Below are 72,089 nucleotides of genomic sequence, written 5' to 3'. Positions count from 1 at the left end.
ATGGGGGTGCTGGGAGAGAGCAATGACGGGGTTGCTGGAAGAGAGCAATGACAGGGGTGCTGAGAGAGAGCAATGATGGGAGTTCTGGGAGAGAGCAATGATGGAGGTGCTGGGAGAGAGCAATGATGGGGGTGCTGGGAGAGAGCAATGACGGGGTTGCTGGAAGAGAGCAATGACAGGGGTGCTGGAAGAGAGCAATGACAGGGGTGCTGAGAGAGAGCAATGATGGGAGTTCTGGGAGAGAGCAATGATGGAGGTGCTGGGAGAGAGCAATGATGGGGTTGCTGGGAGAGAGCAATGATGGGGGTGCTGGGAGAGAGCAATGATGGAGGTGCTGGGAGAGAGCAATGATGGAGGTGCTGGGAGAGAGCAATGATGGTGGTGCTGAGAGAGAGCAATGATGGGGTGCTGGGAGAGAGCAATGATGGGGTTGCTGGGAGAGAGCAATGATGGGGTTGCCTGGACAGAGCAATGATGGAGGTGCTGGGAGAGAGCAATGATGGTGGTGCTGAGAGAGAGCAATGATGGGGTGCTGGGAGAGAGCAATGATGGGGTTGCCTGGACAGAGCAATGATGGGGTGCTGGGAGAGAGCAATTATGGGGGTGCTAGGAGAGAGCAATTATGGGGGTTTCACTTTGCTTGTACTGTGAAGCCTTGTATATTTTCCGTGTGCACATAGCCTTACAGTTAATTGGGGAGAGTCACAGAGACTGAATAATTTCTATTATTGGCTGGTGGAGATTATAGTTAATGGGGGGCACAGTGCTGCTGATCACTTTGTATTTTGATTACTAAGTGGCTAATAGTATATTAATGGGGGGTTACATATCTGTATTCAGGGGCGCAGAGCGGGGGAGACACATGTATATATACAATATATGTGACCTTGTTATTTTTAGATCTGCACTGATCATCGTGACAAGACGAGTCGTGGCTGGGAGATGTCGACATGAAGGTCTGACCAGACGGAGAAGAAGCAGCAGAAACCGTCTCTGATCAGAAGAGACGTCAGCGGTAAGTGCCTGGATGTAAGTATTATTCTGTATCTGCGCTGTGTGACTGGGAGCGATAATGTTATCTGTAAAATCCCTTCGGCTGCATTCTCACATTTGTGTGAAATGTCCGTGTGCTGCCAGATCTTTTTATCGGATGGTCCACGAACTCGTACAGTTTTATAGATCCATTTACACATCCATGAAAATCACGGATCTGAGAATGAGATCTGTGAGGGTCAGAGAATGTCCTGTTCTGATCAGATTTTGAGGATTACAATAGGACATGCTCAGTGCGTCTGTAAAAGCGGGCAGCACACCGACACTGCACACGGATACTGGACTGTAGCCGTATTATGTATAGCATACTACCTTAGTATATAGTGTACTCACTTATTATGTATAGCACAGTCCTTCGTTGCATAGTTTGCTCTTTTATTTATAACACCGTCCCTTATTACGCACCATCATCTCTAGTTATATATGGTGCCACCTCTTATTATATAGCTTCCTCTGCTGTTATGTACAGCGTTGTCCCTTACATAGCGTATTCTTGTTATTTTTGTCAGTCACAGCGCCCTCTTTTATTACATAGTCATCTCTTGTTAGATATATAATGCAATGATGGCTGATGGAGCAGCCGGTGACCAGAAGACCAGTCCATCAGCTCCTCCATCAGAAAAGAAGCTTTCCCCTTCTCCATCAGCTGTCATTGCATTATATATCTAACAAGAGAAGACGGTATGTACCGTATATTCCGGCGTATAAGACGACTTTTGAAGACTGAAAAATCTTCTGTCTAGTCTGGGGTCGTCTTATACGCCGGTAATGCTTTTGAACTTTCAGAAATTGACATGCGGGGATACTCTGGGGGTGTTAATAAGCTGCCGTGGCCGTATCCCTGCCATGTCGGAGTTAATATAAGGTGGAGGGAGTTAAAATACGGCGGCGGTAGGTCCAGACAGTCAGCGCTTCTGTGCTGAAACTGACACATCGCTGCGTATTCCCAGCTCCGGACACAGCGCAGGGCTTCTGTGCAGACAGCTTTCACTTGTCACAGAAGCGCTGCGCTGTGTCCGGAGCTGGGAAGTTCGCATCGCTTCTGTGACAATATATGAAAAGCCGGCAATTCAGCAGCGGCATAAGCCGGCACCCGACAATTTATAACAGACAGAATAGAGCATCACACACAGATTAGATAGATAGAAACATGTCAGTCACATATATATGAAGTACAGTGATAGTGTTGATTACTGTACTTGTCATTTAGTGTTAAAATAACGGATTTATTTTAAAAAAAATTGGCGTGGGGTTCCCCTTAATTTTAGTCTCTAGCGGAGGTTAAGCAGACGGCTGGGGCAGATGTTTGAAGCCTGGGAAGGGGGTAATACCCACGGAGCTTCCCAGGCTACTAATATCAGCCCCCAGCTGAATGCCTAGCCTTTACTAGCTATTAAAATGGGGGACCCCCCAAAAAATTGACGTGGGGTCCCCCCTATTTTAATAGCTAGCAAAGGCTAGGCAGACAGCTGGGGGCTGATATTAATAGCCCAGGAAGGGTGCCATGAATATTGGCCCCCTCCCAGGCTAGAAACACCAGCCGTCAGCCGCCCCAGAAATGGCGCATCCATAGGATGCGCCAATTCTGGCACTTAGCCTCGCTCTTCCCACTGCCCTGTAGCGGTGGCAGTGGGGTAATAGGGCTGGGGTTGATGTCAGCTTATAATGCCAGCTGACATCAAGCCCAGGTTAGTAATGGAGAGGCGTCTATAAGACACCCCCATTACTAACCCCATAGTCAAAGTTAAAAAAACACAAACACCCAGAATAAAGTCCTTTAATTGAAATAAACACACAATTCTTTATTGTTCTAAATTAAACCATACTTACCATCACGCCCATTCCAGCTGAAGCCAACGATCTCCTGCAATAAAAGAAAAATAATAAAGCAACCTCATCCTTACCTTTCCATGGTTCCCACGACAGCTTCAGCTCTGCTACATCGAGATGACAGGCTGGATCACAACAGAACTCTGCCATCCAGCCTGTCATCCCGCGGACACTGAGAAGCACAGGCATGCTTGTGCTCCTCAGTGTCTGACTGTGACAGCATCCAGATGAGCCGACAATGAACTCAGCTCACCTCCTGGACGTCCGTCACTGACAGCGTGGGAAACTTCTACTGCGCATGCGGGGAGCAGGAGAATTTTCCCACGCTGTCAGTGACGTGCATGAGGTGAGCCGAGTTCATTGGACATGATCTCGGCTCATCTGGATGCCTTCACAGTCAGACACTGAGGAGCACAAGCATGCCTGCGCTTCTCAGTGTCTGCCGCATGGCAAGCTGAAGGCTGTGTGCCCACGTAGCGTTTTTCAAGCGTTTTTGATGCGGAATTTCCGCAGCGGAAACGCTTGTAAAACGCTTGGTAACCCGCACCCCATGGTCCCCAATGGGATTCCGCAAGTTCTATGCACATGCTGCGGATTTTTCCGCAGCGTTTATGCTGCGTTCAAAAATCCGCAGCATGTCAATTAATTTTGCGTTTCCGCAAGCAGAATTGCCTTTGTCCAATGCATAAAAAACGCAAGGCAATTCCGCATGTGGAAAACGCGTGATAAACGCGCGAAAAACGCGCGATAAACGCGTGCGGAATTCCGCATGCGTTTTTCCGGGAGAGGACTTGCATTTATGCAGCAGAAATTTTCTGCTTCATAAATGCAACGTGGGCACATAGCCGAACGGCAGCGTTCTGCTGCGGTGCAGCCTGTCATGTGAATGTAGCAGAGCTGGACCGGTCCTGGGAACCATGGAAAGGTAAGGATGATGTTGCTTTATTATTTTACTTTTATTGCAGGAGATCGTTGGCTTCAGCTGGAATGGGCGTGATGGTAAGTATGGTTTAATTTAGAACATTAAAAAATTGTGTCTTTATTTCAATTAAAGGACTTTTTTCTGGGTGTTTGTGTTTTTTTTAAATACTTTACTAGAAATTCATGGCGGTCATGTCTAATATTGGCGTGACCCCATGAATTTCGGGCTTAGGGCCAGCTGATAATACCAAGCTGGCCTTAACCCCTTTATTACCCAGTGAGCCACCGCACCAGGGCCCTGGATGAGTTGGGTACAGCGCCAGAAGATGGCGCTTCTATGAACGCGCCATTTTCCGGGGCGGCTGCGGACTGCAATTTGCAGCGGGTGGGGCCCAGAAAGCTTGGGCCTCCCTGCGCTGCGGATTCCAGCCCCCAGCTGCCTAGTTGTACCTGGCTGGACACAAAAATAGGGCGAAGCCCCACGTCTTTTTTTTTTTAATTATTTCATGAAATAATTAAAAAAAAAAGGGCTTCCCTATATTGTTGTGTCCGGCCAGGTACAAATAGGCAGCTGGTGGTTGGGGGCAGCCCGTTCCTGCCTGCTGTACCTGGCTGGACACAAAAATATGGCGAAGCCCCACGTCAACATTTTTGGGAAAAATTAATTACAAAATTAATAATAATTTAGGGACTGCATCTTTATTAACCCCTCAATTGTCATTTAGTGTTAAAATAAAGGATTTATTTTAAAAAAAATTGGCGTGGGGTTCCCCCATAATTTTAGTCTCTAGCGGAGGTTAAGCAGACGGCTGGGGCAGATGTTTGAAGCCTGGGAAGGGGGTAATACCCACGGAGCTTCCCAGGCTACTAATATCAGCCCCCAGCTGAATACCTAGCCTTTACTAGCTATTAGAATGGGAGACCCCCCCAAAAAATGACGTGGGGTCCCCCCTATTTTAATATGTTTATGAGTGACAGTTTTCCTGCTATATACCTGCATGTCATAAGAATTTAAATTAAAAAAAGGACCATGTTAAATTCAAATCTGTTTTTTTTTAATTTTTACCGGTGTTTGGTATGCGTTGGAAAAGGGGTAGTCTTATACGGTGAATATATCCTAAACTCTATATTTTAACAGGAAAGTAGGGGGGTCGTCTTATACACCAGGTCGTCTTATACGCCGGAATATACGGTAATAAAGGACAGGGCGCTATATTATCCGATATGTAAGGGAGGGTGCTGTACATAACAAGAGAGGGCACTGTGTAATAAGGGACGGCAATATACATAATAAAGGAGGCTATGTAAGAGGTATATATACAGTACAGACCAAAAGTTTGGACACACCTTCTCATTTAAAGATTTTTCTGTATTTTCATGACTATGAAAATTGTACATTCACACTGAAGGCATCAAAACTATGAATTACCACATGTGGAATTATATACTTAACAAAAAAGTGTGAAACAACTGAAAATATGTCTTATATTCTAGGGTCTTCACAGTAGCCACCTTTTGCTTTGATGACTGCTTTGCACACTCTTGTCATTCTCTTGTTGAGCTTCAATAGGTAGTCACCAGAAATGGTCTTCCAACAATCTTGAAGGAGTTCCCAGAGATGCTTAGCACTTGTTGGCCCTTTTGCCTTCACTCTGTGGTCCAGCTCACCCCAAACCATCTCGATTGGGTTCAGGTCTGGTGACTGTGGAGGCCAGGTCATCTGGCGTAGCCCCCCATCACTCTCCTTCTTGGTCAAATAGCCCTTACACAGCCTGGAGGGGTGTTTGGGGTCATTGTCCTGTTGAAAAATAAATGATGGTCCAACTAAACGCAAACCGGATGGAATAGCATGCTGCTGCAAGATGCTGTGGTAGCCATGCTGGTTCAGTATGCCTTCAATTTTGAATAAATCTCCAACAGTGTCACCAGCAAAGCACCCCCACACCATCACACCTCCTCCTCCATGCTTCACGGTGGGAACCAGGCATGTAGAGTCCATCCGTTCACCTTTTCTGCGTCGCACAAAGACGCGGTGGTTGGAACCAAAGATCTCAAATTTGGACTCATCAGACCAAAGCACAGATTTCCACTGGTCTAATGTCCATTCCTTGTGTTCTTTAGCCCAAACAAGTCTCTTCTGCTTGTTGCCTGTCCTTAGCAGTGGTTTCCTAGCAGATATTTTACCATGAAGGCCTTCTGCACAAAGTCTCCTCTTAACAGTTATTGTAGAGATGTGTCTGCTGCTAGAACTCTGTGTGACATTGACCTGGTCTCTAATCTGAGCTGCTGTTAACCTACGATTTCTGAGGCAGGTGACTTGGATAAACTTATCCTCAGAAGCAGAGGTGACTCTTGGTCTTCCTTTCCTGGGGCGGTCCTCATGTGAGCAAGTTTCTTTGTAACGCTTGCTGGTTTCTGCAACTGCACTTGGGGATACTTTCAAAGTTTGCCCAATTTTTTGGACTGACTGACCTTCATTTCTTAAAATAATGATGGCCACTCATTTTTCTTTACTTAGCTGCTTTTTTCTTGCCATAATACAAATTCTAACAATCTATTCAGTAGGACTATCAGCTGTGTATCCACCAGACTTCTGCACAACACAACTGATGGTCCCAACCCCATTTATAAGGTAAGAAATCCCACTTATTAAACCTGACAGGGCACACCTGTGAAGTGAAGACCATTTCCAGTGACTACCTCTTGAAGCTCATCAACAGAATACCAAGAGTGTGCAAAGCAGTCATCAAAGTAAAAGGTGGCTACTGTGAAGAACCTAGAATATAAGACATATTTTCAGCTGTTTCACACTTTTTTGTTAAGTATATAATTCCACATGTGGTAATTCATAGTTTTGATGCCTTCAGTGTGAATGTACAATTTTCATAGTCATGAAAATACAGAAAAATCTTTAAATGAGAAGGTGTGTCCAAACTTTTGGTCTGTACTGTATGTGTGTGGCTATATATACATCTGTAGCTTTGTCGCCATAAAAGGTGGGGGGCCCAGACACATTTCTTGCACAGGGGCCCCAAGCAGTCATTGTCTGCCCTTGCCCCGGCCGATGTTCTTTGTGTTACCTTTTCGAATGTGCCGGATGTTGGAGTCTTTAGAAGAAGTTATGGCGTCAGGTTCCTTACAGTGGTAACTACTACAGCAGAAGGTAAAGGGACGGCTGGTTTTGGACACTGGGTGTTAGTGGTGCACATAGCAGTCATGTCTGGGGGTCAGTAAAGGGACGGCTGGTTTTGGACACTGGGTGTTAGTGATGCACATAGCAGTCATGTCTGGGGGTCAGTAAAGGGACGGCTGGTTTTGGACACTGGGTGTTAGTGGTGCACATAGCAGTCATGTCTGGGGGTCAGTAAAGGGACGGCAGGTTTTGGACACTGGGTGTTAGTGGTGCACATAGCAGTCATGTCTGGGGGTCAGTAAAGGGACGGCTGGTTTTGGACACTGGGTGTTAGTGGTGCACATAGCAGTCATGTCTGGGGGTCAGTAAAGGGACGGCTGGTTTTGGACACTGGGTCTTAGTGGTGCACATAGCAGTCATGTCTGGGGGTCAGTAAAGGGACGGCTGGTTTTGGACACTGGGTGTTAGTGGTGCACATAGCAGTCATGTCTGGGGGTCAGTAAAGGGACGACTGGTTTTGAACACTGGGTCTTAGTGGGTCACATAGCAGTCATGTCTGGGGGTCAGTAAAGGGACGGCTGGTTTTGGACACTGGGTGTTAGTGGTGCACATAGCAGTCATGTCTGGGGGTCAGTAAAGGGACGGCTGGTTTTGGACACTGGGTCTTAGTGGTGCACATAGCAGTCATGTCTGGGGGTCAGTAAAGGGACGGCTGGTTTTGGACACTGGGTGTTAGTGATGCACATAGCAGTCATGTCTGGGGGTCAATAAAGGGACGGCTGGTTTTAGACACTGGGTGTTAGTGGTGCACATAGCAGTCATGTCTGGGGGTCAGTAAAGGGACTGATGGTTTTGGACACTGGGTCTTAGTGGTGTGTGGCACCCCAGGGGTCTGGTTACCACAGTAATAGAAATATTACGTCTGAGAGCAAGTGGGAGGTTTCTCTGGTCAGGAGCCCTAAGCATGCAACACCGCCCGCCCAGGCCTGGGAGGGGAGGAATCTGCCCTTATAAACTGGGTCTGGGGCGGGATTAGGTCAGTCAGAGCCTGGAGAGGGAAAGCAAGAACTAGGAGCTCTGTAGGAGCAGGAGCGAGTGCCAGGGGCTGGAAGTCAGATAGCTCGCCCTGGCTGAAGACACTAAGACCGGACATGGAGTCCGAGGCTGTGGGGACATCCAGGTCCAGCAGCAGAATCCAACCGGCAGGGGATTCCAGGTCCTCTGGCCATAGAAGCACGGAGGCACGGTCACAAGCAAGGGACCAGCACCGCCATCGTGGAGCAGAGGCTAACAGAAGGCCCCAAGTCACCGGCCATACGGGTGAGTACCACACGGTACACTCTGGGACGTGGGCTACTTCTACCCGCATACAGCAAGGTAGCCAGGAAGAGTGCAGATAGACGGGGAGGCCTACAACTCCACCTGGCCAGGGAAGATCCTGCTTGCTCACAGACTGACCAGGCCTCTACTGCTAACCAGTACTCCCGGGAGGGTCTGCTTTATAACACCAGTAAAGACCCTGAACTGCACTGCACAGACTCTGAGTTGTTCCTGCTGCGCTCGTGCACCATCACTCCCATCATCCATACCAACTGCCCTGAGGCTATACTTCTCCTGTGGGGAGTCATCCCATTCTTAGCTGCACACACAACACCGGCCTCAGCGGTCTGCCTTGCAGCGGCGGTCCCCACTGACCACAATCCACGGGTGGCGTAGTCGGACCATCATCATACTAATAACTCTGCCACTGATTTGACCACCCTGAGCACGGACCGGGTCATCACCATGGAGACTACAACCCCCAGCGATCCGGCTCTGGGTATTCCCTGCACACACGTGCACGCACAACACAGGCCCAGGGGGCGAGTCAACTTTGGCGTAGTCGGCAGGACTCAAACCAACCCGCCACCAACGGGTATTGCGTGCCTGAAAAAGACTTTTGCACTTACCTGAGAGAAGCTTCTCGCCGTCTGCAGCCGTCTTCCCGCCATCCGGAGCCGTTTCCCGCCATCTTCAGTTGGTTCCCGCCATCCGGAGTCGGTTCCCGCCATCGAACGCCATCTTCAGGACGCCGCGCGGGAAGAAGAGGGGCGCGTACGCCGAAAGCGAGCGAGATCCGAAGCTCCGCCCCACGCACTGACGCTGCGCAAGGTCCTGGAAGGGAGAGCGAGCGACGCTGACGTCACAGGAGCGCGACGCAAGGTCCTCAACCCCGACGATCGACTGCGGAGCCGCGGCCTACGGAAGAGGATCATCGCAAGGTAGGCCACGGTCCACTAGTGGGGAAGGAGGATGTCGGATACAGAGGGAAGCTCCACAGCCACCGCCAGCGCAACCTGTTAGAACCTTGCTCTTAGGTTTTTTTTCCTTTGCTGGTCACATGACCTTGTTGGCCTATTTAATCCTGCTCCGCCCTTCTGGCTTTGCTGGACTTCATTGTATATCTACTTTCTAGCTAGCCTGTGCTCTGTGTCTTGCTCTGTTAGTTTGCTTGGTCTACTGACCTCTATGTTCTATATATTTTGTTTGTTCGTCTGTCTGCTACTATTTCTGTTAGGAGGTGTCCCATATTCCTCCCAGTCCTTAGTACTTGTAGGGATTCCTTCCCCACATCTATAGGTCTCCGTACAGACTAGCTTAGGACTTTAGCAGGTCTGATCGCAGGATCAGGTCCCCTGTTACATCGTAGGGATTAAGCTGAGTTCTATCGTAGGGACAGATCTCCTCTCTTTCCTTAGCTCTGGTAGCAGAACATAACAGTAAGTCCAGCCAGCAAATTCTCTAAGGAAAGATTTTTCTGTTCCATCATGGTGTCGGTTCAGGATTTGGTTCATCGCCTGCAGGGACTCTCTCTGGAGGTGGCCGAGCTCCGTCAGCACGTGAGTAACTGTCCTGGAGCACATTTCTTGGAGCCTAAGGTATGTTTGCCGGATTTATTTTTTGGTGAACACCGAGAATTTTTTTTCATTTAAAAATGCTTGCTTATTGTATTTTCGTTTGAGACCTAAGTCCTCTGGGGATGAATCCCAGTGCGTAGGGTTCATAATGTCACTTTAGCGCAAAGAGCCTCAGGAGTGGGCCTTTTCTTTGCAACCTAGTGATACATGCTTCAGATCAGTGGATAGTTTTTTTTTCTGCTTTGGGACTATTATATGATGATCCTGACCGTGTCGCATCAGCTGAGACTGAGTTGAGACGTTTAAAACAGGGATCAGGTAATGTGGAAAAATATTGTACTCATTTCCGTCGTTGGTCTACTCAAACAGGGTGGAACGATTCTGCTCTGAAAAGTCTATTTCTTGCTGGGCTCAGTGAAAGGGTTAAAGACCTGCTAATTGCTTATCCTACACCTGAAGATTTGCAACAGGCTATGCAATTAGCTATACGGGTGGATAGAAGACTGCGTGCAAGGGTTAATGAGAGCAAATCCTCTGCTATGTCAGTTTCTGGTTATGAGAATGTGTGTACTAACAGTGGTGAACCAATGGAGATTGGATCGGTGGCACCTCGCTCTCAAGAAAAAGACCGTCGATTTTCTGAAGGCTTGTGTTTCTATTGCGGAAAATCTGGTCATTTGATTAAAGGTTGTGAGCTTCGTATGAAGAAAGAAAAAAAAATGGTCAGTCACGCCCGTATTGCCTGTTTAAATTCCAAGGGTATATTTTTAGCTGCTTCCACGATTGCTCAGAAAGAATTAATGGAATTTCGGGTGTTTGTTGATTGCGGGTCTACTCTGAATGTAATTGATGGGGGATTCGTGGAAAGACTCAATTTAAAACCTGAACCTTTATCATCCCCCATTGCTGTGGTTTCTGTGGATGGTTCCCCTTTGAAGAATATTACTCTCAAGGTCTGTGAATTTCCTCTCACTATTAATGGTGTTCACCATGAGAAATTGGATTTGGTAGTGTTGAATAACTTGCCTTCTCCAGTAATATTGGGATTGCCCTGGTTAAAATTTCACAATCCTGTACTGGATTGGTCTACCAGTGAAATTAAATCCTGGAGCCATAAATGTTATGACAAGTGTTGTAACGGGCGTATTGCAGCTTTGGATAGGGGAGAATTGCCTGTTCCTATTCAGGATTTTTGGAGAGTTTTTTCTGAGAAGGAATCGCAGGTTTTGCCTCCCCATAGAGACTATGATTGTTCTATTGAATTTGTCCCTGGAGCGACTCTTCCTAAAAGTCGTTTATTTAACCTTACTATTCCTGAGAGGAAGGCTTTGGAGGAATACATACAGACAAGTTTGGCCGCCGGTCACATTAGGCCCTCTAAGTCTCCTGTGGCGGTTGGATTTTTTTTTGTAAAAAAAAAGGACGGCGGTTTACGTCCTTGTCTGGATTTTCGTGAGATTAACAAAATTACTGTACGCAATCCTTACCCACTGCCATTGATTCCTGATCTGTTTAACCAGTTAATGGGGGCCAAGTGGTTCTCTAAAATTGACCTTAAGGGGGCATACAATCTGTTGCGCATGAAGGAGGGTGACGAATGGAAGACTGCTTTTAACACTCATGTGGGTCATTTTGAGAATCTGGTTATGCCTTTTGGTCTTACTAATGCTCCTGCATTTTTTCAGAATCTGATTAATGACATCCTTAGACCTTTGATCGGCAAAAATGTGGTTGTGTATTTGGATGACATTTTGATTTATTCGCCGGATCTGGAGTCTCATTGGCGGAGCGTGCGTGAGGTATTACAGTTATTAATGGACAATTCGCTTTTTGCTAAGCTGGAGAAATGTGAGTTCGCTGTACAGAGAATTAGTTTTTTGGGCTACAATATCTCCAGCAAAGGTTTTGAGATGGATCCGGTTAAGGTTCAGGCTGTGCAGGAATGGCCTAGGCCTATTGGTTTGAAATCGATACAGAGGTTTTTGGGTTTCGCCAATTACTACAGAAAATTCATAAAAAATGTTTCTATTATTGTCAAACCTCTGACTGATATCACCAGGAAAGGTGCTGATGCGGTTCAGTGGTCTTCTGAGGCCATTGAAGCTTTTGTGTATCTCAAGGAGAGGTTCACCTCTGCTCCCATCCTTATGCAGCCTGATGTTACTAGGCCGTTTTTGGTTGAGGTTGATGCTTCCTCTGTGGGGGTTGGCGCAGTATTGTCTCAGGATAACGGGGATGGATTACATCCCTGTGCCTTTTTTTTCAAAAAAAATTTCGGAGACTGAACTGAATTACGATATTGGTAATCGGGAATTATTGGCTATTAAACTCGCATTTGAACACTGGCGCCACTTCTTGGAAGGTGCGGAATTTCCCGTTCAGGTTCTTACGGATCATAAAAATCTGATATATCTTGATGCTGCCAAGCGCCTGAATGCCCGTCAGGCTAGGTGGGCACTGTTTTTCTCGCGGTTTAATTTCTCCGTTACTTACATCCCTGGTACTAAGGATGTTAAGGCGGATGCCTTGTCTCGCAGTTTTTCTCCCATAGTCGGTGCTGAGAAAGAGGAGAACATTTTACAAGAGGGTGTTGTGATAGCTGCTTTGGACTCCGTTTTGGAAAATGAGATTCTTAAAGCACAGGAGAATGCCCCTTCTAACACTCCTCATGGGAGGTTGTTTGTGCCTGGGACCTTTAGGAGAGATTTATTTGTTGAGTGTCACGAATCTCGGTTGGCAGGTCATCCCGGAATCTCTGAGACCAAGAGACTGGTGGGTCGCAGTTTTTGGTGGCCTGGATGGCAGAAGGAAGTCATTAAGTGGGTGCGTCAATGTACTATATGTGCTAGATCTAAGTCCTCACATACTCCTGCTGCGGGGTTGCTTTGTCCTTTGGAGGTTCCCAGTGCTCCTTGGACACATTTGGCTATGGACTTTATAACTGACCTTCCCCCCTCTGAGGGTTTTACTGTCATCTGGGTGGTCGTGGACCGTTTTAGCAAGATGTGTCACTTGGTTCCTTTCGTCAAACTGCCCTGCGCTAAAACTCTCGCTAAGGCCTTTGTCAAGGAAATTGTCAGACTTCATGGCGTTCCTACTGACATTGTTTCTGATAGGGGTCCTCAGTTCGTGGCTCGTTTTTGGCGTGCCTTTTGTGATAGGTTGGGAGTTCATTTGTCGTTCTCGTCCGGATATCATCCTGAATCTAATGGCCAGACAGAAAGGAAAAACCAGGATGTTGAGCAGTTCTTGCGTTGTTTTGTGGCAGACAATCAAGAGGGGTGGTCTGAGTTTCTGCCACTTGCTGAATTTGCTCTGAACAATCATACATCTTCTTCTGCTGGTTGTTCGCCTTTTTTTTGTTGTTCTGGGAGACATCCGTCGTTTGGGTCGTTCTCCAAGTTGGGATCTGCCGTGCCTGAGGAGGAGAATTTTTCCGGTGATTTGGAGAGAGTTTGGACGGATGTGCGTGGTAATCTTCAGGAGGCCAACAGAAAATCTAAAGACTACTTTGATAGGAAACGACAGGAGGTTTTGTTCGCTGTTGGTGACATGGTTTGGTTGTCCTCTAGGAATCTGCGGTTGAGGATTCCTTCAAAGAAATTGGGTCCCAAGTTTGTAGGGCCCTTTAAGGTGCTTCAGGTTGTCAACCAATCTGCTGTTAGGTTGGAGGTTCCTACCTCCTGGAGAATTAATCCGGTATTTCATGTCTCTCTGTTGAAAAAAGCTGTTGTATCGGATTGTGACGCCTCTGCCTCTGTTCCTCCGGTGGTGGAGGACGAGGAATATGAAATTTCTCGCATCCTTAACTCTAGACGGTATAGAGGTAGTTTGCAGTATCTTGTGGCCTGGAAAGGTTTCGGTCCCGAGGATAACTCTTGGGTGAGGTCGGATGATGTTTCCGCGTCCAGACTTATCAGAGCGTTTCACAGGAGATTTCCTGATAAGCCTGGTCCTAGGGGATCCGGAGGATCCTCTTAGAAGGGGGGGTACTGTTAGAACCTTGCTCTTAGGTTTTTTTTCCTTTGCTGGTCACATGACCTTGTTGGCCTATTTAATCCTGCTCCGCCCTTCTGGCTTTGCTGGACTTCATTGTATATCTACTTTCTAGCTAGCCTGTGCTCTGTGTCTTGCTCTGTTAGTTTGCTTGGTCTACTGACCTCTATGTTCTATATATTTTGTTTGTTCGTCTGTCTGCTACTATTTCTGTTAGGAGGTGTCCCATATTCCTCCCAGTCCTTAGTACTTGTAGGGATTCCTTCCCCACATCTATAGGTCTCCGTACAGACTAGCTTAGGACTTTAGCAGGTCTGATCGCAGGATCAGGTCCCCTGTTACATCGTAGGGATTAAGCTGAGTTCTATCGTAGGGACAGATCTCCTCTCTTTCCTTAGCTCTGGTAGCAGAACATAACACAACCGCTGCAGCGGTCATGCCATTCACCATGCCCTATATCCCGGGGGCAACCTGCTACCCCAGTACTCAGGGGAGTCACATACCCTAAGTGACTTTAGGGAAAGACTGGATAGCCTCTTCCAGGTATACCCCCTCACAGAAGAGCAAAAAGTGAGCATCCTGGTGGCCCAATTAATTGGGGCAGCCCAAAGGGAGGTAAAGTCCTGGTCACCTGGGAAGAAGAGGACTGTCAGAGAAATACTAGCCCGGCTGAAAGACAAATTTGATACCCGAACCTCAGCAGAAATAAAACTCAGATTTTACGGGTGCAAACAACGGGCACACGAAAGTATAAGAGACTATGCTCTAAACCTACAAGAGGCCCTGAGAGCCATTAAGCAGGCAGACCCTGACAGCGTGGGGAATGAAGACAAGCTGTTGACCGAACAATTTATTGAGGGTCTACTGTGCAATGCCCACCGAACCCAGTTACGGGCAATGTCCTTACAGGACCCTGACCTGGACTTTGCACAGTTCAAGGACAGAGCCATCCGGGTGCTCCGAGAACCGGCACCAGGTGGCGCTGTGACCCACAGGCGCCCTGCTATCACTTATCACCAGGACGCGGCGCCCTTGTCTGCAGGGCCTGTGGGAGCTGATGCGCAGGCTTTGAACAATGACCCGGCTACAGACCTGCACCACCAGGTCCAAGAGCTGACTAAGAGCGTTGTCGCGCTAACCAGAACTGTGCAGTCTTTACAGGTCTCTTCTCCAGGAAAGATCCAGCTGGCATCCGGACAGGAGGACGTCCCATGGCGCCGACTGAGGAGGACCCCACCGACCAGAGGAAGACCCAGCGACAGATAAAATGAGGACGGACAACCCATCTGCTGCCGCTGCAATCAACCCGGACATATGGCAAGGTACTGTCATTTAAACGGGCACAACCTGGGGTAGAGGGCCAACCCCCAGGCATAAGATTATCAGGCCCATCGAACTGGCATGATAAATACGTAGGGGGACGTCCGGTCTTGCCTGTGGTACTGGATGGCATTCCTATGAGTGCCCTACTAGACACTGGGTCACAGGTGACTACCATCCCGTACGTGCTCTTCAAGCGGTACTGGAATGACTCGGACATAACCCGCTACCCAGATGACGACCTGAGCATTATCACCAGCAATGGTCAGCCCGTGCCACAGATAGGATTTAAAGAGGTGACCACCAAGGTCGGTAAAGTTGAACTGCTGGCACAAGGACTGATCATTGTGGACATTGACCGTCGCGAGAGTCACCCAAAAATAACCCTAGGTACTAACGTAATTGAAAACTGTCTTTCAGAGGTGATTCTTATTTTGCAACAGGTTGCCAAGAACGCCAGTTCCAGCCAGCAGCGTGTGCTCCAAAAGGAGATCCGGGCACTGATGAAGCGGCAACAAGTGGAATTATCTGGTGGTGAGATAGGTAGCGTGAGAATGTGTGACCCGTTCCCTATTGCCATGCCCCCGAAGAGTGAGATGATGATTTGGTGCCGGGCAGCTATTGGTCTGAGAGGTAGAGACTACCAAGCAATGGTGGAACCCATCTACTCAGACAGTAGGCCCACCATTTTGACAGCGCAGGGGGTGGTCGATGTACGCCATGGGAGGGTACCAGTCCGCATCATAAACATCGGGGAGAGAGAAGTACACCTGCCCCGGTATGCCACGCTAGCCAAATTGTTCACCATAAACCAGAACTCCGTACAGGCCGTGGAACCCTTGCCTCCATCTCAACCAGAGGAAGGTAACGGCTCTAAGAAACAAATGGGGGACTGGTGCCAGCAACTGCATTTGGGTACTGACTCCACTCCCTCACACCAAAAACAGGGAGTCTACCGGGTGGTTCAGGAGTACGAGAGAGTGTTTAGCAAACACCCGCTAGACTTTGGGCGAGTAAAGGGGGTAGAACATCACATCCCCACGGGAGACCATCCTCCCATAAAGGAGAGATACAGACCCCTACCCCCTGCACACTATCAACACGCCAAGGGGATGCTAAAAGACATGAAGGAGGCTGGGGTAATTAGGGACAGCTGTAGCCCCTGGGCAGCTCCACTAGTCCTAGTGAAAAAGAAAGACAACACCATGAGAATGTGTGTAGACTACAGGAAGGTCAACCGTATCACACACAAAGATGCGTACCCGTTACCAAGGATAGAAGAGTCCTTAGCTGCATTAAAATCTGCTAACTTCTTCTCTACTTTGGATCTCACTAGCGGGTACTGGCAGGTTCCTGTAGCAGAGGCGGACCGGAAGAAGACCGCATTCACCACCCCGATGGGACTCAGCGAATTTAACTGTATGCCGTTCGGGCTCTGCAACGCCCCAGGAACCTTCCAACGGTTGATGGAATGCTGTCTGGGACACCGGAACTTCGAGACGGTCCTATTATACCTGGACGATATCATTGTCTATTCCAAGACCTATGAGGACCATCTGGAACACCTGGCAGAAGTGTTTGAAGCCCTGGCAAATTATGGCCTAAAGGTAAAACCCTCAAAGTGTCATCTACTGAAGCCAAAGGTACAGTACCTGGGACACGTGGTGAGTGCTGACTGAGTGGCTCCCGACCCTGACAAGATCACCGTGATTAAGGACTGGCCAAGACCATCCAGCATAAAGGAAGTGCGGCAGTTCCTCGGGTTGGTAGGCTACTACCGAAGATTCATTCCCGGTTTTACCAAGAAGGCCGCTCCTATGCAGGACCTCCTGATAGGCCAGTCCAGGAAGGCCAAAAACCAGAAGCCACCCTTCAGATGGGAAAAGCTGGAAGAGGAGTCATTCCGCCAGCTGAAGATGGCCCTCACGGGGGATGAAATCCTGGCATACCCTGATTACAGCCAGCCCTTTATCCTCCACACGGACGCAAGCAACATCGGGCTAGGAGCCATACTGTCCCAGATCCAGCAGGGGAGAGAACGGGTAATTGCTTACCCCAGCCGAAAACTGCGACCCACGGAAAGAAACCCTGAGAATTACAGCTCGTTCAAGCTAGAGTTCCTGGCAGTGGTGTGGGCGGTAACCGAACGTTTTAAGCATTACCTTGCCTCTTCCAGGTTCACCGTGTACACGGACAACAACCCATTGACACACCTGGACACTGCAAGACTGGGTGCCCTGGAGCAGAGATGGATGGCCCGCCTGTCCAATTATGAGTTCACGATCAAATACCGGGCAGGACGCTCCAATGCCAATGCGGACGCCCTGTCCAGGATGCCAAACCTACCGGACGGAGGGGAAGATCCAGAAGAACTGGAAGAGGTCGAACTCCCTGCGTTCCACCGTCATGGGATTACCCAGTATTCCCACCGTGTGAGGGGCCAGCGATCCGCTACATTCAACCCCTTACCCCACTACAACTGGGCGGAGACGCAAGACAGTGACCCCGCAGTCCGTCTGGTGAAGGAGATGCTGACCCAGGCTGACGCCCGCCTGGACCCAGACGCTCCGGAAGAGACCAAGCAACTGTGGACGGAAAAAAAGCAGACTGTTTCTCTACAAGGAGAAGTTGTGCCACAGAATGGTCAATTCCCGGACACATGAACTGATCTGGCAGGTTGTGGTACCGAGATGGGACGCAGCTATGGTGCTGGAGGCCTACCACAATGGGGCAGGGCACTTTGGATGGAAGAAGCTGGAGTTCCTGCTGCGTGAACGGTTCTACTGGATAGGCATGAGAGGAGCCATTGAGAGATGGTGTAGAGACTGTGGCCCGTGCAATCTAAGAAGAAGGGACCGTGCCAGCCAGAGGACTCCCCTGCAGCCCATCATCACCAGGCAGCCGCTGAAACTGGTCGCTCAGGACCATGTTAAACTGGCTCCCAGCAGAAGCGGGTATGTCTACGCCCTAACCATCGTGGATCACTACTCCCGGTTCCTAGTGGTGGTCCCCGTCAAAGACTTAACAGCTAAAACAGCAGCTAGGGCCTTCCAGTAGCATTTCTGCCGCCCACACGGGTATCCGGAACAGGTGTTGACAGACCAAGGACCAGCCTTCGAAGCGGAGGTCTTCCAGGAGTTCTGCAACCTGTACGGCTGCCGGAAGATAAGAACAACGCCCTATCACCCCCAAACCAATGGACTCTGCGAGAAGATGAACCAGGTGATGATAGATCTGCTAAAAACATTGCCCCTGGAAGAATGCAGCCTGTGGCCTGAGAAACTGCCTGATCTGGTGGACCTGTATAAACACATCCCGGTAGGTTCCACCAACTGTACCCCGGCTTACCTAATGCGAGCAAGACCTGGTAAGCTGCCTGTTGACCTGGATATGGGAGTCCTGACACCCGAGGACACCTCGCCAGAGGTAGACTGGGATACAGAACGGCAGCAGCGGTACCGGAAAGTACAGGAGAGCGTCGAGCGAAGTCTCTGTCAATCAAGAGAAAGGCAGGAGAGGACTTATAACCAACATGCTCCCGCTGTTCCCCTGGTACCTGGAGAGCAGGTCTTGAAAAGAAAAAGGCGGCTCCATAAGTTGGACGACCAATGGGAAAAGGACCCGTACACCGTACTGCCCTCAAGCCACAATAATCAGCAGGGATGAAGGAGAGACCACAGCCACTGTCTCCAGAGACCACCTGAAAAAGTGCCCCGAGAAGTTGCAAAGCACGGATGAAGATCAGGAAAACCCTCAACCCGTAGAGGAAAAGGAAGAAATGATCAGCACCGTACTCGGAGACTTTCCCCGGTCCTGGACACAAGTAAACAACGCTATCGTTGTGCCCATCCTCACCTTTCTCCAGCCAGCCCCTCAAGTGCCTACAGAAGACCAGGTAGAGCTGGAAGAGCAGCCGGCCCAGGAGGCAGAAGAGTCCACACCAGCAGCGCAGGAGGATCAACCCTCTGCTAGTAGTGAGTCTGCCGTGCCCCTAGTGAGCCAAAGAGTACGCAGACAGCTGCCCAGCTTACCCATAACACCTCCTACACCCTGTAGTGCAGGACCAGTTAGTGAGCTCCGTAGGTCCACTAGAGTCACTAGAGGTCAAATGCCCGCTCGCTGGAGAATATAAAGTAATGCACTGTAAATTTACCTGTTTCTTGAAAATGTTTAAGGTTTTTGTTGTTGCCTGTTATTAATTATGTTTCTCAGTTACCCTGCAGATTTCTATGGACTAACAGGTTATGGACGCTGGATAACCGGAACAATTCTTGTAGATAGTTGCACATAGTGCCTCTTGCGAAGATGACCGCAGAAGAGAAAACCTGTCTGGCGTGGCCTCCTTGTAGCCCAAAGTAGTTAGCTCGCCTTGCAGCCACGCCCAAGGCCAACGCAAGGGGTTTTCTTTGGACAGGTCCCCTACCTATTCTCAAAAACTTCACCTTGGGTGATATGGACACCCGGTTACGGAAACGCCGTGACCACAAAATGTACTTTTTCATGTTGTCTTGTTATTGTTATACCCTGCATTTATGTTTCTTTAAAAATATGTTTAGTCCCGGAGTACTAAATTTTACTAGGGGGGAATGTGGCACCCCAGGGGTCTGGTTACCACAGTAATAGAAATATTACGTCTGAGAGCAAGTGGGAGGTTTCTCTGGTCAGGAGCCCTAAGCATGCAACACCGCCCGCCCAGACCTGGGAGGGGAGGAATCTGCCCTTATAAACTGGGTCTGGGGCGGGATTAGGTCAGTCAGAGCCTGGAGAGGGAAAGCAAGAACTAGGAGCTCTGTAGGAGGAGGAGTGAGTGCCAGGGGCTGGAAGCCAGATAGCTCGCCCTGGCTGAAGACACTTAGACCGGACACGGAGTCCGAGGCTGTGGGGACATCCAGGTCCAGCAGCAGAATCCAACCGGCAGGGGATTCCAGGTCCTCTGGCCATAGAAGCCCGGAGGCACGGTCACAAGCAAGGGAGCAGCACCGCCATCGTGGAGCGGAGGCTAACAGAAGGCCCCAAGTCACCGGCCATACGGGTGAGCACCACACGGTACACTCAGGGACGTGGGCTACTTTTACCCACATACAGCAAGGTAGCCAGGAAGAGTGCAGACAGACGGGGAGGCCTACAACTCCACCTGGCCAGGGGAACTCCTGCTTGCTCACAGACTGACCAGGCCTCTACTGCTAACCAGTACTCCCGGGAGAGTCTGCTTTATAACACCAGTAAAGACCCTGAACTGCACTGCACAGACTCTGAGTTATTCCTGCTGCGCTCGTGCACCATCACTCCCATCATCCATACCAACTGCCCTGAGGCTATACTTCTCCCGTGGGGAGTCATCCTATTCTTAGCTGCACACACAACACCGGCCTCAGCGTTCTGCCTTGCTGCGGTGGTCCCCACTGACCGCAATCCACGGGTGGCGTAGTCGGACCATTATCATACTAATAACCCTGCCACTGATTTGACCACCCTGGGCACGGACCGGGTTATCGCCACGGAGACTACAACCCCCAGCAATCCGGCTCCGGGTATTCCCCGCACACACGTGCACGCACAACACAGGCCCAGGGGGCGAGTCAGGTGCACATAGCAGTCATGTCTGGGGGTCAGTAAAGGGACGGCTGGTTTTGGACACTGGGTGTTAGTGGTGCACATAGCAGTCATGTCTGGGGGTCAGTAAAGGGACGGCTGGTTTTGGACACTGGGTCTTAGTGGTGCACATAGCAGTCATGTCTGGGGGTCAGTAAAGGGATGGCTGGTTTTGGACACTGGGTGTTAGTGGTGCACATAGCAGTCATGTCTGGGGGTCAGTAAAGGGATGGCTGGTTTTGGACACTGGGTGTTAGTGGTGCACATAGCAGTCATGTCTGGGGGTCAGTAAAGGGACGGCTGGTTTTGGACACTGGGTCTTAGTGGTGCACATAGCAGTCATGTCTGGGGGTCAGTAAAGAGCTGCTGTGATGGAAGCGTCATAGTTTCCGATCTATAAACCACTAATAATGGCAGCGAGAGAGGTGATGTGCGTGCAGGAGGCGGTGGTGGAGCGCAGGATTGTGTGACAGGAACAGATGTACGTGGGGATGTAGTAAATGAGAAGAAGCTCCCACTTGTATAGAGGTGAAATGGAAAGCAATGCCCTTCACATGTTTGGCAGCGCGGCTGTGTGTGGATTGGTCCCAGGTGGCAGATTGTGCAGGAACACATCGCATAGTGATGGCCTCGGGCCATAGAGAGGGTGGAAGAGGTTACAGCCAGTAATGTGTTACTAAACTTCCGCCTCGTCTGTGCTCGTATATCACCATGTGAGACATTAAGGAGATTTTCATAGAAACCATTAAGAGCCTGGAGCCGTCCCTTCTGGGACACGGAGTGCGCGGTGCTTTCTGCGTCCTTAACACAACGTCCCGGTCATCTTTATTCTACGCAGGTTATTCACGAATTGCTAGATTGAGGACAGAAAACAAAAAATGCCAGAATTTCTATAGGACAGAGCGACCTTTGCATTACCAAACAATTAGGTTATCAATGTAGGGTACCCGGGGCGGTAGCTGTGGGCGAGCTGATGCTTATCCACACCCTGGCCGCCCACAAACACATAGTGTCCCATTCCATTTGTGTCATGCTGTGTACATTGCATTGGACTCACTGGCAGACCGGAGGCCCCCGCTGCATCCATGTCCTGTGCTCCAGGATCAGGCACACACACATCAAGGGACGCCCCATTCATTAGAACAAGCTCAACTTTACTGGACAGTTCAAGTACATCAGTCTTTAACATGCAGTTTTGGGCACAGCACCCTCCGGTTTCAGTTTCATCAGCACAGTACATTTTAAGCTCTTGCTTCCGTTCAGCTTTTGCTCGTCCTACACTTGATCCATCTGTCAGCCCCAGGGATTTCCCATCCAGCACGACAACACTCCCAAGATCCGTTACATTTCCCTCACGCATTTCCCCGACCAGCTTCCTCTCTATGGAAGGGATTAAGGCACACTCCTCAGTGCCTAGTTTGTGCATAGGCCCTGGACATTACAGGAATGTCTGCAGGAAATATGGTACGATCTCATGCTGCCAGAATGATATGTACTCCGTATGCCTCCAGCCCACTGCAACTTGAACCTGAACTTCATACGAACCTCACACTTTCTCTAACTAAATCAGGAAGTGATTCCCCTTTTTTTACTTGACCAATCACCGCTCCCATGCTGGGCTGTTCCAAAACATTAATGGTATTCTACACTATTCCTATTACTGTACATTATACTAAGGCCCACCACTGCCGTATCTATCTTAATGTTTCTATTTATCACTGCCTAAGTACTAGCCCATATTCTGTACTTTCCCTACCCCTGAGCTGAGTGTACAAGGTTACCTTAGGCATTACCAATACAGTACCCACACAGCAGCATCAGTACCTATAACACTTTATACATTTTACATTATAATATGAAAGCACAATACAACCGCATGTTGTGGAGACACTGGGGTCAGTGGGTGCTCTCGTCCACTGTCCCGAGACCACATGGATCAGGGCTCATCCCACTAAACGCCCGCAATCCTTTCCCATAGGCGTAACACTACTCAGACAACACAGGGTGAGGGTAGAACAGCGTGGCAATACTTTACTGACCCACAAGACGGACAATAAACATATAGAACAGTCCCAGCAAATACCCAAGATGGTGCAACATTACAGTCTCACCCTTCTGACTTGCCGGATTAGAGAAGCTGTGACTTGTGGGCTTCCAGGGTCGACAACCCCCACCAGTGATAGATGCTGGGAAAGGAAGTGGTTTCTGCACTCTCTGGAGTCACGACAAACCATTAGTATGGATAAAAATCTAGGTTTATTGTCTACACATTTCAGAGTCCACCGACTCCTTCCTCAGGACAACCATACGTAACAACGGGGCAATCAACATACATGGTATAAATACAAAAAAAGCAATCAAAGACCAGAGGAAGGGGTGTGTGCAATCACAGGCCGAGCACCCTCACAGGCGTAGAGCCGACCATCTGAAGATATGCAGAGTGCAAGTATCTTCTACCAGGCAGGGAGAATGAACACATTGTGAAATCTGCCAAAACCCAAATAATCAAATCAATAACATATCTAAAGCCCACATCTCACATAGCGAGATCGCTGCTGAGTCACGGTTTTGGTGACGCAACAGCGACCTCACCAGCGATGTCGCTATGTGTGACACTTTGCAGCTTTTTTTGGTCGTTGCTCTCCCGCTGGTCAGCACACATCGCTGTGTGTGACAAGCGGGAGCAGCGATCATGCTGGTAACCATGATAAACATCGGGTTACTAGGGGCACACGCGCACCTAGTAACCCGTTGTTTATCATGGTTACGAGCCTGCTAAAGTGAGCGGTAACCTTACGCTCACTGTAGCAGAGTGGTAACCATGATAAACAACGGGTTACTAGGGGCGCGTGTGCGCCTATTAACCCGCTGTTTATCATGGTTACCAGCCTGCTCCTGCTTCAGCAGGCTGGTAACCAGGAGCAGGACATCGTGGAAAGATTCTTTCCACGATATCACTGCTCCCTGATCGCTGGTGAGCCTGCCTGTTTGACAGCTCACCAGCGACCACATAGCGACGCAGCAACGATCCCTGGCAGGTCGTATCGTTGTCGGGATCGCTGCAGCGTCGCTAAGTGTGACGGGGCCTTTAGTATCGACGTGACCTACTACTTGGGATGAAAACTGGTAGTGAAAAGGGAAGAAAAAGAGTGGATTGCTACCTGTACAGCAATAGATTGGTCCAATTAAAGAAGTTGTCCGGTACTTTTTTTTAAGTTGCCCAATGTATTCAGCATGTGGGCATAAGTATCTTTGTAATTACCTTGTGTTGCAGATAATGCCTGTGGGTGGCGCTATCACTGGCCGCTCACAGGCAGCACGTGACCCCCGGCTGCAGCCGGCTCTGACATCCGCTGATGTCACGACAAGTCCAGGCTGCAGCCGAGCTTCCTCATTCTACCTGTGGCTGCTGGGGTAGCCCTGCGTGTCACATCCGGCATTCACCGCGCGCTCTCCCTGTCCCCATTCATTGGGAAAGCGTGCAATGGATGCTGGGTGTGACACCGGGGGTAACCCCGCCCACAACCCAGCAGCCACCACGGGGACTCCAGCGCTGAGTAACTCCTCACTTGTCGTGACGTCAGTGCGGGGTCATGTGATGCCTGTGAGCGGCCACCGATAGCGCCTCCCACAGGCTGAAGCAGCAACAGAAGGTATGTAGCAGAAGCAAGAGAACTTGTAAGGGAACTTCTACATGATGTTTCAAGGATGGAGAGAGACTGCCATCTGCTGGCCAGACACGGTCAAGTGGAACCAAGATATGCAAGGGAAGTTGCAGGGAGAGCAGATTTAGACGCTGGACCCGATCAGGTGACTTCCAGGAAGGAGTTCCGGAAGATAAGAGGCCAGCGCGCCAAACCTGAGGGGTCTTTGGCGCCAAGCAGCAGAAAGGAGCAGGTGTGTTCCCTGCGTGCTGAGAAACCCCGCGTGGCAGGCCAAATCCAGAGGCCTGTGAGGTGCCACAGCCGGGCGCCGGTAGAAGAGCTCTGGATCCCTCACAGATGTGACCCGAGTGCTGTGCCTGCTGAGGAGACTCGGAACCTGATCGCGGTGCTGAGTGAGTTCGCGGAACCCGACGTCGCCCGCCGACAAACGAGGTCTGGCCCCCCCTACACAAGGCTTGAGAGACGGCTGCTCCAGGAAAGTCACGCCAGCCGAAGCAGAGGAGCTGCATACGTGAGCAGGGCCGTCACTTCTACTGTTCACCCACGGTACCGGGGACAATTGGGTTTAGGTACTCAGGTTGGGAGGGGAACGGTTGGGGCTAAAGAAGCTCAACGTGATCTAATTGAATTTATCCGGAAAAGACTTTCGGCCTAGCGGGAATAACCGGTGACCCCCGCTAGGGCCATATGCAGAGTTAAAGAACTCACGTGGTGACTCCCATGACTGAGGGCACCACATTACCTTGAGAGACTTCGCAATTTGCTAATATTTCAAATTACTGTTTATTACCCTTGTTGCCAATCCCTTTGTTCAGTATACCTGTTACATATATATATAAACTGTTTATATTCATCTCTGACTGTTCTCGCCTTGTGTCTCTGTGCGTTGCATTCCGGCACCTGCATTACAGGTATTTACAAATACACTTATGCCCGCATGCTGAATACATTGGCCAATGGAAAAAAAGTACCGGACGACTTCTTTAACAATTGTGCTAGTGGGTTTATACAAGGTCAAATGAGCTGGAAACTACCGTTATATCTGTAAATAAATAGAATCATTCAAAATGATTGAATGGTCGCTCCTCGTGTTCTAATAAATGCTTTAATGGCTTTATAAAAATATAAATATATATATATATCCATGTCAATTTTATTTATTTCAATTATAATAAAATTCACTAAAACACTTCTTTCAGTTAAAATCCCAGTGAGCCCACCCTTCACCGCCTGAGGAGCAGGGACAGAGAACGGAGAAGGGAGCGACCGAGCCGACGGCTGCAGCAGGAGGACACAATGAGATGGAGTATCCTTCACTGCTCAAAGAGTGCCGTCAAATGAGTTCAATAGTGCGGCATCTGCCGTGTTCACACACAGCAGCGTGGACACAAAAGACAATACACCAGGATAATGGACACAATCAGGAGTCCAGTGAGATAGAATGAATCATTTCTCCAGTACTGCTGTGTCTGTCGTGTGACTGTTTAATGTATAAATATTATTCATTCTAATTGTCCTTTAATTAAAAAAACCCACTTGTTTGAGTGAAGGGAATTCTAGGTTCAGTCCTCACTGCTGGTAGAGCAGGAGGCAGCGAATCAAACAGAAGGGCATTGTATCAGGGCTGGGAGTCCCCTCACTGAGCTCAGAAAGGGAGGTGAACGGAGCTCAATAGCGTGGGAATCTAGATAGAAAGATATCAAAAGGGGAGGAACTGGCCATATAAAAGGGCACTAAATGAATATATTATATTATAGCTAAATATAACCCAAAATTAGGTGGATCTCTCTGGACAAATTTGAAAAGTGAACCCAAGAGAGGGAAGGGTTCAGATAATGTACATATAAATATATATATATATATATATATATATATATATATATATATATACACTGTGTGCAGACTTATTAGTCAAGTTGTATTTTAGATAATTATTTTTATTATTGATCAACAACTATGTTCTCAATCACCCAAAAGACTCAAATATCCAAGCTTAATATTTTTGGAAGTTGGAGTGTTTTTTTTTTAGATTTGGCTATCTTAGGAGGATATCTGTTTGTGCAGGTAACTATTACTGTGCAGAATTATTAGGCAACTTAATAAAAACCAAATATAATCCCATCTCACTTGTTTATTTTCACCAGGTAAATCAATATCAGTGCACAAAATATAGAAATAAACATTTCTGACATGCAAAAACAAAAACCAAAAAAATGAGTGCTGAATATAGCCACCTTTCTTTATGATGACCCTCAGCAGCCTCCATCCATAGATTCTGTCAGTTGCTTGATCAGTTTTCCATCATCATTGCGTGCAGCAGCCACCACAGCCTCCCAGCACTGTTCCGAGAGGTGTACTGTTTTCCCTCCCTGTAGATCTCACATTTTATGACGGACCATAGGTTCTCTATGGGGTTCAGATCAGGTGAACAAGGGGGCCATGTCATTATTTTTTCTTCTTTTAGACCTTTACTGGCCAGCCACGCTGTGGAGTAGTTGGATGCATGTGATGGAGCATTGTCCTGCATGAAAATCATGTTTTTCTTGAACGATACCGACTTCTTCCTGTACCACTGCTTGAAGAAGTTGTCTTCCAGAAACTGGCAGTAGGTCTGGGAGTTGAGCTTCACCCCATCCTCAACCCGAAAAGGTCCCACAAGTTCATCTTTGATGATACCAGCCCATACCAGTAGCCCACCTCCACCTTGCTGGCGGCTGAGTCAGAGTGGAGCTCTCTGCCCTTTACTGATCCAGCCTCTGGCCCATCCATCTGGCCCATCAAGAATCACTCTCATTTCATCAGTCCATAAAATCTTTGAAAAATCAGTCTTGATATTTCTTGGCCCATTCTTGACGTTTTATCTTATGCTTCTTGTTCAAAGGTGGTGTAATGCAGCGGCTTGCGGCATTACTGTAATGGTCCAGGGTGTGTTTTGGCCGACCATGTACCTCCCCCAGGTGACTGGTCACATGACTGTGACATTGCACAGGGCCTGTGCACACAAAAGGTCTGATCACATGACTGTGACATCAGCACAGGTCCTGTGTGTGCACTAGAGCAGTGGTCCCCAACCTTTTTTGCACCAGGGACCGGCTTGAAGCAAGATCATTTTTCCATGGCCCAGCAAGGAGGGGGTGGGGTGGGCGGGGCTTTGGTCATATGGGGGCGGGGTAATGGAGGGATTTGGAGTTTAGTGCATACTTATCATATAGTGTAGACCAGGTCCCCGCCAGGAGCTATGCCAGGAGCCCCACATAATGTGCTGTGCCAGGAGCCGCATCACTGAGGCCCCATCACGCCCTGCAGCAGGACAGGGCAGCTGTCCTGACAGCTGCTGTTCAGCTGCATTTACTTCATCCCAGGGGCGGACACAGACTGTAGTGGGCCCCTGTGCAAGAAATTTTTGGGGGCCCCCCCCGCCCTTCATAAGGCAACAAAGTTATGTAAACATAACCCCCCCATGTGCATCTCTCACCCCCCCATGTGCAGCTCACCCCCGTGCATCTCTCATCCCCCTCCGTGCATCTCTCATCCCCCTCCGTGCATCTCTCATCCACCCCCCGTGCATCTCTCATCCCCTCCGTGCATCTCTCATCCCCCCCGTGCATCTCTCACCCCCCCGTGCATCTCTCATCCACCCCCCGTGCATCTCTCATCCCCCCCGTGCATCTCTCACCCCCCCGTGCATCTCTCATCCACCCCCCGTGCATCTCTCATCCCCCCCGTGCATCTCTCACCCCCCCGTGCATCTCTCATCTCTCCCCTCCCTCCCATGTGCATCTCTCATCTCTCCCCTCCCCCCATGTGCATCTCTCATCTCTCCCCTCCCCCCATGTGCATCTCTCATCTCTCCCCTCCCCCCATGTGGATCTCTCATCTCTCCCCTCCCCCATGTGCATCTCTCATCTCTCCCCTCCCCCCCATGTGGATCTCTCATCTCTCCCCTCCCCCATGTGCATCTCTCATCTCTCCCCTCCCCCCATGTGGATCTCTCATCTCTCCCCTCCCCCATGTGCATCTCTCATCTCTCCCCTCCCCCCATGTGCATCTCTCATCTCTCCCCTCCCCCCATGTGCATCTCTCATCTCTCCCCTCCCCCCATGTGGATCTCTCATCTCTCCCCTCCCCCATGTGCATCTCTCATCTCTCCCCTCCCCCCCATGTGGATCTCTCATCTCTCCCCTCCCCCATGTGCATCTCTCATCTCTCCCCTCCCCCCCATGTGGATCTCTCATCTCTCCCCTCCCCCATGTGCATCTCTCATCTCTCCCCTCCCCCCATGTGCATCTCCCATTCCCCCCACTCCTAGTTAATTGTATTTAAAAAAAAATAAAACTTGTTATACTTACCCCCATGCGATCCCTGCAGAATCCTGGCGCTCGTCCAAATCGCTGACACCAGGTTCTCCTGACTTCCGGCCATGTGACGGCGCCGTCACATGACCGGAAGTCAGGGGAATCATGAAGGTGCTGCCGCAGCAGCGCAGCGCTAAGTTGTCCCGGACCCGGCGCTTAGCATGCGGCCGGGGGCCCCATGAGGAGAGAGACGCACAAGAGGGGGGCTCCGAGGGGGCTCCTACTGGCCGGGCCCCATACTGGAGTCAGGGCAGTCATGCCCTGATGGCGGCCCTGCTGGAGGCTGGAGGGGCCCCCTCTCCCCGCGGACCGGCTGAAAAACCCCAACGGCCCGGTCCTGGTCCGCGGACCGGCGGTTGGGGACCTCTGCACTAGAGGATATATAAACCCTGGTAGATTTGAGACAGGGTGTGAAAGGCGTGAGGCCTGTTCCCCGTGTGGGACACCGTTAGAGTGTGAGGCCTAGTGAGGCCTAGTGAAGCCTGGTGAAGCCTGAAAGGCAGGGCTGGATCCTTATGTGTAAGCGATGCCAGTAGTGTTGGAGGGCAAGAGGCTTGGAAGACAAGAGTCCTGGAAGGCAGAGGCTGGATGTTAGGTGTGTAAACATACCAGTAGCCTTTGAAGGTACGAGGGCTGGAGACCCCCATCTGGGAAGCCGTAAAGCCACAGCTGTGGCAGAACAAACCTGAAGCAGCTAAAACCCGGCAAAGGTAAAAACACTGATTGATGTGGACATTTATATTGTTACCTTGCTGAAGGCTGTATCTGGAGCCAAGTGGACATATCTGTCACTGGAAAGGCTCTTGGACATTATATGTGTAATATCTCGGCGAGCCACTGAGATGGACTCGGTTATGAGCGGTTTATGATAAATAATAAACTGCTGGATTGTGAAATACCGGAAAGGTGTTGCCTGGTGTGCTTTAATTGACCCGGTGAAGCGAGTGTCCCCAGCATGCCTTACAGTGGTCATGTTTCAGCCTTCTTTACATTTGCCATGTCCCTGAGTATCGCACACCTTGTGCTTTTTGATACTCCAGTAACGTTGCAGCTCTGAAATATGGTAAAACTGGTGGCGAATGGCATCTTGGCAGCTTCACGCTTGATTTTCCTCAATTCATGGACAGTTATTTTGCGCCTTTTTTGGCCAACACGCTTCTTGCGACCCTGTTGGCTATTTGCCATGAAACGCTTGATAGTTTGGTGATCACGCTTCAAAAGTTTGGAAATTTCAAGACTGCTGCATCCCTCTGCAAGACAGCTCACAATTTTGGACTTTTCAGAGCCGTCAAATCTCTCTTCTGACCCATTTTGCCAAAGGAAAGGAAGTTGCCTAATAATTAAGCACACCTTATATAGGGTGTTGTTGTCATTAGTCAACACCCCTCCTCATTACAGAGATGCACATCACCAGATTTACTTCATTGGTAGTTGGCTTTCAAGACTATGCAGCTTGGAGTAGGACGACATGGAGAAAAAGTATCAATATACTAATTTACCTAATAATTCTGCACACAGTGTATATATAGTTAATCAGCTATACAGATTTATATAGAATTATCCTTGAAGCATGTATAAGGGATATATAAATGGTGTATAGTTGAATATATCTGTAACCTCATTTAATCCAAAGGGCTTTAAGGTGTTTAATCGATAAATCCAGTAGATTTCTTTCCTAGTAAGTTGTTGGATAGGATTTGCAGTGTTGCTCGTATATATGCTCAGTGATTTTAAGGGTTCTATAGTGTTTATTATGGGATATTGCATAATGTCTGGATAGACCGTGTTGTAGAAACCTTTAGTGATGTTGGACCTGTTGTGAAGGGGCTGGATTGTTCTCATACATACTGTTTATCACAGGGACATTGAATTAGATAGATGACAATCTGGATTGACATGTTAAAGAGCTTTTTATCGGTAACACTTCATTAGTACTTGAGGACATGAAGGAGGAGGTTTTGTGGTAATGGACCTACAGCAGAGGCATCTAGAAAACACCATGAGAAGGTTCCCTCAGACATAATTGTTTCCCAATGTTGCTTGATTTTGTGCGTATTCGACTAGGTGCTATGATATTCCTGATGGTCGGTGCTCTCCGGAATGTAATTCCAGGATTTCTTGGCAGACATGGACCAAGAATTAGGTCCCCCAGCTTTATGTGCCAGTGGTCTTTTAGGATATTGCGTATTTCATTACTTGCTGAACTAAAGGTGGTAATGAGATTCATGCTTGTTCTCAAGGTTGCAGATGCCTTGTGCAACAAACGGTCCTGACTAATGATTTTTGTAGCATTAAATGCCTTTTTCATTAGCTTCCTTGGTTATTCTTGTTCCACAAACCTATTTTGTAAAATATTTGCCTGGGATAGGAAATAAGAATCAGAGGTAGAGTTTTTCTGATTCTTTTACATTAGTTAATAGGTATATTTCTTAACCATTTCTGATAGTGACTACTTTTATAATGTATGTAGTGTTGGAGTCTACTTTCATAAAAAAAGTCTTGGTGTGAATGCGCTGATCTGTATGAAAAATGGTGATGTCTAGGAAGTCAGTAGTATCAGTATTAACGTTGGAAGAGAATTGTTCTTATTAAGCCCATCAATGAATTCTCCCATGTTGCAGGGTGTATTATCCCAAATAAAGAACAGGTCATCGATAAATCGTTTGTAAATCACTATTTTTAGCTAAAGAATTATGATATATAAACACTTGTTCAAATAGACCCATAAACAGATTTGCATACGTAGGCGCTACCCTCGATCTCATCACGGTCCCCCATTTTTGATGATAACATTTTCCAAGAAAACTAAAATAATTGTTCTTTAAAATAAATGCTAATCCCTGTGTCCAGGAATTCCAACACACAGGCGAGACGACACCGGGGAGATCACGCAATATCTCACTGTGCCGTCACGCTGTCTGTATTTCGCCTGTAGTCGCGAGCACGCGATCCAGGCTACTCTCTACGTAGGTATCGGTAAGTGACCAGTGAGCTTATGGCGTCACACCTCGAGGATTCCAAAGCTTGGAATCTGAGTTTAACACCCTCCGTACGGTTACTGTCAGCTTCGCGATAGCCCAATTATTATTATTCTCTGCCACCACCAGCCGAGTTTGAAATATAAGACAGGCCTGGCCGGATGCCTGCGTTTTGGTAGCGTATATGGCTTCGAAGAAGAGAACGATTACAGAACAAAAGAAACAGAACTATCAAATTTTATATTTAATCCAAAAGGGAGGCAATGTTTAAGAAAAATATATACAAGGATGTTACAAAGGAGACATTAAAATACATAGGCAGTTACATAAAATAAACAGGGTAAAAAGAAGATAACTTACACTATATGATCACGGAGACGATTCAATATAGGTGGAGGAGGGGCTCCCCGGTTGGAATATGCTGTTATTGAACAGGACCCGTTGCTTATAATTCTTATTCCCCCTTGGCAATGAGTGCTCCTGTCTTCTCCATGGATTCTCTTATACCTAAGGGTAGATCTGGCCACACGCCCCTTGTGGTGACACCATGTGGGCCAGTCTCCAGCCTGTACATTTTTTATTAAAAACGCTAACTTCCACGATAACTCATCACTCGTTGATCACAGAAGATTGCAAACTACGCCATTTTTTCCCTTATGATTTTAGCTTTATTTAGAGTCCACACATCGCATAGCTGCAGTCTGCTATTCTGGTGTTTTTGCGCTACAGCTTCCTGATTTTGCTTACAGCCCTGGAAAACTACCTATACATTCCTGGGCTGATTTGGTCACTAAAATATGGGTCCCTTTACTGTGGACATATGGAACTCACAATATTTCATAGTTCATATTGGAGTCAGCGCGTCTGCAAATTTCCCTTTGAGGCTCGGGAAGCAGCCTCACGGTTACACGCAAATTAGTGCAAGCCAGCATTTTAATTACCTCCTGCGTCTTTCAGAGACAAGATGCTTGCTTCCTAACGAAGTTATAACACTCCTTGGCTGGCATTGTTTGCATAAGCTATTTTTCAGGCGTGTGCTAATTAGGGCTTTTGTGCTGAGCAGAAGGGGAATAGGGGAGGGGGGTGAACATCTATGTAAGGCTGCGTGCCCACGAAGCATTTTCCAAGCATTTATGCTGCGGAATTTACGCAGCGTAAACGCTTGGGAAACGTTTGGTAATCCGTCCCCCATGGTCCCCAATGACAAGCCGCAATGTCAATGCCCATGCTGCGGATTTTTCCATAGCATTTATGCTGCGCTCAAAAATCCGCAGCATGTTCATTAATTTTTTTGGACACGCAGCGTAATCGCCGCCATTGACTTGCATTGGACCGCTTGACATTCGCATCACTACATGTGCACAAGCGGATATCACACGGTTCAATGTGCGGATGGTACCCAGGTCTGGAGGAGAGGAGACTCTCCTCCAGACCTGGGTACCATAGAAACTGCAAAGAAAAGAATTTTAAATAAAAAATAAAGATTACACTTACCTTCCGATGTCCTCTCGGTGTTTTCTCCGCTCCGTCTGGTCTGCTGCATGGGTCGCGGTGTTGTGAAGGACCTGCCATGACGTCATTGAGTCATGTGACCTGACTAGTGTCGAGCGAGCATGCTCGACACTGCTCGTTACTCGCCCGAGCATCACGCTACTCGGGATGTTCAACGAGCACCGAGCATTTCCGGGTTACTCGGGCGGGAGCTCGGGTCTCCGCCCTGCACATTTGGCGCTCTTTACAGAGCCAATGAACATGCAGGGATTGCCAGCCAGTCACTGTAATGCCGCAGCCATGTTGTTTGTGGGCATTACAGTGATTGGCTGGCCGCACAGCGTCACCTTGAGTATTTAAAACCGGGCGCCGCCATCTTGGACACAGTCGCTCCGGATCAGACAGTGTAGGGTCAGTGCTGCAGAGCTAGGGAGAGATTTATCCTGCGAAATAGTTAGTGTAGGGTCTCTAAAGGCTGCCAGATCAAACAAACAGTCCTTCTCAGGACTAATATCCATCCCAGATATCAGGCAGGCAGGCTGTATAGGAGACGCAGTGCTTATACCAACAAACGCTGCATTACAGTCCTGTGTGCTCCTGCTGGTCAAATTGCTAGACTTATCCCCCCGGTCTCAGGGGCCAGGAAAAATTATTTTTTTTTCATCTAAATCCTGTATTTTTTTTTTCCTCAGTCAGACTGTCCAAATACGCGTCTTATTAACCTTTTGGCGACCCCCCCCCCAAAAAAAAAATACAATTGAGTGTGTCTGTGCCTGTTCAGACACCAATATATCTGTTTAAAAGAGTCTGGTGTAGGTCAGAAAAATATAACTGTGGTTTTGCAGTTCCTCGGGTCAAATCTCTGTAATATCCTTTTTTGGCATTTTTTGCCGTAAAAAAAAACTGTAATAGTGTCTCCCTGACTGGTCAGACACAAATAGATCTGTTTAAAAGATTCTGGTGTAGGCCAGAGAAATAGAACTATGGTTTTCCTCTTCCACGGTTCTAATCTCCCTTTTATCACCCTTTTTCCATTGATAGTGCGAGTGTAAGCTATTTTACCTCATTTACAATGGGCAAGGCGCGTGGCAAGGGACGTGGAACTGGACGTTCTGGTGATGGTGCGTGTAGAGCAGAGGTCCCCAACCGCCGGTCCGCGGACCAGGACCGGGCCGTTGAGGTTCTTCAGCCGGTCCGCGGCGCCGCTGACAGTTGTAGAGGATCAGCAGGGAGAAAGCCAGCATGTGATCAGTAGCCTATAAGAAAAGAGGAGGAGGGACTGGCAGTGAATAGATAATTAGCCATGCGGCCCTACTCGCAGAATGTGCTCAGGCAGGAGCAGGGACAAGCAGGTCATGTGTGTCCAGCGCTCCTTCCCCTCCTGCTAGCTGCGAGTTGGAGGGGGAGGGGCTCTGGATGCTAATGGGCAGCTAGATATGACGTCAGGTGTCCCACCCTTATGACTCCTGTAGCTGTGTTCTGGTGTCGTGCGGCCCAGCAGCAGATTTTCTGGTTAAAGTGAAAAAAGCAAATAACAGTGAAAATTCATAGCAGCAGTGGCTGTGTCCAGTGGCAGCAGTAGTGGTCATCATCATCAGATGGGACCTAGATGGGACCGTCTTGTTGCAGGAAATCAAGCCCAGTGCTCCCACTGATCCAGGGAAACAAGCCTGGTGCTCCCACTCATTCTGAACCTATGGTAAGTTGAATCACATTCTCATTATAAATGTCATAATTATATGATAAGTATGCACTAAGCTCCACCCCTCCATAACCCCACCCACATATGACCAAAGCCCCGCCCCCACCCCCACCGGGCCATTGAAAACTGGTCTTGCTTAAAGCCGGTCCCTGGTGCAAAAAAGTTTGCCGACCACTGGTGTAGAGGATGGGGTCGTGGCCAAGGTGAAAATGTGCCACAACCAACAGCCACATCTTGTCGCTCCCAGTTCTTGACCGAATTACTAGGGAAGCACAGAACAACACCACTATTGGGAACTGATCAGTGCGAACAGGTTATTAATTGGATAGCAGATAATACTTCCAGTCACCTGGGCACCACCACCTCCGGTCTGTCTTCCACATGGTCAAGTTTTAGAAGCCGTGAGTCTCGACAGCATACTCCTCCTCACCCTGATGCTCCTTCCTCCCACCATGCCGAGTGTCGTCAGACAGCAACTGATCCCACACTTGGGCACTCTGAAGAGCTGTTCACTGGTCCATTTCCCTATTTGTGCCCCTCGCCTGCTCCGCTTGAAGTGGTGGAAGAGGAGATCCCATGTAGTGATGCCCAAATATTTGAACAGCCACGGCCAGGGGAAGTCGACGCTGGCAATTTGTCACAAGAGGTGGACGATGATGAGACACAATTGCCACGAAGTGAGGAGGAGGATCGTGGAGCGCAAGTGGAAGAGGAGGAGGTGGTGGATGATCTAGTAACTGACCCAACGTGGCAGGAGGACACACAGAGCGAAGCCAGCAGCACACAGGGGGAGGCAGAGTACCCCAAAAGGCAGGAAGAAGCAGTGTGGTGGCCGCAGACAGAAGGCGGGCAACCGTTCCCCATAACACCAACACGAGGGACGTTGCCAGTACAACCGGTAGGTCTTCCAGAGTCTGGAATTTTTTAAAGACTCTGCTGATAACCCCAAAAAGGCCATTTGTACCACTTGCCATGCCAGCATCAGCAGGGGTGACAAAACTACCAGCCTGACCACCACCAGCATGATCAGGCACATGGCAGCAAAGCACCCAACTTTGTGGGGTGAACCCCAGGGTCCACAACCAGTGTCAGCGGGTGTCACCACTGCTTCTTCCGCTGTTGAGCGTGTAAGGCAATCCCCTGTCCATACTGCATGCAAAGATGCCCCCTCCTCTCAGTCTTCACTTGTTATGGCAGTTTCTCAAGAAACAGCATCAACGTCCATGTCCCACCGCAGCGTTCAATTGTCCATATCCCAGACCTTTGAACGAAAGCGCAAATTCGCAGCCAACGCCCCACAGGCCACAGTCCTAAATTCGCACATTTCACGACTGCTTGCGTTGGAAATGCTGCCTTTTAGGCTGGTGGAGACGGAATCTTTCTGCAACCTTATGGCGGTGGCCGTCCCTCGGTACTTGGTCCCCAGCCGACACTATTTTGCCCGGTGTGCCATCCCCGCACTACAAAAGCACGTGTCCCAAAACATCTGCCGTGCCCTCAACAACGCAATTACTGGTAGAGTCCACCTGACAACGGACACGTGGACAAGTGCTTGTGGCAAGAGACGGTACATCTACCTGACGGCACACTGAATAAACATAGTGGAAGCCGGGACCCAGTCGGACCTTGGGACGGAACACATCCTTCCCACACCGAGGATTGCGGGCCCTATGTCAGTCAGAGTTGCCCCCACATTGTACAGCTCCTGCGCATTATCTTCTTCTTCATGTTCAGCCTCCATCTCAGATATCACCACATCAGTTACAAGCTGGAAGCACTGCAGTACTGCCTCAGCCAAGCGGCAACAGGCTGTGCTGAAACTCATAAGCTTAGGTGAGAAACCTCACACTGCTTGTGAGTTGTGGACAGCTGTGAAAGAGCAGGCAGATCTGTGGCTGAGACCGCTGAACCTACATCCAGGCATGGTCACGTGTGACAATGGCCGTAACCTGGTGGCGGCTCTGAGGCGAGGCGAGATCACACACGTACCATGCCTGGCTCATGTGCCTAACCTCGTGGTTCAGCGGTTTCTTATATCGTACCCCGAGTTGCCAGATCTGCTCGTCAAAGTACGCCGCCTGTCAGCTCATTTTCGGAAGTCGGCTACAGCTTCCGCCGCCCTTGCTCTGTTGCAGCAGCGTTTGCAGCTTCCGGCACAACGACTGGTGTGTGATGTCCCCACACGTTGGAACTCTACCCTCCACATGTTGCAGAGTACCAGCTGCAACAAGGCCGTCGATATTCAGGTCAGACTCCACACATAAGACCTCAGGAGTGGACCTGGATGTCTGACATATGTACCATCCTGACAAACTTTGAGGAGTCCACCAAGACGGTGAGTGGCGATGATGCCATCATTAGCGTCAGCATCCCACTTGTCTGTCTTTTGCAACGCTCTCTGCAGAGAATTAAAGAGGAGGCATTGCAGCCAGAGTATGATGAGATGGATCAAGAAGCCGTAGCGGGCGATTACACACAGCCCAGCCTCATCTCATCCCAACGTGCATTGGGGGACAATGAGGGAGAGGAGGAGGAGGAGGAGGAAGAACAGAAGCTGGTATCATGCTCTGTAGATGGTAGTACCTGTAGAACTGTCATACAGTCGGTTCAGCGTGGGTGGCCTGAGGACAGGGGGGAGGAGGAGAGCATGGTCAGTCGTCATCTTGGTGAGGACACGGAAGTCTTGCCCATTACCAGTCTGCCACGCATGGCTGACTTTATGTTACGCTGCCTTAACCGTGACCCTCGCGTTGTCAAAATGTTGGGTGACAGTCATTACTGGTTGGTAACACTTTTAGACCCCCGCTACAAGGAGAACTTTCACTCTCTTATTCCTGAGGTGGAGAGGTCTACAAAAATGTGGCAGTAGCAGAAGGCCCTTGCTGCAGAACTGTTAAAAAAATTCCCATCTGAACACGCTAGCGGCAGAGGTCACAGTTCGTTGACCAACCAAGGCGTACAGGCGAGAGAGACGCAACTCCAATCCAGCAGAGGCAGGGGAACACTGTCAATGTTCTGGGACAGTTTTCTGAGACCCACCCAGCTTACAGGCCCTGAGGCGCGGGGTACTCTCACAAGGAGTGGAAAGTTTAAAAAGATGGTGAGGGAGTACCTTGCCGACCGTACCAGGGTCCTCTATGATTCCTCTGTGCCTTTAATTATTGGGTATCCCAGCTGGACACTTGGAATGAACTCGCTCTGAACGCCTTGGAGGTCCCGGCCTGCCCTGCCACTAGCGTTTTATCGGAGCGTGTTTTTAGTGCCGCTGGAGGAATTATAACTGATAAGCGCACTCGCCTGTCAACTGACAATGCTGACAAGCTGACCCTTATCAAAATGAACAAGGGCTGGATTGGGCAAGACTTCTCATCACCACCAAATGACAGCAGAGTAACATAAAGTCAAATCCACTGTGTTGTTTCGGGAGGTGTATTCCCATGCACCGCTTCACACCCACACATGGATATACGCTTCCTCATTTCGGCTGTATTTTGCTCTTCTCCTTATCCTCAGCCTCCACCACCACTATACCACCAGGGTGACCGTGGTCCGTGTTGCCAGCATTGCAAGTTCCTCTGTCCTAATTTTTGCCATCTTTTGCTTGGAAGGCATAGGCAAAGACTATGGGAGACCCACTCCACAATAATGGGAATAATGTTTTTAATATGCTGTACTGCATGGCTCTTGTAAGGGGCATTAAAATCGTCTTGTTAAGCTACTGCGACCTCCCCCATTCTTCCAAGGGGCAGTAAAACCGTCTTGTTAAGCTAATGCAACCTCCACGTCTCTTCCAAGGGGCATTTAAACCGTCTTGTTAAGCTACTGCAACCTCCACGTCTCTTCCAAGGGGCATTAAAACCGTCTTGTTAAGCTACTGCGACCTCCACCACTTCTCCAAGGGGCATTAAAACCGTCTTGTTAAGCTACTGCAACCTCCACGTCTCTTCCAAGGGGCATTAAAACCGTCTTGTTAAGCTACTGCGACCTCCACCACTTCTCCAAGGGGCATTAAAACCGTCTTGTTAAGCTACTGCAACCTCCACGTCTCTTCCAAGGGGCATTTAAACCATCTTTTTAAGCTACTACGACCTCCACGTCTCTTCCGAGGGGCATTTAAACCGTCTTGTTAAGCTACTGCGACCTCCACGTCTCTTCCAAGGGGCATTAAAACCATCTTGTTAAGCTACTGCGACCTCCACGTCTCTTCCAAGGGGCATTAAAACCGTCTTGTTAAGCTACTGCAACCTCCACCACTTCTCAAAGGGGAATTTAAACCGTCTTGTTAAGCTACTGCAACCTCCACGTCTCTTCCAAGGGACATTAAAACCGTCTTGATAAGCTACTGCGACCTCCACGTCTCTTCCAAGGGGCATTAAAACCGTCTTGTTAAGCTACTACGACCTCCACATCTCTTCCAAGGGGCATTAAAACCGTCTTTTTAAGCTACTGAGACCTCGACGTCTCTTCCAACGGGCATTAAAACCGTCTTGTTAAGCTACTGCGACCTCCACAACTTCTCCAAGGGGCATTAAAACCATCTTGTTAAGCTACTGCGACCTCCACATCTCTTCCAAGGGGCATTTAAACCGTCTTTTTAAGCTACTGCGACCTCCACCATTCTTCCAAGGGGCATTAAAACCGTCTTGTTAAGCTACTGCGACCTCCATGTCTCTTCCAAGGGGCATTAAAACCATCTTGTTAAGCTACTGCAACCTCCACCACTTCCCAAAGGGGCATTTAAAGCGTCTTGTTAGGCTACTACAACCTCCACGTCTTTTCCAAGGGGCATTAAAACCGTCTTGTTAAGCTACTGCGACCTCCACGTCTCTTCCAAGGGGCATTTAAACCGTCTTTTTAAGCTACTGCTACCTCCACGTCTCTTCCGAGAGGCATTTAAACCGTGTTGTTAAGCTACTGCGACCTCCACGTCTCTTCAAAGGGGCATTAAAACCATCTTGTTAAGCTACTGCGACCTCCACGTCTCTTCCAAGGGGCATTCAAACCGTCTTGTTAAGCTACTGCGACCTCCACGTCTCTTCCAAGGGGCATTAAAACAGTCTTGTTAAGCTACTGCGACCTCCACCACTTCTCCAAGGGGCATTAAAACCATCTTGTTAAGCTACTGCAACCTCCACGTCTCTTCCAAGAGGCATTAAAACTGTCTTGTTAAGCTACTGCGACCTCCATGTCTCTTCCAAGGGGCATTAAAATCATCTTGTTAAGCTACTGTGACCTCCACGTCTCTTCCAAGGGGCATTAAAACCGTCTTGTTAAGCTACTGCGACCTCCATGTCTCTTCCAAGGGGCATTAAAACCATCTTTTTAAGCTACTGCGACCTCCACGTCTCTTTCAAGGGGCATTTAAACCATCTTTTTAAGCTACTGCGACCTCCACCACTTCTCCAAGGGGCATTAAAACCGTCTTGTTAAGCTACTGCGACCTCCACCACTTTTCCCAGGGGCATTAAAACCATCTTATTAAGCTACTGTGACCTCCACCACATTTTCAAGGGGCATTGATATTGTCTTTTTATTCCACCGTGACCTCCACGTCTCTTCCAAGGGCCATTAAAACCATCTTGTTAAGCTACTACGACCTCCACGTCTCTTCCAAGGGGCATTAAAATCGTCTTGTTAAGCTACTGCGACCTCCACCATTCTTCCAAGGGGCATTAAAACTGTCTTGTTAAGCTACTGCGACCTTCACGTCTCTTCCAAGGGGCATTAAAACCGTCTTGTTAAGCTACTGCAACCTCCACGTCTCTTCCAAGGGGCATTAAAACCGTCTTTTTAAGCTACTGCGACCTCCACGTCTCTTCCAAGGGGCATAAAAACCGTCTGGTTAAGCTACTGCGACCTCCACCACTTCTCCAAGGGGCATTAAAACCGTCTTGCTAAGCCACTGCAACCTCCACGTCTCTTCCAAGGGGCATTTAAACCGTCTTTTTAAGCTACTGCGACCTCCACGTCTCTTCCGAGGGGCATTTAAACCGTCTTGTTAAGCTACTGCAACCTCCACGACTCTTCCAAGGGACATTAAAACCATCTTGTTAAGCTACTGCGACCTCAACGTCTCTTCCAAGGGGCATTAAAACCGTCTTGTTAAGCTACTGCAACCTCCACCACTTCTCAAAGGGGCATTTAAACCGTCTTGTTAAGCTACTGCAACCTCCACGTCTCTTCCAAGGGGCATTAAAACCGTCTTCCTAAGCTACTGCGACCTCCACGTCTCTTCCAAGGGGCATTTAAACCATCTTGTTAAGCTACTGCAACCTCCACGTCTCTTCGTAGGGGCATTTAAACCGTCTTGTTAAGCTACTGCGACCTCCGTGTCTCTTCCAAGGGGCATTAAAACGGTCTTGTTAAGCTACTGCGACCTCCACGTCTCTTCCAAGGGGCATTCAAACCATCTTGTTAAGCAACTGCGACCTCCACGTCTCTTCCAAGGGGCATTAAAACCGTCTTGTAAAGCTACTGCGACCTCCACCACTTCTCCAAGGGGCATTAAAACCGTCTTGTTAAGCTACTGCGACCTCCACGTCTCTTCCAAGAGGCATTAAAACCGTCTTGTTAAGCTACTGCGACCTCCATGTCTCTTCCAAGGGGCATTAAAATTGTCTTGTTAAGCTACTGTGACCTCCACGTCTCTTCCAAGGGGCATTAAAACCGTCTTGTTAAGCTACTGCGACCTCCACGTCTCTTCCAAGGGGCATTAAAACCATCTTTTTAAGCTACTGCGACCTCCACCACTTCTCCAAGGGGCATTAGAACCGTCTTGTTAAGCTACTGCGACCTCCATGTCTCTTCCAAGGGCCATTTAAACCGTCTTTTTAAGCTACTGCAACCTCCACGTCTCTTCCGAGGGACATTTAAACCGTCTTGTTAAGCTACTGTGACCTCCACGTCTCTTCCAAGGGGCATTAAAACCATCTTGTTAAGCTACTGCGACCTCCACGTCTCTTCCAAGGGGCATTAAAACCGTCTTTTTAAGCTATTGCAACTGTCAGGGTAAAAAAGAATATATATTTTCTCTACTTTTATACTTTTATACGCTTTGCTTATGTACTAACCACCATTTTGTGTCTTATAACAATAAGCTTTCCTTGCTACGTGTTACTTAGATCGAAATTTATGCTAAGATGGCACCGGTATCAGCCAGCACCTGTTTCAGAGAAATGAAACCGAATCATCAACTGACGGTTGTCTGCCCAGAGACTGAGTTAAGGAGACAAGGACCAATCAGGAGTGGCCGGATACTAGACATTTATGGCTTACCCCGCCCCGAACAATCCATTTATGGCTTACCCCGCCCCGAACAACCCCTTTCCCCTCCCCATTATGTAGTGTATTTAAGTTTGTGCATGCGGAAATAAAGGAGGAACATTGCTGAGATCGTGGCTTGCCAGTAGCCTTCTGAGCATGCTCTGAGTTTGAACCAGCTTGTTGTCTGACTCATTCTTTGAATGGTTGACCCATGCTCATAGTCTTAATTTGGAGTGACTGGAGGACGAGTGGAATGTCGCTACGACCCCGACAAATGGCGCCCAACGTGAGGCGTGGCTAGCGGTACGCCGCCCTCCCGGACCCATATTGTTGACTTCCCTGGTGGTGACCGCGGCGGCTGAATCTGAGGCCTGATCAACCTCCATCGAACACGGTAAGTCGAGATATATTTTATATGTTTCACTTGCCTGTGTGGCAGCCGCAGCGGTTCCTGTGGGGTTGTCAGTTTGGATCTGGGTGGGTGACCGGTCGAGTGGTGAGACCTCAGGCGTCCCGCGCCACGTCCTGAACCAGCAACTGTGAGACCGAGTGACGTCGCATGCCTGTGCGTGCTCGTGTGCACACCACCTCCTCCTCCCCCGGTCACTGTACTTTTCTTAGATAGTTGCCTCCCGTGACTGATAGTCGATTCCAAGCCATCCCTGAATTGAAGTGTAAGGGAGAAAGAATCTGTGACGAATTGAGGAGTGCTCTTCGTCTACCACAGAGACTGCTGTAAAGTCAAGGTTAGGGAAGGGGATAGATTGAGGTGTCTCTCTATCTCACCAGTGTATTGAGGTGTGCTCTACACTGACGGGTGGCGACCTGTAGTCAGGGTGCCGTGGTGAGTCACACTGTAAAGTCGCCAGTCAAGGTTAGGGAAGGGGATAGATTGAGGTGTCTCTCTATCTCACCAGTGTATTGAGGTGTGCTCTACACTGACCGGTGGCAACCTGTGGACTGCACCAGTGATCTGAGTCGCGACAGATCATTGCATTCTATAAGAAAATGTTGCGTATGTTCAAATCTGAAAGATCTCACAAGTTGCCGGATGGTGCAGTGGGAGTCATCCAGCTAGTAGAGTCACGGGAAGGCAAGAAGGCTGTTAAGAATGTTAGGAATCTGTATAAAATGATAAGCTTACCCAGTACGGGCAGACTTCAGCCTTCAGTATGGAAAGAATACTTTATACAAAATAAGGGGAAGTTGAGTGACGAAGGACTTCTGCACCAGGCTCAGGCACATTTTAGAGTAGCAAATGATTTAAAGGTTGAGGGCTGGAAAGAAGTAGATGGTGCAGGGGGAACAGAGAATGCCGAGCCTTTGTTCGGATACATGAAAGCTGCAGAATGTGATTTGTTATGTGACCCTAAATTGGCCGTAACCCCGTTGATGCCTGTCACTACACCGAGCTCTCAGCCACCACCCTATAATGGCGCCGACGCCAAATCATCGGAAGGATGGACGTGTCGTATGTGCGGAGAGCAAAACCCGCCCTGGGCGAAGTTCTGCTGTGTCTGTGGGGCGGGCCGCCCATGGCACGATGCCCAGCCTGTCTCCAAGAACAATCCCACTCCCACTCCAACTCCTCCCTCCAACGGCCATCTTACTACACCTTTCCCTGCCCCTAAGAACAATCCCACCCCCACTCCAACTCCTCCCTCCAACGGCCATCTTACTACACCTTTTACTTGTTGTGGGAGGCCCGGGAAACCCCAATCCGGCCTATATCCATTACTAGATCCGTCCGGTGCTTATTACCAGCCGCCAGCATGGGTGGAAAAGCCCGCAGTCCCAGAGCACCCATCTGAAACTAATGTGATACCCTCTGCTCCAGTCCACGATGCTGAGGCGCTCCCTCTGTTCCCCATGGGGGTCGCCCATAACTCTGGGGATATCCTCCTCAACTCCCCAGAATTTCAGGCCATACTGCTCTCACTCCACCAACATACTGTTACTCAAGACGATACGGAGCCAGATGAGGGATGGGCTCAAGATACTCCAGCGCCCCTCCCTTTACCCCATACGTCTCATATGGCATCCTCCACCCCACATTCATTACCCATACTCCGGCCCTTGCTCCAAGCAACTGCTGAAAGAGCACCACCCCCCAGCCCCTCAGAAGTCTGGGACCCCTGCCGCTCCCGGAATCTAGTAGACCCATCAGGACGCCCTGTCACTCTGTCAATAGGCTATGGTGACATCCTTACACATCGAGTGGGGGCCATAGTCAACCCTGCAAACCCCCGTATGAGCCATGCTGGAGGATTGGCTCGTAAAATTGCCCTTGCTGCTGGTTCCACTCTGACTGCAGAATGCCAGGCTCACTTAGCCGAAAACGGAGAGCTTTCAAAAGGCCAGACCTTAGTCACCCGTGCGGGTAGACTGCCCGCTGATGTCATCATACATGCAGTGGGTCCTATTTATGACCCCCAGAACCCCGAAGAGTCACGTTCCACTCTCGCATCTACCATCCATTCAGTACTCCTCCATGCAGGAAAATTGAGTCATCAGGATATGCCCAGACGCACTTTAGCGATACCACTTATATCTTCTGGAATTTTCGGCTACCCACTCGGGCCGTGCATGGAGGAACACGTACTAGCCCTCAAGGAAGGCATGGAGACCCTCCCCCATGGATTGGACTCAATACGCATTGTATGTGTCCGTAGTCCAGCAGTTCATGCTGCTATGCCTTTGGCCCTTAAGCTACTAGTGGCAACCTCCTCCCCGACACCGATACCTAATGCAGTTCTGTTGCCTGAAGAATCCTCCCTAGCGGCCACCCCAAACACCACCAAGGAACACGCGACGCTGCCCGGTCCTCAACAAGTTCCTGGACCTTTAGGGATGATCAAATATCAACCCTTTACCCCAGTACAAGTAGACACTCTGGTCTCAAAGCTTCCTGATCCCGATAAATCTCCCATGCAGTATGCTAGACGCTTGGACACAATCAGAGCCATTTATGGTGCAACCTGGGCTGATTTGGCAGGTATCACATCTGTGAAGGCCAAGGAATATTTCTTGCCTACTATCGAAAAGGCCATGGATTCCACAAAAGCAGGATCCCTTAGTACGTATGAATCCGGCCTAGAATACATGAAACAGTTAAAAGCCTGGGCTCAGGATCGCTTGTCAGATCAAGCTGGGTCTGTACAAGATGTTCAACAAGACCCTGATGAATCTGTGGAAAGATATGCTGCAAGACTCAGCATGCATTTTGAGGATCTCGGATACAGTCCTCACGTCAAGACGCAGGCCGCCCTGTTGGTTCAGGCCCTAGTAGATGGCCTACAAGACGCTCTCAGAGATGAGGTTCTGAGGGTACGCCCCGAGATTCGTTCTTCTTCTTTTAACGACGCGGTGGACATTGTCAAAGCTTTCCAAAAAGCTATGCTAAAAATGGAAAAGGATACTAAGCCAAAGAAGAAAGCCGCTCCTGCCATGGTATATCAAGCTCAAGAAAGCTACCCACCCCCTGGCAACCAACATGGAATCAAGTGGGTAATGGTTAAAGGCACAGGTGATGATACTCCTCCCACATATAGAAAACAAGACAGAAGAAATGACAGGGGGCCACCTAGAGACAAGAGACAATCTCGTGATTCTGAAGGACGCATGCTGTGTTGGGAATGTGGTAGCCCTAATCACATTCTCAGAGACTGTCCAACCCGCAGACAGTACCATGACCGCTCGTTTCATGACGGTCCACACAACCATGGACCTTCCCGTGAACCATCTCACCCACGCCAATGACGGCCCGGTCAACCAGTGTCCACTTTCCCAGCTACGCACCCCACGGCCGCCTGTGGGACTGTCACTTTACAGGTGGACCATCAACCATTGAAGTTCCTGGTGGACACTGGGGCGGCCACAGCTGTCATTTCTTCCACACAGCTCCCTCCCTCGGTATCCCTATCACCGGATACCCTCACCTGTGTTGGGGTGGAAGGCCAACATATTTCCTCTCCACTCACAGTCCCTGTGTCTGCAGGACCATTCACTGGAGTACTCACAAGATTCTTGGTCTCAGAAACTTGCCCCGTTAATTTGTTGGGATCCGATCTCTTAGAGCGGATGAAGGCAACTATTACCTTCGGAAACCATGGCATGGAGCTTCTTCTGCGAGATCCTCATTCCGAACAAGGGACTGAAGACCGCTGCGTTCTCAAAGCCTTCCCTCTCATGATGATGACCATACAACCTCACACTCTTCTTGATACCTCACAGTTCCCTCACTCTCTGTGGTCCAGCGGGCCAGAGGACGTTGGCCTCCTGCAGGTTCCCCCGGTCCAAGTACACCTCAAGCCTGGACACAGGTACCCACGGTTGCCACAATACCCCCTCAAGGTGGCACAAGAACAAAGCTTGGGTACCCAAATCGCTTCCCTCCTGGAGTCAGGAGTCCTTGTCAGATGTGTATCTCCATGCAATACACCCCTCTTTTCTGTAAAAAAGAAAACCGCTCCGGGAGAGCCTCCAAGATACCGGTTGGTTCAGGATCTCAGAGCCGTCAATGCAGCTACCATTTTAGAAACTCCAGTGGTACCCAACCCAAACACCCTCTTGTCTCAGGTGCCTCCAACGGCCACCTTGTTTACGGTGTTAGATCTGGCCAACGCCTTCTTCAGTATACCCTTGCATGCAGATTCGTGGTTTCTTTTTGCCTTTACCTTTCAAGGAGCACAGCTTACATGGACCAGGACTCCACAAGGAGCCCAGAACTCTCCTAACCAATTCATTCATTCTATGAAGTCTATTCTGGAGCCATGGGTTCAAGAGAACCCTCAGGTCACTCTTCTACAATATGTGGATGATCTTTTACTCTGCGGCACTGAAGAAAATTTGCCAGAGATGTCAGCATCCCTTCTCTGGTTTCTTCACTCAGCTAACTGTAAAGTCTCGAAAGGCAAAGTCCAATGGTGTCTGCCCAAGGTCATTTTCCTCGGACATTGTATATCACAAGGTGCTAGACATCTGACTGAAGAAAGAAAACAAGCCATCATGGATATCACCTTCCCAACCACCTACTCCGCTATGCAGACTTTCCTTGGTCTCATCACTTACTGCAGGCAATGGATCCCGGATGCCTCAAAGCTTATGCAACCCCTGTATGACTGTCTTAAGGACGAAGGCTCCGTCTGGTTTCATGCTGAAGATTCACGTATCTCTCACCAACGCAGACTATGTTTTGACCGCCTTAAACAGGCTGTTGTCTCTGCCCCGGCCTTGGGCTTACCAGACTATACTCAGCCATTTCACCTCTTTGTCTCTGAATCGGAAGGTCATGCCTCTGGTGTTCTAGCACAACGCTATGATCATAAGTATCGGCCTTTAGGCTACTACTCAGCCCGCCTGGACCCTGTCGCCCGAACTGCCCCCACGTGCCTTAAAGCTGTCCACGCTGCTCACATCCTCCTTGACAAGTCAGCTGATATCGTCCTTGGACATGATCTAGTTATACAGTCTGGCCATGATCTCTCGGCTGTTCTGCAATAAACATCTCCGAAACATCTAACCAACCAAAGACACCTGCGGCTGCAGTGTTCCCTATTGTTGCCCTCCAATATAACATTTACCAGATGTCTGACTATCAACCCTGCCACTTTGCTTCCACCTTCTAGGGGGGAAGACGAACAGGGTGAAGGTCCATTGGTGGAACCTCATGATTGTATAAAAATTTTGCAGGAAGAGACTTCTGCTCCAGAGAATATGGTGGCACATCCGCTCGCACACCCTGCCTTGCACCTATGGACTGATGGATCCCGTTTCGCAGACCCTATAGGGAAGTTCCACACGGGATATGCTGTCACAACAGACCTAACAGTCCTCAAGGCTGAAGCTCTACCACCATACAGGTCTGCACAAGAAGCTGAACTTGTAGCTCTCACAGAAGCCTGCCACCTGGCAGCTGGAACAACGGCAAACATATATACCGATTCTAGGTATGGACATGGAATTTGCAATGATTTTGGACTCTTGTGGAAGTCTAGAGGATTCATCACAGCTGCAGGTACACCAGTGAAACATGCCTCATGGATTAAGGCCCTAATGAAGGCCCTGGAACTACCCATTCAGGTTGCTGTTATCAAGGTCAAGGCTCATGGAAGACTAGATTCCAGGGAAGCCAGGGGCAACCACCTAGCTGACCAAGCAGCCAAGATTGCAGCAGTGGAGAATGTGTCATCAAAGTGGCAGGAAAAGGAAGAAGAGATGGGGGAGACCCTGCAAACCGTAGCTGTGGCGCTCACTAGAGCAAGAGCCAAAGAACAGCCTGCGGAAGACCATACAAGTCCAGCGGAGACACGAGTGGAATCCAGGGGGGTCAGGATGCCTGAAGAAAAATTGTGTGAAGAACAAAGGAAGACTCCCACTGAAGAAGTCAAGTAATGGAAAGCGGCGGGAGCCGTGCTGGCAGGTCGCAAAGATTTAAAGGTTGACTCAACTCTTTATCAAGTGGACGGAAAACCTTGCTTGCCCAGGCGCATGTACTCAGCCGTGGCAGCATGGGCTCACGGGCCTACACACAGAGGAAAGAATCAAGCCTTGGCATGTATCAAGAAACTGTACTTTGCACCCGGAATCTCTTCCACTGTGACTGCATACTCAAAATCCTGCTCTGTCTGCGCTACCTGCAACCCAACGTGTACGGCACGGGTCCCTCTCCAACACCTCGCTAAACCAGACTACCCTTGGCAGAGAATACAAGTCGACCATATCCAAATGCCTAAAGCAGGTAAATATGAGTACGTTTTGGTAGCTGTGGATATGTTCTCAGCCTGGCCCGAGGCCTACCCGGTTGTCAACATGACTGCTAAAGTCACAGCCAAGAAACTGATCACTGAAATTGCCTGCAGATTTGGAGTTCCCCAAGTCATAGAATCGGATCAAGGACCAGCTTTCACAGCAAATATCTACAAAGAACTTTGGAACATGTTGGGAACAGATTTGGGCCTCCACACTCCATACCATCCTGCCAGTTCAGGCAAAGTGGAAAGGATGAATTCCACACTCAAGACCCAGCTCTTGAAAATGACCCAAGATCATCCCCTCCCCTGGCCCGACCTACTCCCTATAGTATTGTATCATATCAGACACACCCCACAAGCTAAACATGGGCTAACTCCCTATGAAATTTTGTTTGGGACCCCACCTAAAATAGGAGAAATTAGGCCCCATGAGTTGTCTGAAACACATGATAGAGTAGTAAAATTTGTGATTGCTCTGTCTAAAGAATTGACTAACACCCGCTCTACAGTATCTGCTTCTCTCCCAGAATCCACAGGTGATGCGGTACATGATTTCACCCCAGGCGACCTGGTGTACGTAAAGAAGTTTGTCCGGAAAGACTGTCTCCAACCCAGATTTGAGGGCCCCTACACTGTGATCCTGACTACTCCTACAGCTCTGAAGCTTGAGGGCAAGAGCACCTGGATTCACGCCTCCCACTGCAAGAGAGACAAAGCGAGCCTATAAAAGATGACTACCTTCTTCTATATCCTTTCCATATGCTTACTGTCTGTCCCAGGGTGGACAGCTACCACATTTTGGGTAGATACTCACGCAAAAATTCAGACGTATCGATTTGATTACTGTGACATAGTGGATTGTGCAGGAATGACATGGTACTGGTATAACGCTTGTGCCCGAGGAACGTTTTATCTCTGTGTAACCCGTCCAGGAAACGAAAATTGCTATTATTGGTCAGATGTGGGGTGGAATACGGGAGATACTGACTGGGGATACAAACCAAAGGAGGCTGTAAACAGGAAGGACCGAGAAGGGAGATCTCTATTAACCCGAATGACCCTGAGCACTGGATTTATAGATAAGGTACAGTGGCCACGTAGACCAAAATGTTCATGGGAAAAAGACTGCTTCCCTTTATATCTGAATTTGGAGAACCCTCAAACAGGAGATTTGGGGAAATATGTTTTGAGTAGCTACAATGGTGCTATAAACCCTGGTCAAGGAATAATAGAGCTAAAAGATATACAAACAAAACCTACACCAGCCCCTTTGAACACAAGTCAATCTAGCGAAGGTGTTATGCTGCAAAAAATTTTAAACGAGGTCATTCCCATCCCAGGGCTTGGGTGGGAAGAAGTTTTCTCCATAGAAACCCAGGTAAATCCCCGTAAAAATCTATGGTTAGAATGGGTACGGTACAATGTTAGAGCCCAGAACATATCCGTAAGTTGCGTGGCCTGTGCAGCCGCCAATACTCATCTGTACACCCATGCTTTCCCAGCTGACCATAATAGTACCCTCTGCTTATTAAAGTTGCTGAAAAATAAATTAGACGACAGCTCTTGTCCTGAATACATTCCCCTGGTTAGCTCCAAGGCAAAAATTCAGACCCCAGGTGAAGTAACAATAACCAAAGATAATTATACATGCTACTCCCCTGACAACTCTACCGGTCGTTCTTTAGGAATTTTCAAAGACGGTTTCTGTCAGACTAACGAGACTGTGGACACTGATCTACTAAGCAATCATTCTAGATATATATATGATGGTTATTGGCTCTGTGGGGATGGACGACTCAGACCCAGGCTTCCCACCACCTGGACCGGACAGTGCACCCTAGTAAAATTAGCCATGCAAATCAGAATCCTGCCCTGGAACCCGGAAACAACTCCTGAACTGACCAGGAAAAAGAGAAGTCTGGAACAGCTGCATATGAGCTATGCAGAAGACCCGAAGGTCTATATAGACTCTATAGGAGTCCCTAGGGGGGTCCCAGATGAGTACAAGGCCCAGAATCAAGTAGTTGCTGGATTTCTCTCACTCATCCCGGCTATACAGATCAATAGGAATGTAGATTGGATAAACTATGTCTATTACACTGAACAGAGATTTATAAATTACAGCAGAGATGCCTTCCAGGGCATAGTTGAGGAACTAGGGCCCAATACGAGGATGACTCTTCAAAATAGATTGGCAATAGATATGATTCTTGCTGAGAAAGGTGGAGTATGTGGGATGATAGGGGAAGAATGTTGCACATACATTCCCCAGAACTCTGGAGTGAATGGGAAAACCATGATAGCTCTTCAAAGGATAACAAGCCTGGCAGAGGAAGTGAAGGCGAATGCGGGGGTAGATACCTCCTTTTTCTCAGGTTGGTTGGGAGGGCTCAAGGGATTCCTCCAACAAGCTTGTCTAGTAATGGGAGGTCTACTAGTATTGGGCCTGGTGGTCCTATGCTGTATAGTCCCCTTATACAGGAAAGCTATAAACAATGCTGTTCCAACCTCCGGGACCTTTTTGAATCAAGAAACCACATCTCTGTTACATGATGATACCAGTAAGGAAGATATGGAGAAATACACTCCTTTAAATAAGCCTGACCAGACCCCCCATGACAGAGTCCAATTGAGAGATTTAGTTTAGGGTCAGTTGGGAGAACTCCATGTGTTATTTAGGGTAGGGCTCAATTGTTTGGGGGTGTCCCATAAGGGGGCAGCTTCTAAGATAATTGGGTGAAGAAATCCACCTCCCCTCTCCCCACACATGGACAGTCTCAAAGGCCCCGAAGCAAGGGAAAGCTTAGTGTTTAGGGGGGAATGTCAGGGTAAAAAAGAATATATATTTTCTCTACTTTTATACTTTTATACGCTTTGCTTATGTACTAACCACCATTTTGTGTCCTATAACAATAAGCTTTCCTTGCTACGTGTTACTTAGATCGAAATTTATGCTAAGATGGCGCCGGTATCAGCCAGCACCTGTTTCAGAGAAATGAAACCGAATCATCAACTGACGGTTGTCTGCCCAGAGACTGAGTTAAGGAGACATGGACCAATCAGGAGTGGCCGGATACTAGACATTTATGGCTTACCCCGCCCCGAACAATCCATTTATGGCTTACCCCGCCCTGAACAACCCCTTTCCCCTCCCCATTATGTAGTGTATTTAAGTTTGTGCATGCGGAAATAAAGGAGGAACATTGCTGAGATCGTGGCTTGCCAGTAGCCTTCTGAGCATGCTCTGAGTTTGAACCAGCTTGTTGTCTGACTCATTCTTTGAATGGTTGACCCATGCTCATAGCCTTAATTTGGAGTGACTGGAGGACGAGTGGAATGTCGCTACGACCCCGACACAACCTCCACCACTTCTCAAAGGGGCATTTAAACCGTCTTGTTAAGCTACTGCAACCTCCACGTCTCTTCCAAGGGGCATTAAAACCGTCTTGTTAAGCTACTGCGACCTCCACGTCTCTTCCAAGGGGCATTTAAACCATCTTGTTAAGCTACTGCAACCTCCACGTCTCTTCGTAGGGGCATTTAAACCGTCTTGTTAAGCTACCGCGACCTCCGCGTCTCTTCCAAGGGGCATTAAAACCGTCTTGTTAAGCTACTGCGACCTCCACGTCTCTTCCAAGGGGCATTCAAACCATCTTGTTAAGCTACTGCGACCTCCACGTCTCTTCCAAGGGGCATTAAAACAGTCTTGTTAAGCTACTGCGACCTCCACCACTTCTCCAAGGGGCATTAAAACCGTCTTGTTAAGGTACTGCGACCTCCACGTCTCTTCCAAGAGGCATTAAAACCGTCTTGTTAAGCTACTGCGACCTCCATGTCTCTTCCAAGGGGCATTAAAATCGTCTTGTTAAGCTACTGTGACCTCCACCACTTCTCCAAGGGGCATTAAAACCGTCTTGTTAAGCTACTTCGACCTCCACCACTTTTCCCAGGGGCATTAAAACCATCTTATTAAGCTACTGTGACCTCCACCACATTTTCAAGGGGCATTGATATTGTCTTTTTATTCCACCGTGACCTCCACGTCTCTTCCAAGGGCCATTAAAACCATCTTGTTAAGCTACTACGACCTCCACGTCTCTTCCAAGGGTCATTAAAACCATCTTGTTAAGCTACTGCGACCTCCACATCTCTTCCAAGGGGCATTAAAACCGTCTTGTTAAACCACTCTGAACTCCACGTCTCTTCCAAGGGGCATTAAAACTGTCTTGTTAAACCATTCTGAACTCCACAGCTCTTCCAAGGGGCATTGAAATGTAATTTTTAATTAACTCTAACCTACATGACTCTTCCAACGGGCATTGCATTTCCTCCTAATTTTAGTCAGCTTTTGCTTTTCAATGCATAGGCGAACACTAAGGGAGACCCACTCCCCAATAATGGGTAGAAGGTTTTTAGTACGCTGTAATCCACGTCTGTTTCAAGGGCCATTGCAGTTCCTCATAATTTTTGGAAAGCCTTCCATTCACTGCTTAGGCCAACAGTGCACAGGAGACCCAGTTGCTATAAATGGAAAAAAACATTTTAGTTAAGGCCCTCTGATCTCCATGTCGCTTCCAAGGGGCATTGGAGTGCCTCGAAATTTTTGGTAGGCATTGCACTCACTGTATGCCCTATAACTGTGTAGCCGAACCGCTCCTTTTGGTACAGAAACATATCCTACAAGACAAGTGTGGTTGACTGGCCTGATATTGATGTGAATGGTCCCTGTTCCTCCTGCTCTTTCTCCTTTGCCACCACCTCATCCATCATTCATCACCTGAAGCTTTGTTTTAACGGGAGTCATAGAACTGGGATAGTAGCAGGAAAACTTCCAGCAATCCTCGGAGGAGGTAGGATATGCGCCAAAACACTGACCACCTCAGGTCTAGCCGCTACTACATACATGCGCTTGCATTCCAAGGAACAGAAAGCTAAGGAGATGGATGGCCTCATGATCATGAATAATTTACTCATGGTGTAGGAGGCCGACGACTGCTGCTGTCTACCTTCTGAACTTTTTTGTTGAAGCTTGATTGACCCAGGACCCAGCAGGTTGCACACTTACGCTTGCATTCCAAGAAAATAAAGCAGATGCTAACTTCTATCATCATCATCATGCTCCTCACCTTGGCACTCTCAACTCCCCTGATGGGGACCCACCGGAGGAGTCTGGTTCTCTGGTGGGTTCGTCCAATGCTGCCCTAAAGCAGGCCGGGCTAAGAAAAGTCTGTGGGGATGTTCCGCGGAGAAATCGGGGCGGCTGGGGACTGTGTGTGGACACCCGGCCGCGGTGTGACTGGGGACCGAGCGTGGACACCCGGCCGCCGGGCGGCTGGGGACTGAGTATGGATACCTCGCTGCCAAAGCAGCCATGAGGTAGTGGCCAGCTTCAGCCTCCTCCAAACTAAAAGGCCCCATTTCAAGTACAAGCTAGCAGTACATGGGCGTACCCACCGTGGGGCTGCCCACCCCCCCTAGAAGCAGGCACGCAAGTCGCACACCAGGGCCGGCGTCGGGCAAATGCCAGGGCCCTGAGCAGGCGGGGGGGCCCCTCACCGTCAGCGCCCACTCCCCTCCGCTTGCTCAGGGCCCCGGCACCCAGCACAATACTTACCCCTCCCCGTGCCTCCGCAGCAGCTCCTGCATCCTCCGCTGCTGCTGCACTGTGACGTCTCAGGTCAGAGGGCGCAGTGACGTCTTTACACCACTCTCTCTCCTGAGCAGTCACAGTGCAGAGTGGGTTGAGGCCGGCGACGCTGGAGTCGGAGCAGCGGCAGCAGGGGAGACGTGAGGTGAGTATTTGATTTTTTTTTATTGTATGAAGGCCTGTGGCAGTATAAGGTAGGGGGTGAGGTGGGGGTGTGTGAAATCCTGCATGGGGCATTATAAGGGGGAGGGGGGTGACATCCTGCATGGGGCATTATAAGGGGGGGGGTGTAACATCCTGCATGGGGCATTATAAGGGATGGTTGACATCCTGCATGGGGCATTATAAGGGGGGGGTGACATCCTGCATGGGGCATTATAAGGGGGGGTGACATTCTGCATGGGGCATTATAAGGGGGGGTGACATCCTGAATGGGGCATTATAATGGAGGGGGTGTGTGTGACATCCTGAATGGGGCATTATAAGGGAGGGGGGTGTGACATCCTGCATGGGGCATTATAAGGGGGGGTGACATCCTGCATGGGGCATTATAGGGGGGGTGACATCCTGCATGGGGCATTATAATGGGGGGTGACATCCTGCATGGGGCATTATAAGGGAGGGGGTGTGTTATATCCTGCATGGGGCATTATAAGTGAGGGGGTGTGTGTGATATCCTGCATGGGGCATTATAAGGGAGGGGGGGGTGTGACATCCTGCATGGGTCATTATAAGGGAGGGGGGTGTGTGACATCCTGCATGGGGCATTATAAGGAAGGGGGGGTGTGTGTCATCCTGCATGGGGCATTATAAGGTGGGGTGACATCCTACATGGGGCATTATATGGGGGGAACAGCCTGCATGGGGCATTATGTGGGGGGAACAGCCTGCGTGGGGTATTATGTGGGTGGAACAGCCTGCGTGGGGCATTATGTGGGGGGGAACAGCCTGCATGAGGCATTATGTGTGGGGAACAGCCTGCATGGAGCGTTATATGGGGGCCAGTATTCTGTATGGAGCGTTATATGGGGGCCAGTATTCTGTATGGAGCATTATATGGGGGCCAGTATTCTGTATGGAGCGTTATATGTGGGCCAGTATCCTGCATGGAGTGTTATATGGGGGCCAGTATCCTGCATGGAGCGTTATATGGGGGCCAGTATCCAGCATGGAGCATTATATGGGGGCCAGTATCCTGTATGGAGCATTATATGGGGGCGAGTATTCCGTATGGAGTGTTATATGGGGGCCACTATCCTGTATGGAGTCTTATATGGGGGCCAGTATTCCGTACGGAGCGTTATATGGGGGCCAGTAATCTGTATGGAGCATTTTATGGGGGCCAGTATTCTGTATGGAGCATTATATGGGGGCCAGTATCCTGTATGGAGCGTTATATGGGAGCTAGTATTCTGTATGGAGCATTATATGGAGACCAGTATCCTGTATGGAGTGTTATATGGGGGCCAGTATCCTGTATGGAGCATTTTATGGGGGCCAGTATACTGTGTGGAGTGATTCGCCGGTTTCTGAGCTATTGTGGAATTTACAATAGATATCACTCATGTAATGTAAGAAGTGAAATCTTTGCATTGTACTGTATATATATTTCTCTTTGGTATCTGTGACCATGGCTCCCCCCCCCCAGTTTTGATCCTGGGTACGCCCATGGAGCAGTATGGTATTGCAGCCTGGGGGAAGGTGGGTGGCAGGGTTCATATTTGCGCTTGCATTGCAAGGAATGGGGAGATACAATTGAACACTGCCCTGGGACAAGGACTTGCACGTGGATAGTTGCAAGTCTGCATCTTCTGATGCGGCAAGGATCACTTCTGATGGGCACACTTTTAGGCAGTGACCAGGAAGTCAGAGATGCTTCCAGGGGTCTTCCCCATGCTGTTCCCATGTCTTTTCAGCACTGTATGCATGTGTCACACAGCACATGGCCAGATAAGGTTGTAAAATGTTAAAATGACATTTCCCAGTGAATGCATTTGTCACGGTTGAAAGCAATATAAAAGTGCAAAAACGCATAAAAAATGCTACTTGTGAACATAGCCCAAGGTGTGGAGGAGTATTTTTGTTTTTGGTTATTTATTTTACCTTATACACAAGTCTTTACCCTGGAAAGGAACTTCCTTAACATATTTCACAGGAAAACCGTTTTTGAACATTTTATTGTGACCCCGTAAAAGTGGCTTAATACCTCTGACCACGTTGTTGACAGCAGTGACCTGGGGGTCAGAAATGCTTCCTGGGGAGATCCCCATGCTGTCCCCATGTCTTTTGAGCACTGTCACTATCGTGTTGGGCACTTTTTAGGCTTTCTACAGACTGCCGGGGGTGCCGCCGCAAAAATGCTCGGGTCTCCCATAGACTAACATTGGGCTCGTTGCTCGGGTCGAACACCCGAGTATCACGGCGAGCTCGGCCCGAGCTTCGAGCACCCGAGCATTTTAGTGCTCGCTCAACACTAGACCTGACACATGACTCAATGACGTCACCGCAGGTCCTTCACACCACCACGAGCAGTGCAAGACACCGGACGCAGCGGAGAAAACACAGGGAGGACATCGGAAGGTGAGTATAATCTTTTTTTTTTATTTTTTACCATTCTTATTCTTTTTTTTTTAACTAACTTGGTCACACTATATAAATCCATGCCGGTTGCCCATGCCTTCTGCATGGATCTATATAGTGTGAACAAGTTGTCAAGCACTTTCCAAGTGATGCTAAAATCGTTTGATAACCTGTATGCGGAAATCCAAGACAAACGCTTTTACCTGGCAGGAAAAACGCATGTGCAATCCGCATGTGCAATCCGCATGTACAATCCGCATGTGCAATCCGCATGTACAATCCGCATGTGCAATCCGCATGTGCAATCCGCATGTACAATCCGCATGTACAATTCGCACGCACAATCCGCACGCACAATCCGCACGTACAATCCGCATGTACAATCCACATGTACAATCCACATGCACAATCCGCATGTACAATCCGCATGTACAATCAGCATGTGCAATCCGCATGTACAATCCGCATGTACAATCCGCATGTACAATTCGCACGCACAATCCGCACGCACAATCCGCACGTACAATCCGCATGTACAATCCGCATGTACAATCCGCATGTGCAATCCGCATGTGCAATCCGCATGTACAATTCGCACGCACAATCCGCACGCACAATCTGCATGTACAATCCGCATGTACAATCCACATGTACAATCCGCATGCACAATCCGCATGTACAATCCGCATGTACAATCAGCATGTGCAATCCGCATGTACAATCCGCATGTACAATCCGCATGTGCAATCCGCATGTACAATCCGCATGTACAATTCGCACGCACAATCCGCACGCACAATCCGCATGTGCAATCCGCATGTACAATCCACATGTACAATCCACATGCACAATCCGCATGTACAATCCGCATGTACAATCCGCATGTGCAATCCGCATGTACAATCCGCATGTACAATCCGCATGTACAATCCGCATGTACAATCCGCATGTACAATCCGCACATACAATCCGCATGTACAATCCGCATGTACAGTCCACATGTACAATCAGCATGTACAATCCGCATGTACAATCCACATGTACAATCTGCACGTACAATCTGCACGTACAATCCGCATGTACAATCCGCACATACAATCTGCACGTACAATCCGCATGTGCAATCTGCATGTACAATCCGCATGTACAATCCGCATGTACAATCCGCACATACAATCTGCACGTACAATCCGCATGTACAATCCGCACATACAATCTGCACGTACAATCCGCATGTGCAATCTGCATGTACAATCCGCATGTACAATCCGCATGTACAATCCGCATGTACAATCCGCATGTACAGTCCGCATGTACAATCCGCATGCGTTTTTCCTGCCAGGGAGAAGCGGAAAAAATATGCAGCATTTCTGCATCGTGGGCACATAGCCTTAGGCAGATATGGAAGAACATTTTCCTGACACCCTGCATAATGAATTGTTTTTGGGTTGTTGGAAGTCTCGGGTCACTCCATACAATGTCATGTTCAATATTGGAGTACAAGGCTGATACGTCCATTGTTAAAAAAACATATGAGTTTTTCCATTCCAGATCATGTAGTAAGCTAATTAATTCTGTAGAGTCTCTAATGTAACTACACTGTGTTCCAAATTATTATGCAAATAATATTTTCTCAGATTTTCCCACATTCCCTATATGAATTGCAGTCGTTGTAATTTTCCAGTCAAATAACTATTCGAGTACAATTGAAAGGTTTTTGTATAAACTGCCTATGATAACAGGATATTTTTAAAAAAATAAAACACTCAAACTGCCCTCAAAATGCATGTTCCAAATTATTCTGCACAGCAGAGTTTTCAACCTTTTCATTTTAATAAAGAACAAAAAAATGGTGATTTGTGAAATTATAAGCATTAGCCGGTTATTACACACTGAAATCAAACAGTTTTCAACTCAAAACTTTATTCTAGGTGATGTTACATTTGCACATAGGACCCCTTGTTCGAAAGGAGCTTCTGAACTCTCTCGTCCATTGAATTTGTCAGGTTTTGGATGGTTTCTGCTTCAATTGTTTTGCATGAGGACAGAATACCCTCCCAGAGCTGTTGCTTAGATGTGAACTGCCTCCCGCCATCATAGACACTCCTTTTGATGATGCTCCAGAGGTTCTCAATGGGGTTGAGGTCAGGGGAGCATGGGGGTCACACCATAAGTTTGTCCCCTTTTATGCCCATAGCAGCCAGAGATGCAGATGTGTTATGTGCAGCATGAGATGGGGCATTATCAAGCATGAAAATGATCTCGATGGTCCAGATGGATGGAGTGGAGGATGGCTGGTTGATGGACACCCCATGCAAACACGGCTACGGCGCTAACAAGGAGGAGGTGGAGTAATGTTTTGGGCTGGAATCATGGGGAGAGAGATTGTTGGCCCTTTTAGAATCCCTGAAGGGGTAAAGATGAACTCCATGCCGCTCCCTGCACATAGTACCGGGTGTCAGCTGTGACAATCAGCTGACACCCGGCGGCGATCACCCCGCACAGCCTGTGTGACCACGCGATCGCGATGACGTACTAATACAGGTCAGGCTCTTAAAGCCCAGGGCACTGACGCGTATTAGTACATCATGGGCTTTAAAGGGGTTAAAGACCCGAGGCCCGAGATGATCGGACGGCCAGGAGGATTCAGAAGACCTTTGAGAACCTTTGGCAGGTGGTAGAAAAATGGAATTGTAGGAAATCTGTTAATCAGAGACTTATTTTCCTTCTTATGTAAAATATTCATAGTAGTTGCATTTTCAACAAGATATACTGGCTGATTATATCGGGAAAGGGGTCAGTTATGATCTCTTGGTAGTATACAGGGTCGGACAGAATTCTGTTTGCTTCCTTACAATAATCTGTGGTATTTTGGATAACAATACCCCCACCTTTATCCGCAGATCTGATAATGATGAGAATTCTGTTTGCTTCCTTTGCAGAAACAACTTCCTTTCCCAGCACCTATCTCTGACATATCCATAGGAAGCTGCAGCATTTGGAGTCCAGGCTTTATAGGTGTTGTGGACCACACAACCCTACTAGGTGGGCAGTTTTCAATACTTCTTAACATTTATTAATTGGATAAGACCCTATTGTGCTGTTGCATTTTTTAATGACCCTCACCAGTGGCACACTGCTTTTGGCAGGCACCCACAGAGAAGAGGTAGTGGCAGGCTTAGGAAGCTGACAGTCCATTTAGGTACATGGCCAGGCAACCGGAGGGTCACAACCTGGCTTCTCCGAACATCTCCATGCAGCCAGGTGACCGGTGGGTCCCAATCCTGGCTTCCCCAAACATATCCATGGGCCAGTTGACCAGAGGGTCACAATCTGGCTTCTCTGAATGTCTCCATGGGGGCAGGTGACCAGAGGGTCCCAACCTGGCTTCCAGAAAAATGTCTCCATGTGTTCAAAGATGATCAATGGAGAAGATCTGTATTCTTCCAACTAGGGCTGTTGTCCTTAAGCTGGCATCCTGTAGAATGTCAAATCTGTGTCACTCTTGATGGAGCCATGGTGTCCTGGCAGCTGTCCGGTAAAGTCTCTCTCGTGTATTAGAAGGATATAAAAACCCTTTTTATACCCACACAGTGGTTCAGGTCATCATCCACAGGTCAGAGAGAAGGTAGGATGAGATTAACTTGCATTGTTTGAGTATTTAATCAATCTGCTCTGTTTTGCAAGTCCACAAGTTACATGGACTCATACAATGGATAGTCAACATATTTTCAAACATTGATTTTTAAATGACCCTGCGTCCCTGTCTCCCAAAGATAGACAATAAGCTGCAACAAATATCAACTCAAAAGTAGTGATGAGCGAGCATGCTCGTAACTGCATGGTACACGCCAGAGCATCTCACTGTTTGAGATGCTTGGCGCTCAGCGAGTACTTCCTGGATGCTCGGCGGGAGCTCGGGTCTCCGCCCTGCATGTTTGGCTCTTTTTAGACAGCGAATAAACATGCGGGAATTGTCTGCCACTCACTGTAATGCCGTAGCCATGTTGGTTGTGGGCATTACAGTGATTGGCTGGCCGCATAGCGTCATCAGGTCTATATAAGACCCGGTGACCCTATGCTCGTCACAGTCTACCCTTCAGACAGGCAGAGTAATGAGAGTTACAGTTGAATGAGGGAGAGAATTGACAGTTTATTAGTTAGGTATAGGTATTCCACAGCAAGATATATATCCATCCATCTGAACTAACATTCCTTCTAAGGAATAATCCAGCTGCATATATTGCTGATGATAGCAGGAGTTAGGCAGGCAAACTTTGTGGAGAGTGTATACAGCAGAATAGGGTCTGTGAAGACCCGGGGTCTTCCGTGGCCATAATACTACTCAGACAACACAGGGTGAGGGTAGAACAGTGTGGCAATACTTTATTGAACCACCAAACACACAATAAACACATTGAACAGTCCCAGCTAATACCCAATATGGTACAACATTACACAATCCTCACCTTTCCACTGGCCTGCCTGGGTTAGAACAGCTACAAGTTTTCGACTTCAAGGGCCAACTACCTCAACCAGTGGCCCCCTGCTTCTGGTGGGCCCCCACAGAGAGAAGGTAGCATCAAGCTGAGGAAGCTGGCAGTCCATTGAGGTACAAGGCCAGTAGACCCGAGGGTTACACCCTGGCCTTTCCAAGAGTTTCCATGGGGCCAGATGACCGGCGGGTCCCAATCTGGATTTTCCGAATGTCTCTATGGGTTCCAGGTGACCGGAGGGTCCCACCTGGCAGCCCCAAACAAAATATCCCAACCTGGTCTCCCCAAATGTATCCATGGGCTATCTGATGGTAAGTGGAGCAGATCCATATCTTTCCAGTCAGGGCCTCGTACCCTTAGATTGGAATCATGTAGAATCCAAATCTGTGTCTCTTTGGATGGAGCCGCCATGCAATCCATCTACTGTCCTGAAGGATGTCTCTCATTATCCTTGTAAAGTCTTTCTCCTTGAGTCTGCTTGCAGCACTACAGACATCCCTGTTTATATTTACATCTGTGTAAGAAGTAGTCACAGGTTGGGGGGAAAGGGCAGGGCTCATATCTCACTGTTTGAGCTAATCAATTTACATAGTTGGTATACAGTGGGCTCTTTAAATCAACATTCAGCTGGCTTTTAGTATAATATATAATTAGCATATTAGCAAACATCATTGTTTCCAAACCCAAGAGGAGATAACAATCAGGGTTATACAAATACTGGTCTGTCCTTCTTGAAATACAACTACATTTACAAGATATCAGAAACACAAAGATAATAGTGTATTTCTTTTGGATTAACAAATCTAAATGTCTGGTTTATTAAGATTATAAGCTGTATTGTCACAGGGTCCATTGGACGTTCTGTCTGCTGCTGCTGTTACACATATCCATAGCCCTAGATATCAGGGCTAATATTCTTTTTGCTCTTAATCCTGATTATTTACTTAAAAAGCAATATAATACACCATTTTAACTGCTCCATTGGCTTGTTAGCAGCATACAGCCAGATTTGATTGATTTTATTCGCATTGCTGTATCGTGGAAGCGGAGAATCTTGTCCATCATTAGACATGATCTGATATTACTGCCGTAATAATAAAGAAATTTTGTGGAGCGTGCCAAATATTATACTCCATTTATAGTCTGCCTGCTGTGTGTTGTTCAACCTATTCACACTTGGTTGCTGACCAATAGCATGTTACAAGGCCACTGCCTAAAACCGGGGTCATCAGACATGATCCCATATTACTGCGGTAATAATCCTGAAATTTTTGAGAGCGTGTCAACTATTATACTCCATTTAAAGTCTGGCAGTTCTGTGTTGTTCCAAACTATTCACACTTGGTCCCTGACCAATACCATACTACAAGGCCAGTGCCTAAAACCGTGGTCATCAGATGTATCAGATATTACTGCGGTACTAATCCAGAAATTTTTAGGGAATGTGAAGAAAATGCAAGATAATAATCCATGTCAATCACTGTGACCTGTTTGGCTGGTTTTAGAGAGATCTCCATGCACGGTGTAATCTGACTCTTTTGAATACCTTTGCAGCAAGCCGAAGGGAGGGGGTGGAGGATCAAAGGGGGGTGAGAAATCCCCCCCCCCCCCAGCAGCTGCAGCTACTGAAAAGATGTCCCTTCCTTTGTCGTGAGGCAACAACTGCAGCGTAACGTCAGCGGGAGCGCGAGCACCAGGAAAATATGCTTCGGCTCCAGCTCAAGCTGCCTGTCCCAGGCTGTCCTGAGTCCCTTGAGCTTCGCATCCCGAAGCTACGGGCGGAGAACTTCCCCCTGCTGGACAAAGGAGGGGACTTGGACACTTTCTTGCTGGCATTTGAAAAAACCTGCCATCAGTACCATCATCCTGAGGACCAGTGGGTCCGGTTCTTAACCTCTTGTTTTAGGGGTAAGGCCCTGGGAATCTTTGGGTACCTGCCCAGTGAGACCACCCTGAGCTATGAGGACATCAAGCAGGCTCTGGTCCGGCAGTACAACCTGACCCCTGAGACATACCAGAAGAAGCTCCAGAGTCTGCAGCAGGGTCCTGCAGACAGCTAGGTCGATCACATGCTGGCCCTACTGAGAGTCGTTGTCACGGGTGTGTCGCCACGAAGATCGTCACGATTACACAGCCTGACTTCTCGCAGCTGACTTTTTGGTGCTTTGTGTTTTCGGCAGTGAGGGAGTTAATTCTCTCTCTCTCTGTGCTAGACGAGGTCCAGCCTCGCCCAGCTGCAATCAATGTTGATTTAGTGAGACTCCTTCAAATGCCTGCTGGTCTGTTTGGGAAGTGTCGGTGAAAGCATTTCATACAGACTAACAGAGCGGATCGTGGTATTTGGAGTTTCTGAGATAAGTGTATTTGGAGTGTTTCTTCCCTTCCTCGCTTTATCATTTATCTCCTTTCCCGTTGGTGTTCCCTCTGTTGTAGTTGTGTAGTTTTTGTATGCAAGGTGGTTTTGGTTTTTCCCTTGTACTGTCTCGTTCGTCTAAGTACTGTGTGTGGGCATATTATTACTTGTCCCCTTTTGTTGTGATCGGGGTCCTTCTCAGGACTAGATTACTTAGGTACAGGGATCCTCAGGAGGTAGGGGTTACGCTGGCGGCCTGGACCTCTGTACCTTTAACAGTACCTCCAGGTTGAGGGATTAGTCAGGGCCCCAGCTTAGGGTCAGCTTAGGCCCCTGACCTCCAGTATACTGAGACAGCGTGACATTTTCACCGACCCACTTAGTTTTTCTCCAGCTACCATGGATCCAGTAGCCGGTCTAGCTCGGCAGTTGCAGAGTTTGTCCATGGAGCTGGCGGACGTTAGGTCCAAGGTTTTGCATCCTCAGGAGCAAGCCGGACCAGAACCTAAAGTAGCTCTCCCTGACAGGTTCACTGGGGGGCGGGACAAGTTTTTTGTTTTCCGGGAGGCATGCAAATTGTACTTTCGGCTGCGGCCTCGGTCATCGGGGAGTGAAGAACAAAGGGTGGGAATTGTCATCTCGCTCCTACAAGGGGACCCACAATCTTGGGCGTTCTCTCTTCCCCCGGGCTCTCCGGCTCTCCAGTCAGTGGATAGGTTTTTCGCTGCTCTGGGACTCGTATATGATGACCCAGATCGGATCTCCCTTGCTGAGTCTAAGTTACGTAGGATCCAGCAGGGAGATCGTCCGGTGGAGGAATTCTGTTCGGAGTTCCGTAGGTGGGCCACGGACACCCAGTGGAATGACCCGGCTCTTAGGAGCCAGTTTTGTCAAGGTTTATCCGACAAATTACAGGATGTGTTGGCACAGTATGACTCTCCCGCGTCACTGGAAGCCGCTATGGCCCTGGCTATTCGCGTTGACAGACGGCTTCGGGAGAGGTGCGGGATAACTCGACCCCCTGTGATGACTCCACCTCCTACAAGGTCCCCTCATATGGTGGTTCCCCTGGTCAGTCCAGAGGAGCCTATGCAATTAGGAGGGACATCATTTCGGGGGAGGGGACCGGTGGTGCGCCATAAGACAGGAAGGTGTTTCTTCTGCGGGAGAAAGGGACATTTTATTGGGGGGTGTCCATCCCGTCCCTTGCAGAGTGAAGAGTCGTCGGAAAACTGTTGATCCCAGGTTGTGTGGTGGACGGCAATCTGGGAGTAGGTATTTCGTCCCTAGGTTCGTCTCAGTTTCTCGTACCGGCGGAGGTGGTGGTGGGTACGAGAACTGAGAGGATATCTGTTCTTCTGGATAGTGGGGCCGGGGCTAATCTGGTTGATGCTCGGTTTGCCCGGGTTCAAGGTATGCGATTGAGTGAGTTGGCTAAACCCATCCCCATATTCTCGATCGATGCCAGGCCTCTCGGTCAGGGAAGTTTTTTGCAAGCTGTGCATGACGTAAAACTTCAGGTGGGGGCGATACATAAAGAACTGTTGTCTTGCTACGTGTTGGAGGGTCTTCCCACTCCTATAGTGTTGGGCCTTCCTTGGTTAACTAAGCATAACCCGGTTATTAATTGGCAAACCAGAGAGATAAGCCAATGGAGTAAATTCTGTAATAAAAACTGCATGAACACGGTCATCGGTGCGGTTACTCCTTGGGTCTTACCTCCATTTCTGGCGGACTTTGAGGATGTATTCTCGGAGAAAGGGTGTCAGGAACTACCTCCTCATCGCGAGTATGACTGTTCTGTAAAACTGCTCCCTGAGGCCAAGTTACCTAAAGCTAGGTTGTATAACCTTTCTGGTCCTGAGAGGCAGGCCATGAAGGATTATATTTCAGAAAGTCTGGCTAAGGGGCATATTAGACCTTCATCTTCACCGGTGGCTGCGGGGTTCTTCTTTGTTAAGAAGAAAGATGGAGGCCTACGCCCTTGCCTGGATTTCCGTGAACTTAATCGGATTACGGTCCGAGATCCGTATCCACTCCCACTTATTCCCGATCTCTTTAATCAGATCGTGGGCGCCAAATGGTTCTCTAAGTTGGATCTCAGGGGGGCGTACAATCTGATTAGGATGAAGGAGGGGGATGAGTGGAAGACGGCGTTTAACACTCCGGAGGGGCATTATGAGAACCTTGTCATGCCATTCAGTCTGACTAATGCCCCGGCGGTGTTCCAACACTTTGTTAATGACATTTTTCGCCGCCTGGTGGGACAGTTTGTTGTCATATATCTGGATGATATCTTAATTTACTCGCCGGATCTGGTGTCTCATCAGGAGCACGTTAGGCAGGTGTTACAGATCTTGCGGGATAATAAACTGTATGCCAAATGGGAAAAGTGTGTGTTCGCCGTACAGGAACTCCAGTTTTTAGGCTTCCTGGTTTCAGCGTCCGGTTTTCGTATGGACCCTGGGAAAGTGCGGGCAGTTCTTGAGTGGGATCGGCCAGAGAATCTTAAGGCACTACAACGTTTCCTGGGGTTTGCTAACTATTACCGGAAGTTCATTCGTAATTTCTCGTCCATGGTTAAGCCTCTCACAGACATGACTAAAAAGGGGACGGATTTTTCTAGGTGGTCTGACAAGGCTTGTCAAGCATTCTCCTCCTTGAAAAAATGTTTTGCCTCGGCACCCATACTCATTCAACCTGATGCGTCACAGCCATTCATTGTAGAGGTAGACGCTTCCGAGGTAGGGGTGGGAGCAGTATTGTCACAGGGTTCGTCCCCTGGTAAGTGGCATCCGTGCGCCTTTTTCTCTAAAAAATTGTCGTCCGCTGAGAGGAATTACGATGTCGGCAATAGGGAACTCTTGGCCATTAAGTTAGCTTTTGAGGAGTGGCGCTATTTTTTGGAGGGGGCAGTCCATCCGGTCACCGTCATCACCGATCACAAGAACCTGCTATATCTGGAGTCCGCGAAACGTCTGAATCCCAGACAAGCTAGGTGGTCATTGTTTTTTACCAGGTTTAATTTTGTCGTTACATATCGTCCTGGGTCAAAAAATGTAAAGGCGGATGCCTTATCTCGTAGTTTCCCTGGGGCTGGGAATACGGACGACCCGATTCCTATCCTTCAGGAGGGGGTGGTGGTTTCGGCAGTATGCTCTGAGCTGGAGGAGGAGGTATTGGAGGCTCAGGGGGACGCCCCTGTTGGACCTCCGGGGAGACTGCTTGTTCCAGATCAGTTGCGACAAAAGGTGATCGAGGCACACCATAACTCAGTTTTGGCAGGACACCCGGGGAGTAAAGCAACTGTGGATCTCCTCTCGCGTCGGTTTTGGTGGCCTAACTTACATAAGGAGGTGGTAACTTTTGTCGCGTCCTGTGGGGTTTGTGCGCGCTCTAAGACCTCACATACCCGTCCGTCTGGGGCCCTCTTACCTTTGAAGATCCCGGAGCGTCCTTGGACTCATATGTCTATGGACTTTATTACGGACCTCCCTCCGTCTTCGGGTAAAACGGTCATACTCGTTGTAGTGGACAGGTTCAGCAAGATGGCACATTTTATCGCTCTTCCGGCTCTCCCTAATGCTAAAACTCTTGCGCAGGTGTTCATTGGGGAGATTGTGAGGCTTCACGGGGTACCCTTCGATGTGGTGTCTGATCGGGGGTCTCAGTTTGTGTCCAAGTTTTGGAAGGCGTTTTGTGCACGGCGGGGGATGCATTTGTCATTCTCATCGGCTTTTCACCCTCAGACCAATGGTCAGACGGAACGTATGAACCAGAGCTTGGAGACATATCTCCGGTGTTTTGTGTCAGAGAACCAGGAGGACTGGGCTTCTTTCTTACCTCTGGCAGAGTTTGCTCTTAATAATAGGCGGAGCGAGTCCACTGGTAAGTCCCCGTTTTTTGGGGCATATGGTTTTCACCCCCAGTTTTGTACTTTCAGTAGGGGGGGCTCTTCGGGGGTTCCTGAGGAGGAACGATTTTCCTCATCACTCGCTTCAGTATGGAGAGGGGTGCTGAAGAATCTGAATACTATGGGGAACCGATACAAACGTATGGCTGATAGGAGGAGAGTGTCTGGTCCGGACCTAAGTGTGAACGATCGGGTATGGTTGTCTACCAGGAATATTAAACTTAAGGTTCCCTCCTGGAAACTGGGTCCCAGGTTCATCGGGCCGTACAGAATCAGTTCTATTATTAATCCGGTGGCATTCCGTCTTGACCTCCCCCCTACGTTTAAAATTCACAACGTGTTCCACAGATCGTTGCTTAAGAGGTATGTGGCGCCGGTGGTACCGTCACCTTTACCTCCCCCTCCAGTGGTGGTCAATGGTAACTTGGAGTTCCAGGTATCAAGGGTCATCGATTCACGTTTTAATCGCCGGTCCCTTCAGTACCTGGTTCATTGGAAAGGGTATGGTCCTGAGGAGAGGATGTGGGTTCCTGCGTCGGATATTAACGCAGACCGATTAGTTCGGGCCTTCCACACCACTCACCCGGATAAACCTGGCCCTGAGGGTCCGGAGGCCCCTCGTAGAAAGGGGGGTACTGTCACGGGTGTGTCGCCACGAAGATCGTCACGATTACACAGCCTGACTTCTCGCAGCTGACTTTTTGGTGCTTTGTGTTTTCGGCAGTGAGGGAGTTAATTCTCTCTCTCTCTGTGCTAGACGAGGTCCAGCCTCGCCCAGCTGCAATCAATGTTGATTTAGTGAGACTCCTTCAAATGCCTGCTGGTCTGTTTGGGAAGTGTCGGTGAAAGCATTTCATACAGACTAACAGAGCGGATCGTGGTATTTGGAGTTTCTGAGATAAGTGTATTTGGAGTGTTTCTTCCCTTCCTCGCTTTATCATTTATCTCCTTTCCCGTTGGTGTTCCCTCTGTTGTAGTTGTGTAGTTTTTGTATGCAAGGTGGTTTTGGTTTTTCCCTTGTACTGTCTCGTTCGTCTAAGTACTGTGTGTGGGCATATTATTACTTGTCCCCTTTTGTTGTGATCGGGGTCCTTCTCAGGACTAGATTACTTAGGTACAGGGATCCTCAGGAGGTAGGGGTTACGCTGGCGGCCTGGACCTCTGTACCTTTAACAGTACCTCCAGGTTGAGGGATTAGTCAGGGCCCCAGCTTAGGGTCAGCTTAGGCCCCTGACCTCCAGTATACTGAGACAGCGTGACAGTCGTTGATCAATGGACCAGAGGACTGGAGCTCACAACCGTCCAGCAGCTGAAGGAGCTCATCGCGACTCAGCAGTTTCTGTGGAACTGCCCGGAGGACCTCCAACAGTACCTCCGTGACCGGAAGCCACAGGGGCCTGTGCAACAGTGACACTTGCCGACGAGTATTCCAACAACAGTGCTCCAGAGGCCCAGAAACTTGCCGGCTGGAGAGGGAGTAAGTTGAATGCGATGTCTGCTGTCCCTGCCCCCAAGCCCTAGGGGGCACCTACCCATGCTTCTCTCTCCATGCCGGTAGGGGAATCGCGACTGTGTCACCTTTGCCGACAGCCGGGACACTTTAAAGCCATGAGTCCCCATCCTAGGGACCGGCCACTGTTTTGTTTGTGGGTGGGGGTGGTGGGAGGTCCCTTGACAACCTGCAAACTGTCACCATAGGCCAGGTCAGGGCTGTGGGACTACGAGACACCGGCGCTGAGATGACTCTGGTGCTGCCTGAGCTGGTGTCATCCCAGGATTTGATACCTGAAAAAACTCTAGGTGTCTCTTGGATTGGAGGCGTCGAGCCGGCGCTGACCGTCGCCAAGGTGTATTTGGACTGGGGCGCCGGGAGGGGAGTGCGGGAGGTGGAGGTAACTCTGAACATTCCTGCGAGTGTTTTATTTGGGAGAGACTTGAGGCGGCTGGTGTCCCATTATGTGGCCACTGGACCCCCAAGGCCTGACTCCCAGGACAACATCATGTCCACCCCTATTGATTCCAATGTTATTAACATACCTACTGATGGGGATGCGGGGGTGGGTGATGTACTGTGTCCTTCTCCCCTAAGGGGGCAGGAGATTGGTCAAGTTGGCTGTGATAAAGCCTTAGAGTGCAGCCAGCCGGCCGGCTGGAACAGTTTGTCCTGTGTGGGTGTCAAAGAGGTGACCGGCAGGGGGCAAACAGCTGAGGAGGAGGATCATCCCATGGAGGGCTGGGCAGTCCCAGGAGAGGTAGGGCTCCCAGGTAAGGCCGCATGGCAGGGTTTCCCCACAACCAGAATGTCAGAGGGCCAGAGTAGTCCGTTTAGACCGGAGGCTTGGTCAGAATCAGAGGAGAAGCGAGCGCTACCCGCAGACACAGCGGCCGTGGCCGCTGTGATGCGCAGTGGTAGCACCCAGGCCCCAGTGGCCCTTCAGAAGTCCGACGGCTTCTCCCCTTCTGACCAAGTGGCTGCTGGGTCAGACGGAGGCCAGGAGACAGGTCCCATGGGAACTGACAGAAGACGTGGCAGTTTCGTCTATTCTGGCCAAGTCCAGTCAGGCAGCATTAGAGACTGACGTCAGCTTGAAAATCTCTTAAGGAGCAGGCAGTTCAGCCTCCCTCAGACTCAGACCTCGTGCGGGTTGTCTGAGACCAAGGACGACTGTACTGGGTAGCGGTCCAGCAAGGTTCACCGGAGGTGTGGCCCAGGGACCGACAGTTAGTGGTACCCTATCTGTTCCGGGCGAAGTTGTTGCGGATGGCGCACGAGATTCTGATGGCCGGACATCTAGGGGTCCATAATGTTACAACGCACGCTGCTAGGTACAGATAGGGGCGAAACAGGTTACATGAATTCTTTGGAATCCTGGGGGAACCGTTACTCAGTGCGACCATAGACCATGTGCTGCAGCTTCTCTCAGGCACACAGGGGTATTGACCCTCAGGCACAGACACGTAGGTTGTTTCACTTGCTAACTAGATACACTTGACAAGAGTCCTCATAAACGGTAGAACAGTAGCATTTAATAAGAAGCCACACAGCCAGTGCAAGTTAAGTCTTAAGAGCAACAGGCTCCAGTGACAAACAGTACAGTTTCCTTAGCAGCACAGCAGTTCACAGTCTTCCCAGTAGTACAGGACAGCACAGTTCTAATGTAAAGGCACATTAATGAACACAGCATTCTTTACAGCACAGTGATATGGAGGAGGGGGGAGGGTTTGCTGAGGGAGATGATCCCTGTGACACAATTTCGTCCAGTCCTTATCTTTCTGCCTGACAATACTCTGCACTGCTAGTTCAGGAACTCTACCTGACCTGTGCTTAGCTTCACTCCTGACTGTAATCCTTTTCACTTGCAGGGACGCTTCTGTGAGATACAGAACACACAAACCACCTTTCTCTTCGGCTCCAGACAGACAGTAAACAACTCCCCCACAATCCCCCTGGGGCTCTGCTAATACCCTCCCAGTCTCCTGTGACTTTGTTAACCCCTCTAGTGGCTGGATGCTTTTAAAGCAACAGTGCTACTTTTGCATGTCACAATAATACCAAGGCCAAGCTAGCCCAGCACTTCTACTGGTCAAGGATGGGGGCCGAAGTGACTACAAACTGCCATTCGTGTGACACATTGTCATAGGGTCAGAAAGGTGGGGCGGTGCCCCAAAGCCCCACTGGTAACTGCCCATCATTGAAGAGCCTTTCAGGAGAGTAGCTGTGGATTTGGTTGGCCCGATTGCCACTCCCAGCAGGTCCGGGAAGCGCTTCATACTGACGGTAGTAGACTATGCCACCAGGTACCCAGAAGCGGTAGCCTTGATGTCCATTCGGGCCGACAAGGTGGCCACCATCTTACTGGAGATTTTCTCCTGAGTGGGTTTTCCCCAGGAAATGCTCACCGACTGGGGGACCCAGTTCATGTCGCAGGCAGCTGATGGAGTCCCTCTGTAAGCAAATATAGGCGCAACATCTGGTGATCAGCCCGTACCACCCACAGACGAATGGCCTGTGTGAACGGTTCAATGGCAGCCTGAAGCAGATGCTTAAGATGTTGGTCGACTCCCACGGGCGCAGCTGGGAGCGGTACCTCCCACACCTGCTATTTGCCTACCGGAAGGTTCCACAGCCCTCAACGGGGTTCTCCCTCTTTG

Source organism: Phyllobates terribilis, unplaced genomic scaffold (genome assembly GCF_046119375.1).
Source record: "Phyllobates terribilis strain yellow unplaced genomic scaffold, ASM4611937v1 Scaffold_8__6_contigs__length_399053987, whole genome shotgun sequence".
In the NCBI taxonomy this organism is placed as follows: Eukaryota; Metazoa; Chordata; class Amphibia; order Anura; family Dendrobatidae; genus Phyllobates; species Phyllobates terribilis.
This window is presented reverse-complemented; position numbering follows the sequence as displayed.